Source organism: Triticum aestivum, chromosome 7A, assembly GCF_018294505.1.
Source record: "Triticum aestivum cultivar Chinese Spring chromosome 7A, IWGSC CS RefSeq v2.1, whole genome shotgun sequence".
NCBI lineage: Eukaryota > Viridiplantae > Streptophyta > Magnoliopsida > Poales > Poaceae > Triticum > Triticum aestivum.
This window is the reverse complement of record NC_057812.1, coordinates 372,295,110-372,367,198: the sequence shown is the minus strand read 5'-3', so window position 1 is coordinate 372,367,198 and position 72,089 is coordinate 372,295,110.

The window sequence follows — 72,089 nt, the reverse complement described above, 5'->3', positions numbered from 1 at the left end:
AATCGCAGATCTGGGAAAAAATTGGCTATGGGCCGAAACTGCACATGGATCCATAGGGCAAACTGGAGAGGGGGCGGCTCACCCATGGGCTCGGCCCAGGAAGGAGGGGGAGGCAGGCCGGCGCGGGGGCGGCGCGCTAGGCCAGACTCGGGCGCTGGGCCTGGGAGGCCAAGGCGGCCGACGCGCTGGAGCTGGCCTGGTGCGAAGGCTGGGCTGGGCCCATGAGGCGCAGGGCGTCCTCCTCCTCGATCCCGCCTGGATCGAGGGAGGCAGGGGGCGGCGGCGGCGCCAGGAAACTCCGGCGAGGGCGCAGCAACGGCGGGGGCCGGAGAGTGATGGGGAACGCCGGGGACGGCGCGGGGGCTGCCGGATCTGGCCGGAGGTGGCCGGATCCGGGCGATGCCGACGTGGAGATGGCGGATGCGGTGGCTGGCGATGGCGGACGCGGCGACCGGCGATGGAGGCAGCGAGGCGGCGAGAGGAGGCGGGCGGTGGCGCTGGGCGGCGATGGTCGTCGGCGGGGAGGCGCTAGGCGACGGGCGAAGAGGCGGCTGGCGATGGAATTCTGCGGTGGCGGCGGGGAGCCTCGGGCCCGGGAGGGCCGGATCTGGGCTGCTCCGGGCCCCGACGAAGTGGGGCGGCGCGGGCGCTGACATGGCGCGCTGCGGTTGGTCGAGCGGAGCGGTGGAGCTGAGGTGGCGGGCTCCTATTGGTGGGAGTGAGGTGGCCGGCGAGATGGACACGTCCGGCGCGGCGTGGACGCGTCCGGCGGCGCGAGGGGAGGAGAAGCTAGGGTTTCATCCGCGAATTGATCCGAAATTTCGGGGTGGGGTGCTCTTTTATAGGTAGAGGGAGCTAGGAGAGTCCAAATGAGGTGCGGTTTTCGGCCACGCGATCGTGATCGAACGACCGAGATGATGGAGCAGAGTTAGGTGGGTTTTGGGCCAAATTGGAGAGGTGTTGGGCTGCAACACACACGAGGCCTTCTCGGTCCCTCGGTTAACCGTTGGAGTATCAAACGAAGTCCAAATGGTACGAAACTTGACAGGCGGTCTACCGGTAGTAAACCAAGGCCGCTTGGCAAGTCTCGGTCCAATCCGGAAATGTTTAATCCCCCCACACAAAAGAAAGCTAGAAATGACCATCGGAGGAGAACGAAGCGCCGGAATGCAAAACGGACAACGGGGAAAAATTCTCGGATGCATGAGACGAACACGTATGCAAATGAAATGCGCATGATGACATGATATGTAATGCATGACACGCAAGCAATGACAAGGCAACAACAGCGAATAACTGAACGACACCTGGCACATCAGTCTCGGGGCGTTACAAATCATCACGTGAGATGGAGTAGTTTTCAATGGTGAACATCACTATGTTGATCATATCTACTATATGATTCACATTCGACCTTCCGGTCTCAGTGTTCCGAGGCTATATCTGCATATGCTAGGCTCGTCAAGTTTAACCCGAGTATTCTGCACGTGCAAAACTGGCTTGCACCCGTTGTATGTGAACGTAGAGCTTATCACACCCGATCATCATGTGGTCTCCCGGCACGACAAACTGTAGCAATGGTGCATACTCAGGGAGAACACTTATACCTTCAAATTTCGTGAGGGGTCATCTTATAATGCTACCACCGTACTAAGAAAAATAAGATGCATAAAAGATAAACATCACATGCAATCAAAATATGTGACATGATATGGCCATCATCATCTTGTGCCTTTGATATCCGTCTCCAAAGCACCGTCATGATCTCCATCGTCACCGGCTTGAAACCTTGATCTCAATCATAGCATCATTTTCATCTCGCCAACTATTGCTACTACGACTATCGCTACCGCTTAGGAATAAAGTAAAGCAATTACATGGCGATTGCATTTCATTCAATAAAGCAACAACCATAAAGCTCCTGCCAGTTGCCGATAAATTTTACAAAACATGATCATCTCATACAACAATTTATATCTCATCACGTCTTGACCATATCACATCATAACATGCCCTGCAAAAACAAGTTAGACATCCTCGACTTTGTTGTTGCAAGTTTTATGTGGCTGCTACGGGCTTCTAGCAAGAACCGTTCTTACCTACGCATCAAAACCACAAAGATTTTTCATCAAGTGTGTTGTTTTAACCTTCAACAAGGATCGGCCGTAGTCAAACTCGATTCAACTAAAGTTGGAGAAACAAACACCTGCAAGCCACATGTGTGCGAAGCACGTCGGTAGAACCAGTCTCATGAACGCGGTCATGTAATGTCGGTCTTGGCCACTTCATTCAACAATACCGCCGAATTAAAGTAAGACGTTGGTGGTAAGCAGTATGACTATTATCGCCCACAACTCTTTGTGTTCTACTCGTGCATATCATCTACGCATAAACCTGGCTCGGATGCCATTGTTGGGAAACATAGCATGAAATTTCAAAAAAATTCCAACGATCACGCAATATCTATCTAGGAGATGCATAGCAACAAGAGGGGGAGAGTGTTTCCACGTAGCCTTGTAGACCGAAAGCGGAAGCGTTAGGTTAACGCGGTTGATGTAGTCGAATGTCTTCACGATCCAACCGATCCAAGTACCGAACGTATGGCACCTCCGTGTTAAGCACACATTCAGCTCAATGACGTCCCTCGAACTCTTGATCCAGTAGATGGTTGAGGGAGAGTTCCGTCAGCATGACGGCGTGGTGACGGTGATGGTGATGTGAGCCGCGCAGGGCTTCGCCTAAGCACTACGACACTATGAACGGAGGAGTAAACTATGGAGGGGGCATCACACACGGCTAAGAGAACTATTGGTGTGCCTTTGGGGTGCCCCCTGTTCACGTATACAAAGGAGGGGGGAGAGAGGCGGGCAGCCAGTAGGGGCGCGCCATGGGGAGAGTCCTACTTGGACTCCTAGTCCAAGTAGCATTCGCCCCCCTCCTTTCCTTTCTTCCATCGGAGGGAATAGGAAGGAGAGGGAAAGGGAAGGGAGGCGCTGCCCCCTCCTCCTTGTCCTATTCGGACTCCCTAGGAGGGGGGTGCACGGCCACCCCCTGTGGGCTTCCCTCTCTTTCCCTCAGGCCCATCTTGGCCCAACACTTCCCCAAGGGGTTCCGGTAACCCCTCGGTACTCCGGTAAAATAGCCGAATCATTCGGAACCATTCCGCTGTCCGAATATAACCTTCCAATATATGAATCTTTACCTCTCGACCATTTCGAGACTCCTCGTCATGTTCGTGATCTCATCCGGGATTCCAAACAAACTTTGGTCACCAAAACACATAACTCATAATACAAATCGTCAACGAACGTTAAGCGTGCGGACCCTATGGGTTCAAGAACTATGTGGACATGACCGAGACACATCTCCGGTCAATAACCAATAGCGGAACCTGGATGCTAATATTGGCTCCTACATATTCTATGAAGATCTTTATCGGTCAAACCGCATAACAACATACGTCATTCCCTTTGTCATTGGTATGTTACTTGCCCGAGATTCGATCATCGATATCATCATACCTAGTTCAATATCGTTACCGGCAAGTCTCTTTACTCGTTCCGTAATGCATCATCCCTCAACTAACTCATTAGTCACATTGTGTAACGCCCCAGATACAACTTTCCATATTCGTTACTCCGACTCTTGCCTTTTCCGGAGATGTGTTGTGAGTTTCCCTTCATGGTTGGGTTTTGTCTTTGCTTTGTATTTTGTCCATGTCATGCATCTCATATCATGTCATCATGTGCATCGTTTTTGTGTGCATGTTCGTCTCATGCATCCGAGCATTTTCCCCGTTGTCCGTTTTGCAATCCGACACTCCTACGTCCTCCGGCGCCCTCTTTTGTCTCTTTTCGTGAGCGGGTGTTAAACTTTCTCAGAATGGACCGAGATTTGCCAAGCGGCCTTGGTACACCACCGATAGACCGCCTGTTAAGTTTCATGCCATTTGGAGTTCGTTTGATACTCCAATGGTTAACCGGGGAACCGTAAAGGCCTCTTGTGTGTTGAAGCCCAACACACCTCCAAAACGGCCCAACAAACCATCCAAACCCCTTCAATCCTCTCGGCCGTTCGATCACTATCGCGTGGCCGTAAACCGCACCTCATTTGGACTCTCCTAGCTCCCCCTACCTATATATATGTGCTCCTCCTGGATTTTTCGCGCAGTCTAACCCTAGCCATCTCCCTCCTCGCGCCGCCGGACATGTCCATCCAGCGTTGGACGCGTCCGCCACCGCCGCCACCTCGCTCCGGCCAATCGAAGCCGCCACGTTGCCTCCTCCGCCACCCAAGCCAACCAGGCGCCGCCACCTCACCACGCCTCTCTCTCCTCCCACCGCAAGGCCTGCGGGACCCGGATCGGGCCCGCGCGAGCCCGACCACGCCGCCGCCCGGCCCCCGCCTGCCCTGTCAACCAGCGCCCTTCCTCCTCGCTGGCGTTCGCCGTCCGCGCCCATCACCGGCGCCTCGCCGGAGCTCCGCCGCCAAGCGCCTCGCCCCCATGCGCCTCCCCGCGCCGCCGCCATCGCCGCACCGCGCTACGTCCGCACCACCACACAGCTCCCCGCTGCCTTCGCTCGCCGGCGACCCTGCGCCGCCCCGCCTCCGAGCTCTGCCGCAGCGCCGCCCGGCCTCGTTGTCGCCGGATCCGCGAGCCCCATGCCCGGATCCACCCGTTTCTGCTCGCGGCCGGCCCTCCCCTCGCCGGAGCACCGCCAGGATCCCTCCGACTGCCGTCCTCTTCCTCCCTGGCAAGTTCTCCGGAGAACCTCGTAATCCATGCCGGGTCAACCCCAGATCCGGAGGGTGAGATTTTTCCTAAGTCATTTTCTGCTATTTTTTCAAGCCCTGTTCAACATGCCATAAGTCCTCATCCGTAGATCCGTTTTGCATGCATGATATATCAAAATGTTCATCAGGTTGTGCTCTTCATTTTGTTCCATTGTAACATGCTGGTTTGAGTCCATCTTGATGCCCAAGTGTCTGATGCAAGAGTGCTATAAAATGTTAGTTCCTGTTACTTAGCAGATTATGAGCATTTGTCATTTTTGCTACATTTATTGTGTGCTGCATATGGGCATGAGCTCTACATGTGTTTTGGGCTATGCCATGCCACCTTTATAGGGGTGTATGCCATGTATTTTTGTGATCAATGTGGTGACTAGCACAAGCATGCAAAGTAGCTCTCGTGATATTGCTGATTTCAGGGACTTCAAATTTCACCAAGTCTTTGCTCTGCTGTTATTTTTATGCCATGTATTCATGATGCTACAGAGTGATCCATGCTTCTTTTGAGTATGTTCAGTAAGGATGATTTTGACATATGGTCATGCTCTATCCATCCATGCCCATGTTTTCATTTATGGAGTGCCCTAGCATGACTCAATCTTGCTCTACTTTTGCTATAAAATGTTCCTGGCAGATTGTTTACGTGTTAATCAATTTTGCCAAGGTTGTTGTAGTTGATCGATGCATGCTATGAGATTGTTCTTGCCATGGTTAGCTTCATGATCATGTCTTATTGCTGGTAGTACGCTTATCTTGTCATGCAATGCCTTGTGTTGAGTGAATCGAGCTCACAAAGAGGCCTTCATAATTCTGTTTTGCCATGTCCAGTTTTCTGCTAAGTCTGAATCTGTTAACAAAACTTGCTACGTTTACATGGGTGCCATCATATTTTCTGTGCCCTTTTGGCTTATGGTAAGTAAGGGACTTTTGTTATATGCTTTGAGTAGATCCATGCCATGACTTGTATTGCTATGTTATGTTCCTGTATCAGGTTGATATCTTGCTCTAAACATTGCTTCCTGATGTTAATTCCTGACATGTTAGTATTTTCACTAAGTCTGTGATGCTGTTATCTTTTGCACTTTTGCCATGCTTGTTTGAACCTGCTCTTGTGTGATTTAGCCGTAGCTTAGTGTTCATAAATTGCCCAGCATCTTGAGTAGATCACTGCCATGTGCTTTTTTGTTATGTTGGAGTGCAGTAGCTTAGTTTCTTGTTGTATTCTAGATGGCATCGTGCTGTTAATCGCAAAATTGTGCCATTCTTGTTTTTCTTGCCATTTGCAAACCGTGCATCCGATTCCGGTGATCTTTATATCGATTTCGACCGAAATCAACTCATCTTTCCAGTGGCACGCTTGGTTTGACAAGTTGATGTCTTGTTAAATCTTTTCCTTCCAGAGCACGCATATGCATTGCATATCACATCCCGCATATCATGCCATGTTTTGCATCATGTTGCTTGCGCATTGCATCGTGGTTGATTGTTGTTTCCTTTGCTTGTGTTCTTGCTTTGGGTAGAGCCGGGAGATGATTACGTGATCGAGGAACCCATTGAGTACGTTTACGAGGATCAAGCTTACGCCAACTCGGAGAACTTTGCAGGCAAGATGACCATACCCTCGAAACCATTTCTATCTTTTCTTGCTAGTTGTTCCCTCTATTGCTATGCGGTGATACCTACCACTTGATTTATCATGCCTCCCGTATTGCCATGACAAGCCTCTAACCCACCTTGTCCTAGCAAACCGTTGTTTGGCTATGTTACCGCTTTGCTGAGCCCCTCTTATAGCGTTGTTAGTTGCTGGTGAAGATGGAGTTTGTTCCATGTTGGAACATGGAGATTGTTGGGATATCATTATTATATATTGTTAACTTTAATGCATCTATATACTTGGTAAAGGGTGGAAGGCTCGGCCTTATGCCTGGTGTTTTGTTCCACTCTTGCCGCCCTAGTTTCCGTCATACCGGTGTTATGTTCCTTGATTTTGCATTCCTTATGCGGTTGGGTGTTATGGGAACCCCTTGACAGTTCGCCTTGAATAAAACTCCTCCAGCAAGGCCCAACCTTGGTATTAGCATTTGCCACCTCAGCCTTTTTCCCTTGGGTTCTGCAGACTCAAGGGCCATCTTTATTTTAAACCCCCGGGCCATTGCTTATCTAAGTGTTGGTCCAACCTGAGCGATGTCTGGCTCCCCCTGGGCAACCAGGGTCTATGCCAACCTGACGTATGTCCCATCCGGTGTGTCCTAAGAACGAGATACGTGAGACTCCTATCGGGATTTTTCGGCACATCGGGCGGCTTTGCTGGTCTTGTTTTACCATTGTTGAAATGTCTTGTATTCGGGATTCCGAGTCTGATCGGGTCTTCCTGGGAGAGGGAATATCCTTCGTTGACCGTGAGAGCTTGTGATGGGCTAAGTTGGGACACCCTTGCAAGGTTTTGAACTTTCGAAAGTCGTGCCCGCGGTTATGGGCAGATGGGAATTTGTTAATATCCGGTTGTAGAGAACTTGACACTTAACTTAATTAAAATGAATCAACCGTGTGTGTAGCCGTGATGGTCTCTTTTCGGCGGAGTCCGGGAAGAGAACACGGTCTCGTGTTATGCTTGAACGTAAGTAGTTTCAGGATCACTTCTTGATCTTTAGAGCTTCCTGACCATGATTTGCTTCTCTTCTCGCTCTCATTTGCGTAAGTTAGCCACCATATATGTTAGTGCTTGTTGCAGCTCCACCTCACTACCTTTTCCTACCCATAAGCTTAAATAGTCTTGATCGCGAGGGTGTGAGATTGCTGAGTCCCCGTGACTCACAGACTACTTCCAAAACCAGATGCAGGTGCCGATGATGCCAGTGCAGGGGACGCAACCGAACTCAAGTGGGAGTTCGACGAGGATTAGGGATGTTACTATGTTTCCTTTCCGCACGATCAGTAGTGGAGCCCAGTTGGGGCAATCGGGATCTATGCATTAGGGGTTGTCTTTCTTTATTTGGTTCCGTAGTCGGACCTTGATTGTATTCTGGATGATGTAATGCTATATTTATGTATTGTGTGAAGTGGCGATTGTAAGCCAACTCTTTATCCCTTTCTTATTCAGTACATGGGATGTGTAAAGTTACCCCTCTTGCGACATGCCTACCATGCGGTTATGCCTCTAAGTCGTGCTCCAACACGTGGGAGATATAGCCGCATCGTGGGTGTTACACATTGCTTGCAAGGCTTACAGTGGTGTGCATTACTGAGAGGGCCCAGAGATACCTCTCCGATACACGAAGTGACAAATCCTAATATTGATCTATGCCAACTCAACAAACACCTTCGGAGACACCTGTAGAGCATCTTTATAATCACCTAGTTACGTTGCGACGTTTGATAGCACACAGAGTGTTCCTCCGGTATTTGGGAGTTGCATAATCTCATAGTCAGAGGAATATGTATAAGTCATGAAGAAAGCAATAGCAATAAAACTAAACGATCATAATGCTAAGCTAACGGATGGGTCTTGTCCATCATATCATTCTCTAATGATGTGATCCCGTTCATCAAATGACAACACATGTCTATGGTTAGGAAACTTAACCATCTTTGATTAACGAGCTAGTCAAGTAGAGGCATACTAGGGACACTCTGTTTTGTCTATGTATTCACACCTGTACTAAGTTTCCGGTTAATACAATTCTAGCATGAATAATAAACATTTATCATAATATAAGGAAATATAAATAACAACTTTATTATTGCCTCTAGGGCATATTTCCTTCAGTCTCCCACTTGCACTAGAGTCAATAATCTAGATTACATAGTAATGACTCTAACATCCATGGATTCTTGGTGTTGATCATGTTTTGCTCGTGGAAGAGGCTGAGTCAACAAGTCTGCAACATTCAGATCCGTATGTATCTTGCAAATCTCTATGTCTCCCACCTTGACTTGATCGGGGATGGAATTTAAGCGTCTCTTGATGTGTTTGGTGCTCTTGTGAAATCTGGATTCCTTCGCGGTCGTCCTCGGCGATGGCTCATACCCAGTGCCAGTGCGTCCTGACCAGGTTGCCTTGTCATTCTCTCCCATGCACCGCCGGCTAGGGAGGGCCTCTGACCCCTTCTTCCTCGCCATCGTAGTGTGGGCAGATCCGGCCTCCCGCCGCCCACCTAGCAACATCTCGGCGACCCTCAGGTATAACTTCCTTCGAAACTGGCCTTGCTCTACTTCCCCAGCTCCTGACATCGCTGCATTTGTAGCTTTTACTATTTCTCAGGCCCCCTCATAGATAGGATCGATCGGCTGTTCACAAGCCACCTAAAATTTTACTGTTAAGAGGTAAAACTAGTTCATGCACTCGAATCTTGTACTAATTGGTTCAAACAAGGAATAAAGGGGGTGGGGTGGGGGAAGATTTGTTACCTGAATCTAGGACTTGGTCGAAAGAGGAAATAATGGGGGCGAAAAGTAGCAGAGACTGGCTATCCAACTGGTCTCTTGGTCTAATAGGGAAATAAAGGGAAACATAGTACAAACTCAATACAAACCCGATCTATTGGTTGAAAAAGGAAAGAAAGTGGGGACTGGGGAACATGTCAACAGAGTATGTTCAACACTAGATTTGCTAGCCTCACATAGTATAAGGTGGCCATACCGAACAAAAATGGGACCGACCCAGATATCTTGTTCTCATGTTTGTTGCCCCGAGCCCCTCTTATTTAATGCCACAGGTAAAATGTAGCACTCGCACTGTTAAAAGTAAGGACGCGTTAAACCAATGTTGTTTTCAATGTAATGCCTCCAGTAATATGAATCAATGGCACTATTTTTCATGTCCTCCTAAATTTCCCATTAAGATATTTTGCTTCTTTTCGTTAGAAATGCAACTGCCCTGGTCCGCCTACACTCCCATGCCCAAATACCAACTCTGTAGCAGTGGTTAATGTAATGTTGCTGGTAAAATGAAGCAATGGCACCATTAAAGTAATGTCGTATTTAACAGTTGTCATAGTTAATCCTAATGCTCACATTAATATCTAGCAATGCTGCTGCTTTATAAATTGCTATTGTCCTTGTAGGATTTCCATTCAGATAAGGAACATGCTTCTTTTCATTTGATGTATGTTTCATCACTTGTTAGTCACCCTACTTTCCACCTTTTTGTGCCAGCAGAGATACACATTTCACGCTTGATCTTAGTTGAACTGCACAAATGATATCCAAATTATAGTTGAACATTTGACGAGATTCACAACCAACCTTGATGTTGCTCATTTTTATTGCAACTAATGAAGAAGAAGCTCTGTGGGTTTCGTTTTCTGATGGAAATGGAACCGGGGCTGGAGCCCTTTTCTTAAAAAAATGAAGAAGAAGCTGCTAGCTCATGGGACATTCCTTTATTTTAGGTGAACTGCACCAAAAGGTCCCATGAATTGAATCATCCATGTTGGTGACAGGTGTCATCCCTTCTATGATGGCGTTGACTGTAGATATGGTTCCCATCATGAGGTATGTTCCTTTTTGGTCCGATCGTTCGCCAAAGATTCTGCATGTTGAGTCTGCTCTTGTGCTACTATTTTAGCATTGCCATGATAAAGCAGTAATGTTATTATTTTACACCTTAATCTAGTGGCACTATTAAATTGAGGCAATGTTTTGGCACTGCTAGTGCCACTGATTTTTTTATATATTGAAAGAGGGGGTTTCCTCCGGTTTCATTAAAGAAACCCAACCATAGAGAACCATTGTCCAACAACATCTCAATGTAAATGGGCAGTTATGCAACTACTACTAGAACAGACTAAGTACTAGCAGGAGACAAGTTCGCCACATAAGCTAGGAAGGTAGGGGGACGCAACAGCGGCTCGATCAAATTTGGATTACAACCCAAATGCTACCACAGAAACATCAGGCGAGAAGATAGGGACTGAAAGAGCCAGCTTCAACATCCCAGTCTAAGCACCCCCAGCCTCCATCCTTGCAATGCACAGTACACCTCGTTTGCCACCTGCTCGACCCTAGTGTCACTGATAAAAGAAGTAATAATACAGTTAAAATTGAGGGAGTGTCCTCTCTATAATTTCATTTATAATGTAGATAAAGAAAGTGCTCCTCTTTGTTAGTATATGTTTCATCAACTAGTCCCATTGTTAATGTTTAAGCGTTTCTGCAAACTGGGGTGCTTAATTTTAGTTGATCTGCACAAAACTAGAGATTGGAATGTCTCAAGGACCCTCCTTGTACTACCGCCGTACACTAATGTTCATCACTGGCAGAAGGTGTATCGAGGAGACTTGGGTCAATTTCCAGTATGAGGCCTACCGTATGAGGTGTCGCAGGGCCCATCTCGCCCTCGCAGAATGGCATACTATGATACTATCGCAATATTTTCTTCTATTTATTAGTGCATGTTTCGTCAACTAGTGCCACTATAATGTAATCACGCTTTTTCATTATCTGTGCAAATAGGTTTATTTAGCTACATTTTGGTGGAACTGCACAAATGTACAGATTGAACCGGCATATATGAAGAGTGCGAGGTGTGCCAAGTAAAAATTACCGACACCAACCATGCTCCATGCACGCATTGGCATCCACCACCACCAGTGGAATGTATGGCGCTCTATGTGGATGGATCTTTCTCGGTAGCAAATCCTCTAACCAAATACTAGTGTCTTATATTGGCAGTTTTCTAGGGAGTACTCTTTTCTAAAAGAAGCACCAATCTACTTTTATTTATTTGTACAAAGTGTCACAACTTTGACCCAAAGGTCCAGAGCTATTTTAGGGTGATTGGCGTCGTACTCGGACACTGATTGTAAGCATGACTTTCATTAGCCGTGACACTGATTGTAAGCATGATCAGATGGAAGATTAGGTTAGTGCGAAGCTTATCTTAAAACCTACCGCCACCGTTGAAACAAGGCGAGCGTCAAGGGAACCGTGGAGAATGGCAGGGAAGCAACGTCGCGCCATCCGGCCTCCTCTTGCGGTGGGAGAATGAATACTCCTGTGGCTCCGGCTGGCTCTGCACCGTCACGAATGGCACACCGTGCTCGATCAATTCATTATCCTCTGGATGCTCGACCTTCGACCTGTATGCCCACCACCTCCGCCTGACTTTTGCCTCGAGTGAATCTGTCTGCTCCATCACCCACAGGAGATACTAGATGAACTCGAAGGACTGTGGCGTGACTGCCGCCGAGGAGTACATCGCCACCCTCATCGCCGATGTCTCGCTCTTTCGCATACATTGCCACATGGCCCTCGCCATCCTCGAAATCTCCCACTCATTGTCAAACCAAGTAAGGATCTCCTTCAACCTGGCTAACTTTGACTGGTCGCCACCGACGATCTGCCCGATTCGCTGATATATCCTCTCCATAGATGTCCCTCTGAGAGGTCCGGTGCTAGCTTTGGAAGATGGGAGGAGAGACGGTGATCTTGCAATAGAGAAGAGGGAGAGGCGAGACGGTGCTTTTGCAATGTAGAAGATGGAGAGGAGAGGGGTGGTTTTGCAATGGAGAAGAGGGAGAGGCGAGACAGTGGTTTTGGAATGGAGATGATGGAGAGGAGAGGAGGTGGTTTTACAATGGAGAAGAGGGAGAGGAGCGTGCGGCAGCGATTTAGAATTGGACGAGAGGGTCGGCGCGTTGTGAATGGATCAAAATCAATTTACCCTTCAATTAAGAAAGCGACCCCACATTAACTAGTCTCCCTTTTATTCTGGGTCATAATTGACCATGGTTTTCACAAATAAAATATATATTATACGTTGCAAAAATAATATAATTTGAAAGTACATTGAGATACGAACCAAACGATACAATATTTGGTGACATGCATTCACATTTTGCTTGTCAGATACAGTACATGGTCAAACTTTGACCCATACAAAAAACAAAAAAATACTTCCAAGACCAGCGCTGCTCCCCTCTTAAACCACCGCCGCTCCTCTCCTGTTCCAATCTAAATCCAGCGCCGCTCCTCTCCACTTCCATATCAAAACCACCTCCCCTCCTCTCTTGTTCCGATCCAAAACCAGCGTCGCTCCTCTCCCGTTCTAATCCAAAACCAGTGCCGCTTGATAACCCACAAGTATAGGGGATCGCAACAGCTTTCGAGGGTAAAGTATTCAACCCAAATTTATTGATTCGACACAAGGGGAGACAAAGAATATTCTCAAGTATTAGCAGCTGAGTTATCAATTCAACCACACCTGGAAACTTAGTATCTGCAGCAAAGTGTTTAGTAGCAAAGTAATATGATGGTGGTGGTAGCAGCAACAAAAGTAAAGACAGCAAAAGTAATGTTTTTGGTATTTTGTAGTGATTGTAACAGTAGCAGCGGGAAAGTAAATAAGCGTAAACCAGTATATGGAAAACTCGTAGGCACCGGATCAGTGATGGATAATTATGCCGGATGCGGTTCATCATGTAACAGTCATAACATAGGGTGACACAGAACTAGCTCCAATTCATCAATGTAATGTAGGCATGTATTCCGTATATAGTCATACGTGCTTATGGAAAAGAACTTGCATGACATCTTTTGTCCTACCCTCCCGTGGCAGCGGGGTCCTATTGGAAACTAAGGGATATTAAGGCCTCCTTTTAATAGAGAACCGGAACAAAGCATTAGCACATAGTGAATACATGAACTCCTCAAACTATGGTCATCACCGGGAGTGGTCCCGATTATTGTCACTTCGGGGTTGCCGGATCATAAAACATAGCAGGTGACTATAGACTTGCAAGATAGGATCAAGAACTCACATATATTCATGAAAACATAATAGGTTCAGATCTGAAATCATGGCACTCGGGCCATAGTAACAAGCATTAAGCATAGCAAAGTCATAGCAACATCAATCTCAGGACATAGTGGATACTAGGGATCAAACCCTAACAAAACTAATTCGATTCGATGATAAATCTCATCCAACCCATCACCGTCCGGCAAGCCGATGATGGAATTACTCACGCATGGCGGTGAGCATCATGAAATTGGTGATGGAGGATGGTTGATGATGACGACGGCAACGAATCCCCCTCTCCAGAGCCCCGAACGGACTCCAGATCAGCCCTCCCGGGAGGTTTTAGGGCTTGGCGGCGGCTCCATATCGTAAAACGCGATGATTTCTTCTCTCTGATTTTTTCTCTCCGAAAGCAAATATATAGAGTTGGAGTTGGCATCGAAGGGTCAACAGGGGGCCCACGAGGTAGGGGGGTGCGCCCTAGGGGGGGCGCCCCCCACCCTCATGAGAAGGGTGTGGTCCCCCTGGTCTTCATATTTGGCGAGGATTTTTTATTATTTTTTCTAAGACCTCCCGTGGAGTTTCAGGTCATTTCGAGAATATTTGTTTTCTGCACATAAAACAACATCATGGTAATTCTGCTGAAACAGCGTCAGTCCGGTTTAGTTCCATTCAAATCATATAAGTTAGGGTCCAAAACAAGGGCAAAAGTATTTGGAAAAGTAGATACGACGGAGACGTATCAACTCCCCCAAGCTTAAACCCTTGCTTGTCCTCAAGCAATTCAGTTGACAAACTAAAAGAAAGAAAGAAAAACTTTTACAAACTCTGTTTGCTCTTGTTGTTGTAACTATGTCAAGCTAGCATTCAAGTTTTCAGCATAGATCATAACTAACCACATTTGCAATAATTCTCAGGTCTCACAATTACTCATATCAATAGCATAATCAACTAGCAAGTCATAATAATAAATCTCGGATGACAACACTTTCTCAAAACAATCATAATATGATATAACAAGATGGTATCTCGCTAGCCCTTTCTGAGACCGCAAAACATAAATGCAGAGCACCTTTAAAGATCAAGGACTGACTAGACATTGTAATTCATGGTAAAAGAGATCCAATCATAGTCATACCCAATATAAATTAACAGTGATGAATGCAAATGACGGCTGTGCTCTCCAGCTAGTGCTTTTTAATAAGAGGGTGATGACTCAACATAAAAGTAAATGGATAGGCCCTTCGCAGAGGGAAGCAGGGATTTGTAGAGGTGCCAGAGCTCGGTTTTGAAATAGAGATAAATTGTATTTTGAGCGGTATACTTTCATTGTCAACGTAACAACTAAGAGATGGCGATATCTTCCATGCTAAACACATTATAGGCGGTTCCCAAACAGAATGGTAAAGTTTATACTCCCCCTCCACCAACAAGCATCAATCCATGGCTTGCTCGAAACAACGAGTGCCTCCAACATACATCAGGTCCCAGGGGGAGTTTTGTTTGCAATTAATTTTGATTTAGTTTGCATAAAGCATGGGACTGGGCATCCCGGTGACCAGCCATTTTCTCGTGAGTGAGGAGCGGAGTCCACTCCTCTTGAGAATAACCCGCCTAACACGGAAGATAAGGACAGCCTTTGTTGATACATGAGCTATTCGAGCATACAAAACAGAATGTTTATTTGAAGGTTTAGAGTTTGGCACATACAAATTTACTTGGAACGGCAGGTAGATACCGCATATAGGAAGGTATAGTGGACTCATCTGGAATAACTTTGGGGTTTAAGGGATTGGATGCACAAGCAGTATTCCCGCTTAGTACAAGTGAAGGCTAGCAAAAGACTGGGAAGCGACCAACTAGAGAGCGACAACAGCCATGTACATGCATTAAAATTAATAAACATTGGATGCAAGCATGAGTAGGATATAATCCACCATGAACATAAATATCGTGAAGGCTATGTTGATTTTGTTTCAACTACATGCGTGAACATGTGCCAAGTCAAGTCACTTAAATCATTCAAAAGAGGATACCACCCCATCATACCACATCATAATCATCTCAATAGCATGTTGGCATACAAGGTAAATCATTATAACTCATAGCTAATCAAGCATGGCACAAGCAACTATGATCTCTAATTGTCATTGCAAACATGTTTATTCATAATAAGCTGAATCAAGAACGACGGGCTCATCATATTTACAAAAACAAAAGAGGTCGAGTTCATACCAGCTTTTCTCATCTCAGTCAGTCCATCATATATCATCATAATTGCCTTTCACTTGCACGACCGAACGGTGTGAATAATAATAAGAGTGCACGTGCATTGGACTAAGCTGGAATCTGCGAGCATTCAATAAACAGGAGAAGACAAGGCAATATGGGCTCTTGGTTAAATCAACAATAATGCATATAAGAGCCACTTCAACAATTTAATTATGGTCTTCTCCTACTGACCCCCAAAGAAAGAAAAGAAATAAAACTATTTACACGGGAAAGCTCCCAACAAGCAAAAGAAGAACGGGAAATATTTTTGGGTTTTCTTTTTAATTATTACTACTACAGCAGAAAAATAAACTACTACTAATTTTTTTGGTTTTTCTTAAGGTTTAACAAACACACAAGAAGAAAGCAGGAAAAGGAAAATAAACTAGCATGGATATTATAGTGAAAAAGTATGAGCACCGACATTTAGTAATGAGTGTGTGTGAACATAAATGTAATGTCGGTGAGAAATACGTACTCCCCCATGCTTAGGCTTTTGGCCTAAGTTGGTCTATGGCCACGGCTGGCCTGGCGGATATCCATAATAATAGTTGTTGGGGTCGTACTGTGATGAAGAAGAAGACTCTGACTGCCACTGGCTGACAGTCATCTCTGGATCCCAAGAATAAACAGATTGTCGTGGAGGCTCATCTTGTGGTTCCTGTTCTGGCTCCTCGACTGGTGAAGGGTTCTGGTAGGCGTGAATAGCCGTCAATGGAACAAGGTACGTGCCTACAGTCAAATCAAACAAAGGAGCCGGCAAGGTAATAGTCTCAGGATGATGTTTATTAAAGAACAATTGATATCTAAGCTCCTCTGCCCTATTTTTAACAATAAAATCATGTGCCACCATACTTTTATGTCTAGATAAACACGGGGTAACACTTTTTCTTCCTTCTCAGCATGCCTAATAGGTATGTTAAAATGTGCTGCTAGGCGTGTGGCATAAATGCCTCCAAAGATGGGGCCCTTAGTACGGTTCATATTTAACCGTCTAGCAATAATACCGCCCAAACTAAAAGTGTTATCACTATATAAACCTTGGAGCAGAATAATTAAGTCAGGGATACTAAGGTTTCCAGAATTTCCGCGTCCAATTAAACAACGACTAGCAAATAATGCAAAGTAACGCAAAACAGGAAAATGTATGCTAGTGATTCGTGCATCGGAAACCTTCCTGGTTTCTCCTACAGTGATATTATCAATAAACCCAGCCACATCATCATGATGTGGTTCTTCTGTCTTGCCCTCAAAAGGGACTAAACAAATCCGACAGAAATCATAAAGTGACATCTCCTTATGCTCATCATATAAATGAAACTCCACCGTAGGTGGTGAGTTCCTAGAATGAAAATGAAAGTTTTGCACAAAGGTATTTGTGAGTAAGAGATACTGATCGCATTGGTCGTGGAGGAAAGCGGTGAGGCCTGCATTGTGAGCCAATTCATGAAAATCTTCATAGATACCGGCTGCTCTCAAGAAATCTTCAGAAGGCCATTCACACGCCCGAATCTCCGTGGTGCGTGGCAAATTATACTTAGGCTTCGGTGCCTTTTCCTTCGAGCTTTGGCTCGATGAGCCCCTCAATAATCTCCTCATCATTTTTCTGAAAAATCTGAAATTTTTAGTAACTTCAAAATAAAAGTGAACCAACTTCAATAAAATTGATAGCAACTACTCCTACAAGTGCCTAGAGCCTATATCAAGCATTAGAACTACTTGGAACCATATAAATTTGACATGCAAGCTCAAGAACATGGTCACCTATGCAGCACAAATTTGCAAAGAATAAAGCACTAGAACAAAAACTAATTGGACCAATGGAGGAGTCACATACCAAGGAACAATCTCCCCAAGCAGTTTTGCGAGAGGTGCTTTGAGCAAGGAGATCGAAAATCACAGCAAAAGTGGCTGGAACTCGTGCTTGAGTTGGTTTTTCGGGTTTGTGTGAGATAGAGGAAGAAGATGGGTGCTGGGATAAGTGGAGGAGGGCCACCGTGGGCCCACGAGGCAGGGGGCGCGCCCTATAGGGGGGGCGCCCACCACCCTCGTGGCCAGGTGGCAGCTCCTCCCGCGGTAATTTTTGCACAGTAAATCCTCAAATATTCCCGAAAAAATCATATTAAATTGGCATGGCATTCTGAGGACTTTTATTTTCGGGATATTTTTATATTGCACGGATAAGTCAGGAAACAGACAGAAAAATACTATTTTTACTTTATTTAATATAAATAACAGAAAGTATAAAGGGGGTACAGAAGTTTGTGCTTCTAGTTTCATCCATCTCATGCTCATCAAAAAGAATCCACTAACAAGGTTGATCAAGTCTTGTTAACAAACTCATTCCGATAATCATGAAACCGGAGAAATTTCGAATAACACTAAGTTACCTCAACGGGGATATGCACATCCCCAATAATAAGAATATCATATTTCTTCTTGACAGTAGGAAGAGGAAATTCAAAACCTCCAAATATAATCGATGGAATTTTTCCAATAGAGTTGATACTATGAACTTGAGGTTGTTTCCTCGGAAAGTGTACCGTATGCTCATTACCATTAACATGAAAAGTGACATTGCCTTTGTTGCAATCAATAACAGCCCCTGCAGTATTAAGAAAAGGTCTTCCAAGAATAATAGACATACTATCATCCTCGGGAATATCAAGAATAACAAAGTCCGTTAAAATAGTAACGTTTGCAACCACAACAGGCACATCCTCACAAATACCGACAGGTATAGCAGTTGATTTATCAGCCATTTGCAAAGATATTTCAGTAGGTGTCAGCTTATTCAAGTCAAGTCTACGATATAAAGAGAGAGGCATAACACTAACACCGGCTCCAAGATCACATAAAGCAGTTTTAATATAATTTCTTTTAATGGAGCAAGGTATAGTAGGTACTCCGGGGTCTCCAAGTTTCTTTGGTATTCCACCCTTAAAAGTATAATTAGCAAGCATGGTGGAAATTTCAGCTTCCGGTATCTTTCTTTTATTAGTAATGATATCCTTCATATATTTAGCATAAGGATTTGTTTTGAGCACATCAGTTAATCTCATACGCAAAAAGATAGGCCTAATCATTTCAGCAAAGCGCTCAAAATCCTCATCATCCTTTTTCTTGGATGGTTTCGGAGGAAAAGGCATGGGTTTCTGAACCCAAGGTTCCCTTTCTTTACCATGTTTCCTAGCAACAAAGTCTCTTTTATCATAACGTTGATTCTTTGATTGTGGGTTATCAAGATCAACAGCAGGTTCAATTTCTACATCATTATCATTACTAGGTTGAGCATCATGAACATCATTAATATTTTTACTAGGTTCATGTTCATTACCAGATTGTGTTTCAGCATCAGACATAGATATATCATTTGGATTATCAGGTGGTTCAGCAATAGGTTCACTAGAAGTTTGCACAGTTCTATCATTTTTCTTCTTCTTCTTTTTAGAAGAACTAGGAACATCAATATTATTTCTTTGAGAATCTTGCTCGATTCTCTTAGGGTGGCCTTCAGGATACAAAGGTTCCTGAGTCATTCTACCAGTTCTAGTAGCCACTCTAACAGCATAATCATTTTTCTTACTATTCATTTCATCAAGCACTTCTTTTTGAGCCTTAAGTACTTGTTCTACTTGAGTGGTAACCATAGAAGCATGTTTGCTAACAAGTTTAAGTTCACCTTTAATATCAGCCATATAATCACCCAAGCGTCTAATCATATAAGCATTTTCTTTTAATTGTCTACCAAAATAAGCATTGAAGTCGTCTTGCTTATACATAAAGTTATCAAACTCATCCAAGCACTGACTAGCAATTTTAGTAGGAGGGACTTCAGCTTTATCATATCTATAGAGAGAATTTACCTTTACTACCTGTGTCGGGATATCGGGATCAGGAGGTTCTTCAGTAAATAAATAATTGAGATCATATGTTTCTTCAACAGGCGGTATATTAAGACCATGTATTTCTTCAATAGGAGGTAAATTCTTAACGTCTTCAGCTTTAATACCTTTTTCTTTCATAGATTTCTTTGCCTCTTGCATATCTTCGGGACTGAGAAATAGAACACCTCTCTTCTTCGGAGTTGGTTTAGGAATAGGCTCAGTAATTGGAGCAGGAGATGGCTCAGGAGGTGCCCAATTATTTTCATTTGTCAACATATTATTCAATAGAATTTCAGCTTCATCCGGTGTTCTTTCCCTGAAAAGAGAACCAGCACAACTATCCAGGTAATCTCTGGAAGCATCGGTTAGTCCATTATAAAAGATATCAAGTATTTCAGGTTTCTTAAGAGGATGATCAGGCAAAGCATTAAGTAACTTGAGAAGCCTCCCCCAAGCTTGTGGGAGACTCTCTTCTTTAATTTGCACAAAGTTGTATATTTCCCTCAAAGCAGCTTGTTTCTTATGAGCAGGGAAATATTTAGCAGAGAAGTAATAAATCATATCCTGGGGACTACGCACACAACCAGGATCAAGAGAATTAAACCATATCTTAGCATCACCCTTTAATGAGAACGGAAATATTTTGAGTATATAAAGGTAACGTGATCTCTCATCATTAGTGAACAGGGCAGCTATATCATTTAACTTAGTAAGATGTGCCACAACAGTTTCAGATTCATAGCCATAAAATGGATCAGATTCAACCAAAGTAATTATATCAGGATCAACAGAGAATTCATAATCCTTATCAGGAACACATATAGGTGAAGTAGCAAAAGCAGGGTCGGGTTTCATTTTATCTCTAAGTGATTCTTTGTTCCATTTAATTAATAACCTCTTAAGCTCATATCTATCTTTGCAAGCAAAAATAGCGGCAGAAGATTCCATATCAAAAAGATAACCTCAGGAATAACAGGCATATTTTCATCATCACTATCATCATCGTATTCAGATTCAATAATTTCTTTTTCTCTAGCCCTAGCAATTTGTTCATCAAGAAATTCACTAAGGGGCACAGTAGTATCAGGCATAGAAGCAGTTTCATCATAAGTATCATGCATAGCAGAAGTGGCATCATCAATAACATGCGACATATCAGAACGAATAGCAGAAGCAGGTGTAGGTGTCGCAAACTTACTCATAACAGAAGGTGAATCAAGTGCAGAGCTAGATGGCAGTTCCTTACCTCCCCTCGTAGTTGAGGGATAGATCTTGGTTTTTGGATCTCTCAAGTTCTTCATAGTGTCCAGCAGATATAAATCCCAAGTGACTCAAAGAATAGAGCTATGCTCCCCGGCAACGGCGCCAGAAATTAGTCTTGATAACCCACAAGTATAGGGGATCGCAACAGCTTTCGAGGGTAGAGTATTCAACCCAAATTTATTGATTCGACACAAGGGGAGCCAAAGAATATTCTCAAGTATTAGCAGCTGAGTTGTCAATTCAACCACACCTGGAAACTTAGTATCTGCAGCAAAGTGTTTAGTAGCAAAGTAATATGATAGTGGTGGTAGCGGCAACAAAAGTAAAGACAGCAAAAGTAATGTTTTTGGTATTTTGTAGTGATTGTAACAGTAGCAGCGGGAAAGTAAATAAGCGTAAACCAGTATATGGAAAACTCGTAGGCACCGGATCAGTGATGGATAATTATGCCGGATGCGGTTCATCATGTAACAGTCATAACATAGGGTGACACAGAACTAGCTCCAATTCATCAATGTAATGTAGGCATGTATTCCGTATATAGTCATACGTGCTTATGGAAAAGAACTTGCATGACATCTTTTGTCCTACCCTCCCGTGGCAGCGGGGTCCTATTGGAAACTAAGGGATATTAAGGCCTCCTTTTAATAGAGAACCGGAACAAAGCATTAGCACATAGTGAATACATGAACTCCTCAAACTATGGTCATCACCGGGAGTGGTCCCGATTATTGTCACTTCGGGGTTGCCGGATCATAACACATAGTAGGTGACTATAGACTTGCAAGATAGGATCAAGAACTCACATATATTCATGAAAACATAATAGGTTCAGATCTGAAATCATGGCACTCGGGCCCTAGTGACAAGCATTAAGCATAGCAAAGTCATAGCAACATCAATCTCAGAACATAATGGATACTAGGGATCAAACCCTAACAAAACTAACTCGATTACATGATCAATCTCATCCAACCCATCACCGTCCAGCAAGCCTACGATGGAATTACTCACGCACGATGGTGAGCATCATGAAATTGGTGATGGAGGATGGTTGATGATGACGACGACGACGAATCCCCCTCTCCGGAGCCCCGAACGAACTCCAGATCAGCTCTCTCTCGAGGTTTTAGGGCTTGGCGGCGGCTCCGTATCGTAAAACGCGATGATTTCTTCTCTCTGATTTTTTCTCTCCGAAAGCAAATACATAGAGTTGGAGTTGGCGTCGGAGGGACAACAGGGGGCCCACGAGGTAGGGGACGCGCCCTAGGGGGGCGCCCCCACCCTCGTGAGAAGGGTGTGGGCCCCCTGGTCTTCACAATTGGTGAGGATTTTTTATTAGTTTTTCTAAGACCTCCCGTGGAGTTTCAGGTCATTCCGAGAATATTTGTTTTCTGCACATAAAACAACATCATGGTAATTCTGCTGAAAACAGCGTCAGTTCGGGTTAGTTCCATTCAAATCATACAAGTTAGAGTCCAAAACAAGGGCAAAAGTGTTTGGAAAAGTAGATACGACGGAGACGTATCACCGCTCCTCTCCTCTTCCATTCAAACACCACCGCCGGCGAGTGGATGTATTGTGGTGAAGTAGATCGATGGAGGAGTACAACCGATGTGTGAGGATCGCGGACGACGAACCTGTGAAGCTTGCTAGGATGTTGAAGATATAGTCTTGGTTTGACAACAAGGACCAACTAGCAGCGACAGCGACATCCATGGCCAAATATTTGCAACAGAGCGAAAAGGCGGCGATACACCCGAAGGGAGTCACACCGGAGTACATAGAGCTGCTCCTCTGGGCCATGGAGCAAACAGATTAACCGAATCCGACCGTGAGGAAGCGATGGTGGGAGTATCGATCCCAGATGGAGCATCCACCAGAGATTGAAGGATCGAGCATCTACAGGGTGCCGTTTGTGAGGGTGCCAAGCCAGAGTGAGCCGGTGGAATCTTCGTCGAACGAACCCAACTGCAAGAGGAGAAAAGCAGTTGGCCTGATGACACTTCCCCGCCATCCTCTCCCTGGCTGTTCACATCGTCTCATGGGGTAGCTGTCTGCTGCCGAGGAATAGGAGGGGACTGCCCCCCTAGCCCAGTCGTCGGGCATGTTGTGAATTGTTAGGAGGAGCTTAGGGTTGTCAGTATTTGCAGGTTGTGAATTGTGTTTTCTGTTGTGTATTTTGAGAGTGCTTTCAGATATGAATGTCTTTTGTATTTCAGATTTGCAGTATTGAGCATATGAAGTACTATGTGAATTCTAGAGATGTATTTTTAGCACTTAAAAATGTAGTTTCATAGGAGTATAAAAGTGCAGACAACATGATTCTCAGAGAAGAAACTGCAAGTTTCAGTTTCAGAGGCAGAGCATTTATATTAACACGCCCTTTTCAAACAGGGATAACATCATGTTAGAAGTTTTATTCATGGTCGAAAATGGAACTACCAGCCAGTTAACATCATGCTGATCAACATTCATGCATAGCACATCTTCATATGATGCACAGTCAAAAAGATATGCTATTTTCAAAATGCCCGCACAATGTCGAGTGTGTGAAAAACAGAGAAAACGAGGGACGAAGTTTTGGCGAGTGTTGGACATGGTGTGCGTAGATGACAATGGGGACCCACATGTCAATAATGGCAGAGGCAAAAAAATTGGAGATATTTTCCCTGCATCAGGTGGAATCGAACCCGGGCGAAACAGCGGGAGGGTAGTGCCGCCTGGCCATTGGGCTAGTTCAGTAGTTTTGGTAGAAATAAGGCACTGCCTCCGATGGTTCGTTCTTGTCCTGCGCCTTTGTGTGCTTGCCACGGCGCCGCTGTCTGTCGTTGTGAACATGCTAAACGAACGAGAGGAATCTGGAGAGAACTGTACGTGGAGAGGTGGACAGTCGGGACCCACCAGGTCTATGGCCGTACGCAAGCAAGTGCGTCATTGAGAAAAATACTTCCTCTTAATGCTATACTGACGTTGGGACCCACGGGTTTGTCAACATAGTTACATTTTTTGAGGTACTTCAATATAGTTACTAAAGGAGATAAATTTACAATGAAGCCGAGGAGCTGGCAGGTATCATTTATTATCAGTGTGCCAGCAAGTATCAACTGGGTTGTGGGCTGCCCCGTCTAGGCTTTCTTTGGTAACATGCGCAGCCCACGACATGCCGGTTTGTATTTTCTTGAGGGATGTCATGTATTGACCGACCTATGGACCTCCCATCCAAGGTTTTATTTTTCCTGAAACATCGGCAGCCCAACTTATATATTTTTTGAAGAAAACGCAGAGGTCTGTTCTATTTTTCTATATAAGAATAGGAACACCAGGTCCAACTTATGTTTCCCTTCTAACTATATTATATATTTAAATTATCTTACATGTTATTATATATTATTGTTATTGTCATCATATATTTAACAGATACTTACATATATAAGAAAAAACAATATCCCACATCTTATTAACTTATAAAAATAATTTCTTAACAATAAAATCCTGGGTTTTTTACATTAAGGAAATGAAAAGCTTGGTAAGATTTAAGGACCAATGTAATAATAAATCACTTATTATTTAAATATATTTATAATAAAATGCTCAGCCCCTGTTTATTTTTTGATAAATTGCTGCACCCAGCCCAACATTATAATTAGCACTAGCCCAGCAAAATCGTGTATTTCGAGAAAGTGCAAGTGGCCTATAATTTTTTAGGAAAAAAATAAATGGGCCGCATGGATGCGACATTATTTTTTCAGCCAGCCCAACAAATCCGTGTATTTATAGAAAGTGTAAATGGGTTGTAGTTTTAAAAAAATGGGCCGCATGGACGCTACATTATTTGTTCACCCAGCCCAACAATTGGAATGTAATTCTCGAAAAAAAGATCAAATGGACTATAAATTCTGAAAAATGGGTTGAATATGTGCCACATTTTTGGAGTCTGAAATGTGGGCCAATAGGTCGAAGCCACCACAAGTCGTTGTCAACTTAGTCAACAAATGATTCTGACATCGTTAGCCATTGGAGTTACATCCAACAACCAGCATCCATCTTCAATCTCTTGTCTTCTTCCTCCAGCACCGCCAGGACCAGCTGCTCCCGCCTCCTGCTGCTAGCAGCTCTGCTTAGCACGCTTCACTGTGAAGCACTACCCCACCGCCGGCAAGGCCATCCCTACACCCCTCCACACCTCATGTTCTTCTCCACCGACTGCCGAACCATGCCGCACCAGAACCAGTTAACCCTCGTACACTTTTTTGTCTGCAACTCCACTCCCGTGTATTCCCATCTTCGGCTCGTTGTTGTCCGGGGCCTCGCCCTTGTCCACCACCTTGGATGCGCTCGGCGTGGCGTGGTTAATACAAAAAAATGAATACTCCCCCTGCTAGCTGGGACCCACCATAGTGCGAGGCTAACTTGTGGGCCTACTAAGTTGACGGGGATGGAGGGATTTGTCAACATAGTCAATATGAACGATTCTAGCTCCAGTGACCATACGATCTCCATCCAACGGCCGTAGTGCTTCTCCAACCTCTGGTCTTCTTGCTCTAGTAGCCCAAACCAGCGCCGGTCGTGGCGCATGCTCCTGCCTCCCGTGGCCAGCTGTGTTGCCGCGGAGGCCTCACCGCCCCCTACTACTCCCAACGCTGGCCAGACCATCCCTCTACTCACCCACACCCCCTGTTATTCTGCGGCGACGGTAGCCTCACACTGCAGCTGAACCAGTGAACCCTCATACTCCTCTTTGCGTGGGCATCCACTGCCGTGTCTTCCCCGGCTCCGCGTCGTCCCCTTCCTAGGCCCCCCATCATCCACCAACTTGGTGCTCTCAGCGCAGTGTGGGCAAGGAACGACTTCCATCGGAAGAGTACTATACATGGAGAGGCTGACAGCTGGGTCCATGGCCGCAGTAAGGAAGTGCCTCCTTATTATGCATAAAATAATGATTCCTCCACCTGACAGCAGGGACCGACCGGACGGGCCACCGTATTTCGCAAAAAAAACATTTCCCTCCTGACTGCTGGGACCCACCAGCTACATCTTCGCACGCAAGGAAGTGCCTCCTTATCCTCCCTGACAGTCGGGACCCACCTGGTCGAAGTGTACGTAGCATTGTCATTCTGGTTGCGAACTTGTACGTACATACTGGTCGATCGGTCTGTCTGCAGGCTGCAGCAATGAACCATGGCCGAGTAAGGAAGGGCATGTGTCATAGTGGAGGCGTGCATGTAGCATGTCACGTAGTCCCTTAATATCATGTACACGTACGTACAGCCAGGGTGCAAGAAAGTAAATATGGACACATACGTACATACAGGCGGGGTCTCGAATGCCTACTCGCGCATACGTACGGCCAGGCTTGTGTACATGGCTGGGTCGGAATGGAGAAACTGCGTTGGCGTGTTCATCGGGAGGCAACAGAACGCGTGTTGTTCATCGGGAGCCAACCGGCTTGGACGGAACAGCCGGTCGAAACGAGGCCTGGCGTATGATGACCCACAAGAATAGGGGATCAATTTTAACGCTTTTTGATAAGTAAGAGTGTCGAACCCAACGAGGGGCAAAAGGAAATGACAAGTTGTTTTTAGCAAGGTAATGTCTGCAAGTGCTGAAATTGTAAGTAGCAGAGTAGTTTGATAGCAAGATAATTTGTAACAAGCAAGTAACGATAATAGTAGCAAAAGTGTAGAAAGGTAGCCCAATCCTTTTGAGACTAAGGATAGGCCAAAATGGTCTCTTATAATAAGCAAAGCATTCTTGAGGGTACACGGGAATTTCATCTAGTCACTTTCATCATGTTGGTTCGATTTGTGTTTTCTACTTTGATAATTTGACCGGTGCTTACGTGTTGTTCTTACTTGAACAAACCTCCTACTTATGATTAACCCTCTCGCAAGGATCCACAACTACGAGAAAAGTATTAAGAATAAATTCTAACCATAGCATTAAACTTTTGGATCCAATCGGTCCCTTACGGAATAGCGCATAAACTGGGGTTTAAGCTTCTGTCACTCTCGCAACCCATCATCTAATTGCTACTCCACAATGCTTTCCCTTAGGCCCAAATATGGTGAAGTGTCATGCATTCGATGTTCACATGACACCACTAAGGGAATCACAACATAAATACTATCAAAATATCGAACACATATCAATTTCACATGATTTCTTGCAACATGATTTCTCTCGTGACCTCAAGAACAAAAGTAACTACTCACAAGTGATGCACATGCTCAAGATCAAAGGGGTATTAAATAGCATAATGGATCTGAACATATAATCTTCCACCAAATAAACCATATATGTAATCAACACTACTAGTCACCCACAAGCACCAATCTATAGTTCCGATAACTAAGATTGAACACAAGAGATGAACTAGGGTTTGAGATGAGATGGTGCTGTTGAAGATGTGGATGGAGATAGCCCTCCCCGAGATGGGAGAGTTGTTGGTGATGATGATGACGATGATTTCCCCCTCCAGGAGGGAAGTTCCCCCGGCAGAATCGCTCCGCCAGAGGGCAAAAGTGCTCCTACCCAAGTTCCGCCTCGAGACGGTAGCGCTCCATCCCGAAACTCTTGTCCTTATTTTTTCTAGGTCAAAATGACTTATATACCAGAAGATGGGCATCGGAGGTGGGCCTGCGTGAGCATAACCCACCAGGGCGCGCCTGGGCTCCCTGGGACGCCTAGGTGGGTTGTGCCCACTTGGTGGGCCTCCTCTAGTACTTATTTGCTACAATATTCATCATATATTCCATAAAAATTCTTCGTGAAGTTTCAACTTGTTTGGAGTTGTGCAGAATAGGTAGCCTGATGTAGCTTTTCCAGGTCTAGATTTGCAGCTGCTGGAATTCTCCCTCTTTGTGTGTACCTTGCAAATTATGAGAGAAAAGGCATTAGAATTACTCAAAAAGCATTATTATGCATAAAACATCATAAATAACAGTAGGGAAACATGATGCAAAATGGACGTATCAACTCCCCCAAGCTTAAACTTCGCTTGTCCTCAAGCGAAAACCAAAATCAAAAAACCTGCCCACATGCTTAGAGAGAGAGAGAGAGGTATCGATAAAAAAACAAAATAAGGACATAGAAGCATCAAGTTTAATATTATAACATCAACAAAGTTAAACATATGTCGGTGCAACAAACCCTGGGTCTGTTGACCAACTGTGCATAGGCACAAGATTAAGATTGAAGCACCAGCTTAAGCCAGGGATTGAAGAACCAAGAAATTTGAAGAACCAACATGCAGCTCAGAGAGACCAAGATTGAGCCTAAGGGGCATGATATCGACAAGAGAAGGGCCTCCCTTACCAGGTAGGCTAGCCCGGCAAGGGGCGAGGCCACCACCAGAAGCAAGCAACCAAGACTCCTCGGCAGAGCCTGCCGGGGCTCGAAGGGGCAGAACCACCCCACCAACCACTCAAGCACGACTCACGTCATCAATCAGTGCGGTGTCAAGCTGCAAGAGTATTAAGTGGCAGCCATTTCCTATAGAGAAGCCTACATATGACACCCGTCCTGCGACGTGTCAAGAGAGCAGGTGTGGATCTGGCGAGACAGCCCGGGAGGCCTTTCCGGGTGACCAGTGATGTGACACTCAGTGGTGCATTTAATGCACCCTGTCAGCCCACAGAGTTAGGTATGATAGCACTGTGCCTTATCATATCAATGGATAATGACCACTTTGCCACTTTGGTGACCCCTTAATCTATAAAAGGAGGCCCAGGGCACTCGTAGGGGGGTTAGGAGGTTGGAAAGTTGACAACCCCAAGCCACCACATGCATGTAGTCGCTGCGCCCACGAGGCAAACCTTGTCGGGCAATTGTACTACCGTTACCGCATTCATTCTTCCATCAGTCCACTAAAGCAGGAGTAGGGTCTTATGCCTCGCGGCGGCCCGAACCTGGGTAAGTCGCTTGTGTGCTCTCTTCCGCACTGCCGTACGCTGGTCTGCTCTTTGTGCAACGCATCGTCCCCCTGTCGAACCAACAAGGGGCCACCAGGTCCCACAGGTGGTCGCGGAAATCCCGCGACATCTTTGGCGCGCTAGGTAGGGGAGCGCTTGCGTGAACCTGAAATCGTACGCCGCGCGTCATCCTCATCGCCATCTTCATCCTCGATAGCGCCATCGACCATGGCACCCAAGAAGAAATGTGGCACCTCAACCCATCCATCCACCTCGAAGGCTCCTCTGCCTGCGGCCTCTAATGCCGCGGGGGACACGGGAGCGCGCGAGGACGTGGACGCTGTTGGGGGCATGGTTGGAGCAGGTGGCCTCGTTACCACCTCCCCCGCGGCCTACATGGTGGCCGGAGCTACCAGAGGAGAAACATCAACAGCGTCTCGACGGTCAAGCTCTGCAAGGTGTGGGCAAGGGTGTCACTCCTTCCGCACCCCCCTCCTCTCGCCGACGAGCACAGTTGCAGCAATGATGCTTGGTCCGGGGCGAGCCATTGCCCTTCGGTCGCCCCCATCACGGGAGCGGCCGCGGCGCATGCGCCTCCTCCCAGATGAGCCAACCAATCTGTTGCGCCCAGTGGAGCCGCTGATCTTTGAGCACCACCGCCACGTGACCCCACTGCCCCGGTGGTCGTCCCAGAGCAACGTGGGCGGGGAGATGCCGCCGCCGCTGGCACCATCCGGAGCCAGGCGACAGTGCGGTCAACTTCATCGACATCCATGCCAAGCACAGCCTCGGAAGCCATGGCGCGGGCTCAGCTATTGCTGAGGTTCCTGCCAGTGGCCCAGCAGATGGATGAGTGGCGTGCCACCATCCAAAGACTGCTTGGTTTTGCAGAAGCTGGGGGATCACGATGAGCTTGACGACTACAACCTGACCGAGTGACAGCTACTGCCCGCCGCCGCTGCTGGCACCATCCGAAGCCAGCGACGGTGCGGTCAACGTCATCGACATTTATGCGAAGCACGGCCACGGAAGCCATGGCGCGAGCTCAGCTATTGCTGAGGTTCCCGCCAGCAGCCGAGCAGATGGATGAGTGGCGTGCCACCATGCAAAGCCTGCTCGGTTTCGCTGAAGCTCGGGGCTCACGACGAGCGTGCCCACTACAACCTCCCCAAGCAAAAGCCACCGCCCACGCCACTAGCCGTAGGAAGGGGGCCGTCCCCACGGTCCAGTCCCCGCCATGGCAGCCAGCAAGGACGCAGCAGAATCAAGACCCCAACAATGTCTCGATGGCCTGTTCTGACCCTCGAGCATGTCCAGGCCAACGTCGAACCCTGGAAGGCAGGCAGCGGGCAGACGCGTGCGTCGTCGCCGAACGGCGCCGCAGTGACCCCGCCAGACCGACGGGTGCGATGGCCTCAACGTCGACGAGCATGCACTCGGTGTTGGCGGGTGCCTACCCTTCGAGGTCGGATGCCCTACCTTTACACGAGAGCTGCGGCAAGTCTGTTGGCCGTCTGTTCGCACGTTCAAGGCCAAGATACCTGAGAAGTACGACGGGAGGCTGAACCCGGTAGAGTTTCTGAGCATCTACACCATCATTGTTCAGGCTGCTGGGGGAAGAGATGATAAGGTGTTCGCCAACTACTTCCCTTTGGCCCTCAAGTCCAATGTGAGGTCTTGGCTGATGCACCTGTCGGAGAACTCCATTTCATCATGGACAGACCTGTGCCACGAGTTCATCGGTGCCTTCACCGGTGTCCACCAAGAGCCCGGTAGGCCCAGCGACCTGCAGCTTCTCCAGCAGAAGTAAGGAGAAACCATTCGTAATTATTTGCAGAGGTTCAGTAAATTTCATAGAAATATTCCAAGTATCCATCCAGCAACTATTATAGCAGCTTTCCAGTTCAATGTGCGCAACTGCCGCATTCGTTCCAAAATGAACATGCGGTTGCCCAAGACTGTGAAAGAACTATATACACTGGTGGATAAATGTGCCCGTATGGAAGAAGGAAGGAAATTGCCCGGAGAGGAAGATTGCATTAATGTTGATTCAGAGGATGAGAATGAATGAACCAGTTAGAGGAATGGCAAGAAATGCCGTAAGAAGCCAAGAGATAAGGCAATGATGACTGTAGAAGGTTGGGGCACACCTAATATCGGCAAGAAGGCCAAGGCTGAGGCCCCCGGCAAGGAAGCTGCTGCGTGCATTGGCTACCGGGAGGCCACTGCCGTGGAAAAAGTTGGGAAAGGTGATGGGCCATACTGCAAGATCCACTGGACCAAAGGCCACAACCTTCAGGAGTGTTATCAGGTTGAGCAGATTGTCAAGAGACAGAGTGCAGAGTATGATAAGTGTGGTAAGGAAAAAGGTCAGAATGCTGCTGGCGGTAAGGCCCGAGGCGGTAAAGCAAATCACCCCGGCAAACCCGTTCAGAACCAAGGAAACCCCGCCAGGGGCCAAGAGAAGGAAACCTATCAGGATGCCAGTGACGGAGGGGATGAGAAGGAAACTAGTGAGCAAGAATTATAGAAGGCCACTAATGCCCTATGCATTGATGGGGGTGCATCTTTGCACACCTCTCATCGCCAACTCAAGCAATGGGCACGAGAGGTCAATGTTGTGGAACCGGCGCCAGAGGCATGGAAGCCGTCAAGTGGTCCCGCACACCCATCATCTTTGACGAAGAGGATCACCCTGATCGCATCACTGTGGTAGGCTATTTTCCGTTGTTGGTCTCCCAATGATTCGCAACCTCAAGGTCACAAAGATTCTAGTGGACGGCGGGGCCGGGTTGAATCTGATTTCCCCAATAGTTATCTGCAAGCTTCAGATAGGAGAAGAGGAGCTAGAGGCCACTAGCATGTTTCAAGGAGTTAACCCCGGCAAGAGTCATCCTAAGGGGAAGATTACGTTGATGGTGACGTTTGGGGAAGAGATGAACTTTCGAACTGAGAAGATTGTGTTTGATGTGGTTGATCTCCCCCTGCCGTACAATGGGATTCTTGGACGACCAGCCCTGGCCAAGTTCATGGAAGCATCCCACTATGCTTACAACACCCCGAAAATGCCTGGACCATTGGGAGTCCTCACTATCTCGTCAGATGATAAGGATGCAATTATCTGTGTGGATAAGATGTATCGAGATGCAGTCACAGCAGAGGCTGCAGCAGCAGCGTTTCCCGCCAAGGAAAGCCAAGGAAGGAAGAGGGATTGTAGGTCCTCCGGCAAGGAGTCCGGGATGTGTGCCCCCTCCGAGTGCACGACACCCATTGACGACGTGCCAGAGTGTTCCGACAGCAAGAGATCCAAGTTTACTGCACCCCAAGAGAAGAAGGACCCGACAAGGCTAGCTGGCGTTCATGGTACTTTCACTATCAGGGCCACCCTCGATGACAAATAGGAAAGCACGCTCGTTGCCTTCCTGCGAGTGAAGATCGATGTGTTTGCTTGGCAACCATCTGATATCCCTGGTGTTCCTAGGGAGGCAATTGAGCACCACCTTGCTGTCTGCCCACATACCCGACCCATCAAGCAGAAAGTATGGAAGCAGGCCTTGGAGAGGCAGAAGTTCATTGCCGAAGAGATCAAGAAGTTAGAGGCAGCTAGTTTGGTCAGAGGAGTACTGCATCCTACATGGTTGGCAAACCCAGTAGTGGTCCGGAAGGCTAATGGGAAGTGGAGGCTCTGCATTGATTTCACAAACCTCAACAAAGCTTGCCTGAAGGACACATTTCCCTTGTCGCGCATCGACCAGATCATGGATTCTACTTTGGGATGTGATTTTCTCTCCTTCCTGGATGCATACTCGGGATATCATCAGATCTTCATGTCCAAGGAAGATGAAGAGAATACATCATTCATCACTCCATGTGGTACGTACTGCTTTGTCCGCATGTCATTCGGATTAAAGAGTGTCGGGTCCACTTTTGCAAGGGCTGTCCAGATGGGTTTTGAGCCACAATTGCACAGAAATATAGAAGCTTATATGGATGATATTGTGGTCAATACCATGGATAAGGCCACCCTTATCCAGGATTTGGAAGAGACATTTGCTAATCTACGCAAGATCAATCTCAAACTTAATCTGGAGAAATGTGTATTTGGTGTTCCCTTCGGCAAGCTACTTGGGTTCTTCATGTCCCATCGGGGGATCGAAGCCAACCCCGACAAGATCAAGTCCATTGAGCAGATCGAAGCGCCAAGGACAGTTAAGGATGTGAGGCGCTTGACGGGATGTGTTGCCGCGCTGAGCAGATTCATCTCCAAGTCTGTTGAGCGTGCCCTGCCGTTCTTCGACGTTTTGAAGAAGGCGGGACCTATGAAGTGGGCCCTAGAAGAAGACGCATCTTTGCAAGAGTTAAAAGCCTACCCGACGTCCGGACCCACCTTTGTTGCACCCAAACCCCAAGAACCATTGTTACTATACTTGGCGGCAACCAACCAAGTGGTCAGTGCGGCTTTGGTAGCATATCGAGAGATGGATGAGGAACAAAGTGGCCAGATCGCGGTAGAGTTAGGAAGGGATCAGGACAGCAATGAACACAACAACAAGGACAACCCCAATGATGCGGCAAGGAAGAAAGTGGTGAAGTGCCCAGTATACTTCATCAGCTCCTTGTTGCAAGGGACTAGGTTGAGGTACTCTGGCATGCAAAAGTTGATCTTTGGTCTAATTATGGCCTCAAGGAAACTGCGCCACTACTTCCAAGCCCATGAGATCACGGTTGTCACTCGTTTCCCATTGCAAAGGATACTTTGAAACCCCGAGGCAACTGGTAGAGTAGTGGAATGGGCTTTGGAGTTATCCAGATTTGGTTTGAAGTTTGAGAGCACTTCAACTATTCAGAGCAGGGCATTGGCAGAGTTTATTGCAGAATGGATGCCAACCCCTGATGAGGAAAGGATAGAGATGGCTCTCCCCGGCAAGTAATCACCCCAAGAATGGATTATGTATTTTGATGGTGCTTTTTCCCTACAAGGTGCAGGGGCTGGCGTGCTTCTTGTTGCCCCCTCCGAGGAGCACTTGAAGTACGTCGTCCAGATGCACTTTGCTCGGGAAGAAGCCACCAACAATACAACAGAGAATGGCTCCTTGCCGGGCTTAGGATTATAGCATAATTGGGAATCAAGAAGGTGATAGTTCGAGGAGATTCAGAGATCGTGGTGAGACAAGTCAACAAGGATTAGCAAAGCCCATTGATGGAAGCATACGTCGAGGAAGGAGATTGGAGGAGCACTTTGACGGGTTGCAAACAGAGCACGTACCCCGTGCGAAAAACAGCATAGCTGATCACCTATCAAAGTGTACTGCATAGAAGCTTCCTGTGGAACCAGAAACTTTTGTTCTCCATCTCTCTCAACCCTCCGTATCACCGGCCACAATGGCCCGGAAGAGGAGAAAGTTGGACTATGGTAAGCCTCTCCCGGCAGAGCCATCCGCTCCCAGCAAAGACCCAACCGGAAACAACTCCTCATAGCCTGCCGGACCACCCCTCCAGCCGGGCCTATGGACCCCGTGAACGAGGCTGGTGCCCCCGCAGCAGAGGAGGTGCCGCTAGTCCTTGTTGCTGAGCCCCAGGCTCCAACTTGGGCAAGGCACATTGTCCACTTCCTCCAAACTGGAGAACTCCCTGGCAATCAGGATGAAGCTAAAAGAGTAGCCCAGAGGGCCAGTATGTATCAGTTTGTCGATGACACTCTGTATAGAAGGAGGCCCAACAGTGTAAAATTGAAGTGTGTTTGCTGAGAGGATGGAAAGGAACTGCCGGCTGAGATTCACAGAGGAATGTGCGGCTCACACATTGGATCAAGGGCATTAGTTGGGAAAGCATTCCAGCATGTGTTCTATTGGCCCACAGCCCTCCAAGATGCAGTTGAGCTCGTCACGAAATATGAAGCCTGTCAGTTCCATTCCAAGAGAACACACCTGCCTACCCAAGCCCTTCAGACAATCCATGTATCATGGCCATTTTCGGTCTGGAGGCTCGATATCCTCGGCCCCTTCCCCCAAGCAATCGGGGGCTTTGAATTCTTGTTCATTGCCATCAACAAGTTTACAAAGTGGCCAGAAGTGACTGTCGTGAGAAATGTGACTGCTCAGTCAGCTATCAAGTTCTTCAAAGAATTGATGTGTCGTTTCGGAGTTCCAGCAACGATCATCACTGACAACGGCACCCAGTTCACGAGCCACGCCTTCATGCAATATGTTCGCACCCTTGGATGCAAAATCTCACTCGCTTCTGTTGCACACCCCCCGGGAAATGGGCAAGCTGAGAGGGCAAACGCTGAAGTGCTTCGTGGACTCAAGACAAGAACTTTCGATACGCTACAGAAGCACGGCAGGCGGTGGATTGAGGAGCTGCTGGTAGTTCTCTGGTCCCTCAGAATGACACCTAACCGAGCTACTGGACAGACTCCCTTCTCCCTAGTCTACGGGACAGAAGCAGTTATCCCCATGGAACTCATTTACGTGTCCCCTCGAGTGCTTGCTTATGATGAAGTAGCACAAGATCAGCACAGGCGTGACGATGCTGTGCTACTTGAGGAGAACTGTCTCTGGGATGCTATGCGTGCTGCACGCTACCAGCAAGCCCTGCATCGCTATCATAGCCGCAGGGTTCACACCCGGTGTTTTGAGGAAGGTGACCTTGTCCTTAGGTGCGTTCAGTCCGCCAAGGGTACAAACAAGTTATCACCGAAGTGGGAAGGCCCTTACCGGGTGGTACGAGTCACCAGACCTGGCGCAGTCCGTCTGGAGACCGGGGATGGAACACAGTTGCAAAACTCATGGAATAGTGAGCATCTCCGTAAGTACTACCCGTAAGGTGCGAGGCTGCCGGGCACTGCCCGGTAGCCAACCTTTTGTACAGGCCTTGCCTCAGTTGCATGTAACCCCTTGTACAAAGCCGAGGCGATGACCCCGTGCAAGATAAAATAAAGAAGTGTTGTGGGGGGGCGATCGAGATCGCATGCATGCACGAGCACACCACTGCATAAGCATTTCATGAGCATTTGCATATGCATATAGATAGGATTGCATCCTGCATTCATTATCATCTACATGGAGTTGCAGGTTCTTGCCGTGAACTTGACTCCGACAAGGGACGAGAAGATTGCACGGCACTGTGATCCCCGGCAACCCAAATAGATAAGTTTACCTCTTGTCCATTAGTGTTCTGTAAGCTATAACTTGTGCATAGAGAAACCTCGCCGCTCTCTTGAAACTAGGGTGCTCCCATCCTTGGCTCGAACGCTGCTTCGGCCTGGCTGGTCGTAGTGGCCCTTAGTGAAAAGGGAGTGGGCAAGGGGCTGGCGCCTCAGTCTGTTCCCCAACAGACATGGTTCTACGGCAGACGAAAAGGGTGCCGGTAGGATATCCTGCCAGTGAAAACTTGTTTAATTACAGTAAAGAGGCACCCCGACTCTGCATGGACATATACATGCACGGGTTCCCAGCAAGGCTTATGTCTTTCATTGACATGCAGATACAAGTATAAGCATTACAGAACACAAACATGGATGAAAGGGATTACATTATTTGAATTAGAATTTGGCAAATGTCGGCTGATTTAAGATTGAAAAAAGATAAAAAGCCAATAACCCCTCTTTTCCTTCCTCTGCTCCTCTTCCCAAGATACTAAAGCAAGAGGGAAAGGAGAATAAAATGACCATTTGGGAGGGGCGGCGATGAAGGGACTAGCGGAGCGGTCATCCGTCGTGGTCCGCAAGTGGCATGCCCCGAGGAGCTGCACAAGGTGACGAGCAAGGCCCGCCACCCTTCCGCAAAAAATAAGAAAGAAAAAAGGGGGAAGGGATAGAGATGGTAGCGACATCACCCACAACAGGCATGCAACGCTACCATCGCCTCGGCAGGCCGGAGAGTGCCCCTCATCGACAACAACTCGAAGACCTCCGGGAGGGGCGATGCTAGGATTACCAATGATCTCCAGTCCCTCCTCCCGGGAGAGGCTCGAAGAGACCAAAAGACTCGCCACGCCAAGGACCAGGCTCACTCCCCAAGCATCAGCACCAGCGTAAGGAGACATATGCCTGAGCCAGGGGCCGGGGGCTGGCCCCAGGCTTCCTTCTCAATCATGAACAACAGAAATAGGAGATGAAGTGAGGACGACCACGAAGATGGATGACTCCACCCTCCTCCGCTCTCCCCTTTTATAGGCCAGACGGGGAAGGGCAGCCACTCCATCCATAGGTGGCCACCGCCCTCCTCCGCTGATTCATGACAGGAGGGCCCTTCCCAAGGTACTCTCCCGTGACACGTGCCTCTGTTACCTACCCCGCGCGATGCATGCTGCATACGTGGCTAAGGATAAGGGCGCGCTGTGGGAAGAGTAAATTGGCAGTTTCTACCCCGTGCGTTAAATTCATCCACTGGCCATTACTGGAGCAAACCCACCACTATTGGCTTTATGTCGTGCGCGTGAAAACCAAAAACTGGCCTGGAATCAAGGCTGATGAAGCAGCAACGGAAAACTTATGGGGCCAACCTCTTCAGCAACCTTGCCTATGCACTGATTAGGCCCTACCCCGACGATCCTCAGCAGCGCATTCGGGGAAGGCCTGAGGGCTTCTGTCGGTGCAACAATCCCTGGGTCTGTTGACCAACTGTGCACACGCACAAGATTAAGATTGAAGCACCAGCTTAAGTCAGAGATTGAAGAACCAAGAGATTTGAAGAACCAACATGCAGCTCAGAGGGACCAAGATTGAGCCTAAGGAACAATATATCGACAACAGAAGGGCCTCCCTTGCCGGGCAGGCGAGCCCGGCAAGGGGCAAGGCCACCACCAGAAGCAAGCAACCAGGACTCCCCAACAGAGCCTGCCAAGGCTCGCGGGGGCAGAACCACCCCACCAACCACTCAAGCATGACTCGCGTCATCAATCAGTGCAGTGTCAAGCCGCAAGATGATTAAGTGGCAGCCATTCTCCGCATGGCAGCCATTTCCTACAGAGAAGCCTACAGATGACACCCGTCCTATGACGTGTCAAGAGAGCAGGTGTGGAGCTGGCAAGACAGCCCGACAGGCCTTTCCGGGCGACCAGTGATGTGACACTTTGTGGTGCATTTAATGCACCCTGTAAGCCCATAGAGTTAGGTATGATAGCACTGTTCTCTATCATATCAATGGATAGTGACCACTTTGCCACTTTGGTGACCCCTTAATCTATAAAAGGAGGCCCAGGGCACTCATAGGGGGGGTTAGGAAGTTGGAAAGTTGGCAACCCCAAGCCACCACACACATGTAGTCGCTGCACCCATGAGGCAAACCTTGTCGGGCAAGTGTACTACGCGCCACCTCATTCATTCTTCCATCAATCCAAATAAGCAGGAGTAGGGTCTTATGCCTCGCGGCGGCCCGAACCTGGGTAAATCGCTTGTGTGCTCTCTGTCGCGCTACCGTACACTGGTATGCTCTTTATGCAACATGTCGTCCCCCTGCCGATCAACAAGGGGCCACGCGGTCCCATAGGTGGCCGCAGAAATCCTGCGACAACATAAGGCTCTTATCATAGAACTTTTATCATAGACTTCTCATGAATAAGTGGCAGTTCATCACACAATCGAAGTATAAAGCACAAACTCTATTAGAAACAAACAAACTATGTTCTCAGTCAACTTTGCAACTACAATTCATCATCTTTTCAGGAAGGGTCACGTGTCGGAGCCTTTAGGCAAGTCCACATACTCAACCATCATATAGTCTTCTATGATTGCTAATACTCACTGCATACCCATGAGCAAAATGTTTCAACCAGACACATAGAAAGATAGGGGCTTATAGTTTCGCCTCCCAACGTATTCACCTCAAGGGTGATGTAAACAACAACTCATGCTACCCATATTCAACTGGACATATGTGCCTAAATCTTTCCTCACCACATGATGCTTGCCAAAGGAGAAAAATAAAAAGGAATAGAGAGAAAAACTTTGACTCTTTGCATAAAAGTAAATACATAAAAGTAAAAGATAGGCCCTTCGCAGAGGGAAGCAGAGGTTGCCATGCGCTTATTTGTTTGTATGCTCAACCCCTTAGTGAAAGAGAACATCATGTTGTATCGCCCCTTGTGATGGCAACCTTTATTATGCAGTCTGTCGCTTTTATTCTTCACCATCACAAGTTTGTACAACACTCAATTTTCTCTTGCACTAAATGATCTCACATTTTTAGAGGCAATTTTTATTGCCTTTTTGCACCGATGACAACTTACTTGAGGGATCTTGCTCAATCCCTAGGTAGGTATGGTGGACTCGATGCCACGCGTCCCAGCCAGCCACCCCACCACCGCAGGCCCGCAAGCCCGAACGTGTCCTACCCTGAACCCGAATCTCCGATGCCTGAGCGCCCGTGCTCCGCTCGCCTGGCTCCCTCGCTCCTCGCTCCGCCAGACCCTGCCTCCGAGCACGCTGCCCTGCCGTCCGCGCTCGCTGGCGACGAGCGCTGCCCATCATCGGAGACCTCCAGTAGGCTAGTGCGCCCTTGCCTCCTTCCCTTCCCTGCTCTCTCCCGGTCTCTCAAATTCTCTTCTTATCTGTCCCGCAGGACGCCATGGCACCAACTGGACCCTGCCGATCTGCTTCGTTGTCGCCGGGAATGGAGCCTCCGCAGCGGGATCCGGCCGGATTCATTCCTCTCCGGTCCTCCCCGCTGCCCTCACCTGCCGGAGTCGTCGCTGCCCTGCCGTTGAGTTCGCGCGCCGCCGTCCCTGTCTCCTTCTCTTGCGCTATTTACGAGGAGGATGAGCGCCTCGACCCCCTGCGTCGCTAGCACCGTTGGTCTGGCCTTGCCAGGCCCAGCGTCGCCAGCTGGCCCGTGGTGAGTAGCCCCTTGGCCTTTCCTCTGTTGGACTAGCCGGATGCGGCCCATATCGTTTTTTCCCTGCCTGCGATTTTAGTTTTTTTTCTAGTAAAGTCAGTTTTGTAGAAAACCCCCTTTACTTGATGCATTTAATAACTCATCAACCGTGCACCGGATTAAAATGATCTCTATATGTAAAATGCTTAGAATTTTGTCTAGTTTCATAATATCCAACTTTCATCTATATTTAAAATGTTTAACTTGCTGTTTGTTTAAATTTGCTTAAATAACTTGCTAAAATGATTTAATTCATAACTAAATAACTGTAGCTCCATTTTAAATAAACTTTATATGTAAATGGGGTAGAAAAATGCCTAGTTTAACATGGGGCACTCATATTGCATGTTTAACAACTCTAAAATATGGTTTAGGGCAGAACATTACCAACTTTAAAATAATGCACATGAGGATTTTTCCGAACTTGTTGTTTGTTGTTCGGGCCTAATTTAAACTTGCCTAGATAGGTAGTTTTCATATGCTTCACCTCTTGCCATGTTTAACAACATTTAATATTGTTGAGTACATAATCGGGAGAGAACTAAATAATCGAATGTGGTGTTTCGTCAATATGCAACTCGTTGCATATTGAGCTCCACTTAACTTGTAGTATTGTTTGTGCACTTTGCCATGCCATGCCTTATTAAACAGGACATGCATCATACTTGGTTGTGCATCATGCCATGGTTTCGTTCCGGAGTTGTGCGGATTCGTTCGACTACGTTGGGTCGTCTACTTCATGGACTTGTTCTTCTTCCTTACGGGATCTCAGGCAAGATGACCATACCCTCGAAATCACTTCTATCTTTTCTTGCTAGTTGTCTGCTCTATCGTTATGTCGCGCTACCTACCACTTGTTATATAATGCCTCCCATATTGCCATGTCAAGCCTCGAACCCATCTTCCTAGCAAACCGTTGTTTGGCTATGTTACCGCTTTTGCTCAGCCCCTCTTATAGTGTTTCTAGTTGCAGGTGAAGTTGAAGTTTGTTCCATGTTTGGAACATGGTTATGTTGGGTTATCACAATATCTATTATTTTTTAATTAATGCATCTATATACTTGGTAAAGGGTGGAAGGCTCGGCCTTATGCCTGGTGTTTTGTTCCACTCTTGCCGCCCTAGTTTCCGTCATACCGGTGTTATGTTCCTTGATTTTGCGTTCCTTACGTGGTTGGGTGTTATGGGAACCCCTTGACAGTTCGCTTTGAATAAAACTCCTCTAGCAAGGCCCAACCTTGGTTTTACCATTTGCTTCACCACCACCTACTTTTCCCTTGGGATTTGCGCTCCCGGGGGTCATCTTTATATTTACCCCCCCCCCCCCCCCCGGGGGCCAGTGCTTCTCTAAGTGTTGGTCCAACCTGGGCGATGTCCGGCGCCCCCTGGGTAACCAAGGTCTATGCCAATCCGACGTCTGGCCCATCCGGTGTGCCCTAAGAACGAGATATGTGCAGCTCCTATCGGGATTTGTCGGCACAGCGAGTGGTCTTGCTCGTCTTGTTTTACCATTGTCGAAATGTCTTGTAACCGGGATTCTGAGACTGATCAGGTCTTCCCGGGAGAAGGAATATCCTTCGTTGATAGTGAGAGCTTGTGATGGGCTAAGTTGGGACACCCCTCCAGGGTTTAAACTTTATAAAGTCGTGCCCGCGGTTATGTGGCAGATGGGAATTTGTTAATGTCCGGTTGTAGAGCACTTGAAAATTGACTTAATTAAAATGCATTAACCGCGTGTGTAGCCGTGATGGTCTCTTTTCGGCGGAGTCCAGGAAGTGAACACGGTTCTCGTGTTATGGTTGTGCGTAAGTACTTTCAGGATCACTTCTTGATCACTTCTAGCTTCTCGACCATTGCGTTGCTTCTCTTCTTGCTCTTATTTGCATATGTTAGCCACCATATATGCTTAGTGCTTGCTGCAACTCCACCCCATTACCCTATCCTACACATAAGCTTAAATAGTCTTGATCTCACGGGTGTGAGATTGCTGAGTCCTCATGACTCACATATACTTCCAAACAGTTGCAGGTGTCGATGATGACAGTGCAGGTGACGCAACCCAGCTCAAGTGGGAGCTCGATAAAGATCTTGATCATTGTTTTGTCTTTTCCGGTTGATTATTAGTGGAGCCCAGTTGGGACGATCGGGGATCTAGCATTTGGGGTTGTCTTCTTTTATTTTGGTTCCATAGTCGGACCTTGATTGTACTTTGGATGATGTATGTTTAACTTGTTATTTGTGTGAAGTGGCGATTGTAAGCCAACTCTTTATCCCTTTCTTATTCAGTACATGGGATTGTGTGAAGATTACCCCTCTTGCGACTGAACCCCAATGCGCTTATGCCTCTAAGCCGTGCCTCGACACGTGGGAGATATAGCCGCATTGTGGGTGTTACAAGTTGGTAATCAGAGCCATCCCCGACTTAGGAGCCCCCTGCTTGATCGAACCACTAACGTTGTTGAGTCTAGAACAAAATGTTTTGAGTCTTAGCATTATATATATCAGAGAGTAGGATTCTTTTTACTCCTTAGTCCCTTCGTTGCTTTGGTGAGGCTTCCTGACGTAGAAGTTTTGACTTCCCTCTCCTCTAATTTCATGAAAAAAAAATTAGGATCACGCGGGTATCTTGGAATCGTTCTGATAGTCTTGTCACGAGAACATTGTTCTTCGTGCCTCCTGACATTTAGGGGTTGTGGCAGTGTCCCGGGGAGTTGAGCTCCGAGGTGTTATCGTCACAATTTTATCATTCCAGTTCTGGAATACATGAGTTTCACCGACATCGAAAATCTCTTTTATGCAGTTGTTCGTGAGATAACCTCGATGCCACCCAGTACTGGGCGGGAGTTCGAGAGTATTGCAATAACTCGTATAACAGATGTTTTTCGAAGGTTGAGGTACATGATTTCCGAAGGTTTCTTGGTTATGTGTTGTAGGATGGATACAGCTAGATGTAGGGATTGTTAGTTTGGGTGAGGTATTATGCTTCCTCTGTATCCCCAACACCTGATTGCATAACCAGAAAGTTTCAGGAGTTTATAAGTGGGAATTCAAGTAGCTCCTATGATATCTTTCCGACAGATGCATGATATGATATTGGGGTTCGACGTCTAGTGGTCCGCCTATCCATAGTTGGTTTTACAGTGGTCTCATTGTGTCTAAAAGAGTCCTTGGCTATGCTGACTCGGGGATGCTTCGTATGTCATTTGCATTGCCTTGTACATGATGGTGCTGTACGATCGAGCCTGTGTGGGACCCACCACGAAAACTTCGGACGAAATCTCTATCATATGTTTGTTCTGGCTTACTCTACAAGCCAATCCTTGTTTTGTTTTCAGTTGTGGTATTCGAGTTGCTTCGAAGTCAAGTGTTGACTCCATACCTTCCCTAAGCGGTGCTCTCATATTTCCATGGGAGTGCTAATCATTTTCGATCATTGACATTGTCATGTCAATTATTCCCAACCGGTGTGATACTCTTCAAGATGATTGATGCGGAGCATCCCAAGATCATCACTATGGATGCACCTACACCTCCAATGACACCACTTGGACCAATGACACGAGCCCGAGCCAAGGCTATCAAAGATAAGGTGAACCCACTCCTCTCCGAACTCCCACTTTCTATGCATGAGACATGGCTACTACCTAAGTCCGAGGTGTTGTGCAGGATTAGGCACCAAGAGGGCCCTCCCAAAGATGCGCATGAAGATGTACAAGTCCCAAACTCCATGGATGAGGAGAACCAACGGAAGGAGCCAAGAGCATCTCCCAGGCCCCGGACATCCGGCCAAGGCCCCGGACATCCGGCCCCTGGAGCGTCATCCACTATAGCAGCACAGCCGCCAGAAGCTACAGGCCCCGGACATCCGGCCCCGACAGCTCGGACATCCGGCCTGCCCTCCGAACCTAAGAGCAACAAATCCCACCACTCCAGCCCGGACATCCGCCCCCCAGCCCGGACATCCGGCGTCGCCTGAAAGCCTGGACATCCGGCCCGACCAGCCCGGACATCCGGCCTCCCCTGTCTACGCACAGTGAAGGGCCGAGGCCCGTGTATCCCTTCTCCCCCCTAGACTATATATACTCCACCCCATACAAATTTCTAGGGTCAGCATTGGTTTAGCTCATTTTAGAGATAGATCATTGCTCATCCATATCGGATCTACTCCACGAGAGAGACCGCGGCCTCTACGGAGAAGATCCCTTTGGATTCAAGGCCTCCTTTTGGAGAAGAACTTCAAGACCTCCTCACGGAGAAGACCGGTTACCATGTATCGTCCCTAGTTGATTGTGGATCATGTAATCTAGCACATGTGTGACTATTTCTTGTTGGTTGAGTGATTCTCTCGTGTTTCCCCTCGTGATTTCCCTCTATTTCCCCTCGTGTTCCTCGTGTTCTTCGCGGGATCCGCTCCTTTCGTGAAAGATCGGCCAATTAGGGTTCTACCCTACATCATCTTGGTATCTAGAGCCACGTTGATCACGATTTCGGAGCCTCCCCATTATGTTTCTAGCCTTGTTTTGTTGTTTTTCGTCCTAATTCGAAAATTCCCCACCAAAAATAGCCCCCAATTTTTTTTTTTGATTTGTTGGTGTGTTGAGATTTTGTTAGTTTGGATCTGTGGATTTGCTTTGTTTTGAGTGGATCTAGCTCTCATCCCTTTTCCCCCAATTTCCATCCACATATCCTCCAATTTTCGCTTGGATTTGACCTCTCCATGTGGTGTTCATCCCGTTCGTCCCCAGATCCAGAGCCCGGACATTTGGCCCATCAAGCCCGGGCGTCCAACCCCCGGACATCCGGCCTTCCACCCGGACATCCGACCCCTGGCAGCGACATCTCCATCCACCGCCCTGTTTTCCATCCATTTTTCACCAAATTTTATTTCCAGTACCCACCATATACCGTATATACTTCCGCATACCTCCACCACTTCCACATAACACAACCATTTTTGGACCGTTTCGCTCTCCGACACATTTGCTACTTCGAGGTTTGACAATTTGAGTTGCGGTAACGTATCCTTTTGTGTTTCGGCTATCTAGGTACGGTTCGAATTCGACATCACCGCCGATCATCTTCTCCACGGACGCGTCCTACATCATCACCGCCGTCCTACATCGTCATCAACAACGACCACCTCGACTACATCTTGGTATTCGTGCCACCATTTTGACACCATACCGGAAGCAAGACCGGTAGCCTCATCTTGGTATTGGACATATCACTCTTGCCACTACATTGATAGCCATCATACCCTTACTCCTTTGTGTTGCTTACCCATCGAGACTAGCCATTGAGTATTACCGGCAACGAGACTTGTGCACATTAGTGATCATACTTCCCATAGCATACATACATCATTGTTGCATATATTGGTATCATCTCTTGTGTCACAAAGTTGTCATCGCATACTCATTTACTATCTTGGTTCGTCAAGCATTACATGAGAAAAGAGCTCAAACATCAAAGAGCCAAACAAGCTTTTAAGCGAAGAGACAAGATAAGAAAAGAGCTTTTAAGCAAGAACCATAGCATCATACAACATTAAGATTGTCATACTCGATCCTCTTGGATCCTATCATAGCAACACGTTGCATAGAGCATATTTGGGATAGAAGTCGTTGCATTTTTGCTAAGTAGGTTGTGCACAAGTTCTTGTATCCGCCTATTGTGCAATCGTGCTAGTGTCTCTCTAGTGTTGTGCAACAAGAACATTTTCGTGGATTCCACATTTTGGCTCACCCTTGGTTGCACAACCCCACTTATCTTTTTGTGTGTGTGTTTCTGTGTACCTTATATGCTTGGTATACTTGTTACATTGCATCTTGCGAATCTTTTCCAACATTATTGAAGCTCACTTACAATTGCATCAAATTTTGTGCCACCATCCTAACCAAGCTCCACCAAAAGCTTTTACTTGTGTAGGTGTGAGAAACCGACAAAAGCTAGTACCAATTGTGCTATTTCCTTGTCCTACATTGAAGTGATCCTCAATCCACTTTCAACTTCAGTCAAGGTACATTTGGTACTCGTTCTTCTCTTTCTACCACTCACATTTGTCTTGGAATGATGGATAGGCCAAGTACTTCTACCAACCCACTCTTCATGGAGCAAGATGACGACATGAACTCCTTTGTCACCAAGAGTCACCTCTTTGGTGCACAACATGCTTTGCATCAAGAGCAACAAGCTATGAGTGAACACATCGACAACCTTGTCGCCGACTTGCGACTTTCCGAGCAACGTACAAGGGACTACTTCGACCACAAGCTCGGTGATCACAAGCAAGAGAATGACACAAGGATGGACGAAATTCGTGCTTTGTTGCTCAACCGCTCGTCTTCCACTTCAAGAAGGAGCCGTTCAAGCCGCCACTCCGACTTCACCCTCTCCGGCTCAAGTACACCGACATCGAACACTCTTCGCCGAGCCGCGCGCACCGACCGTCAAGCAAGCCTCAATCCCCTACGTGATACCGACTCTCAAGAGCGCCGACAACGTCAAACACAAGAGGCCTTTGCGCTAGCACGAGAACGGCAACGACAACGCCAACATGAAGAGGGAGAGGGAGCGCGTCTACACCAGAATGCTCAAGATGCCGAGGCAGAACGTCAAGAACAACAACTCCGTGACGCTCAAGTACTTGTGGAGCAATAAGATCTACGCGATTCGAGTCGAGCCATAGCCGACTGATGCCGACAAGCCCGTGAACAAGAGGAAGCACTTTGCGAAGAAATTGAAGAATGAAGATTTCAAGATCGCGTGCATCGTCAAGTTCCTCCTCGAGCTCGACACAAGCTCGCCAAGAACAACAAGTCAATCCAGAGCATGAAGACATTGGGGATCCTCCACGACAAGAACAACATGACGATGACAACCCTCCGCGCCAAGAGCACCACGAGTTGAACAATCATCAACAACATGGGCATCATCATCCCCGACCCCAACACAATGAAGAGCAACGCTATGGGAAGCTCAAGTTCACCATGCCCAAGTTCAACGGAAGCAATAATCCCGAAGAGTACCTTTCATGGGCATTGAAAGTTGACAAGATCTTTCGTTTGCACAATTGAAAGTTGACAAGATCCCTTGAGTTCCAAGACTATGTCCTCATTTGGTGGGAACAAATCATAGAGCGCCGAGAGGCAAGAGGTGAACCACCCATCACTACTTGGCCGCAAATGAAGGATGTCATGAGAGCATGCTTCGTACCTACCTATTACAACCGCGACCTCTTCAAGAAACTCCAACAACCCAAGCAAGGGACAAAGAGCGTTGAAGAATACTATAAGGAGATGGAGATTGCAATGATAAGAGCCAGTGTCACGGAAGATGATGAGCAAACAATGGCACGTTTCTTGAATGGACTCAATCATCCCATCAAGAAGATCGCCGACTTCCAACCATACTCAAATCTCATCGAGCTAGTGCACCAAGCTACCAAAGCGGAACGCCAAGTGCAAGATGATTTCAAGTATGCCAAGTTCTCATCCAAGTCCTACGGCTTCTCCAACAACCAAGCTTCAACGACTCCAACACCGACTACAAAGCCTTCTACTACCAACATCGACAAGTCGACTTCCAAGAAAGCTTCGTCAACTACAAGCCATCCTACTATGAGCAACTTCAAGCCGAGAGCTTCATCATCATCAACCCCAACCAATGAGACCGTCAAGACAAGTTCCTTCAAGTGTTTCACTTGCGGAGGCCGAGGCCACAAGTCCTATGAGTACACCAACAAGCGAACCATGGTCTTCAACGACGATGGCACTTATGACTCCATGAGTGAAGGAGAAATGGAAGCCCTTGAGCAAGTCGCCATGCACCTCCAAGTGAACAATGAAGAGAACAAGTCTTTTGTGATGAAGACTCAAGTCCCGCACTTGTTGTCTCTGAAGTCTTGACTCTCCAACATCACCAAGAACAAGACCAACGATGCCACATATTCCACACCAAGGCCGGCATCAATGGACGATCCATCCAGGTCATCATCGATGGCGGGAATTGTCATAATCTCGCAAGTGAAGAACTTTGCTCCAAGCTCCAATTGCCCAAGACGAAGCATCCACATCCATACAAAGTGCAATTGCTTAGTGACTCCGACACCATCCAAGTCGAGCACCGAGTACAAGTCTCCTTCAAAATCAGCGCCTACGAAGACACCTTGGAGTGCGACATCGTTCCGATGACTGTTTGTCATCTTCTCCTTGGACGGCCATGGCAATTCGATAGAGGAGTCGTCCACAACGGCCGTATGAACCACTACATCTTCAAGATGAAGGGAAAGGAGTACGTCCTCCATCCAATGTCTCCATGTCAAGTGATCGCCGACAAGCAAGCCACCCATCGTGGAGATCATAGTGAGAGAGCGAGCCACCAAAAAGAGAGTGAGGCCACAAGCCAAAATCGAGTGCCTCCACGATGAGCGAAAACAATAACCTAGTTCTATTTGCCACCAAATGTGAGATAAGAGAAGTGTGTGAGAACCCATCTAGTGTCCTACACTACGTCCTCGTGTGCAAGGACAATGTACCAGAAACTGACACTTCTCACACTCTTCCTCTAGTGTTGTCTTCTCTTTTGCAGGAATTTCAAGATGTTTTCCCCGATGAGCTACCTCTGAGTCTACCTCCTCTACGAGGCATTGAGCACCGAATCGACCTCATCCCCGGAGCACCTCTTCCGAACAAAGCACCCTACCGTGTCAACCCCGAAGAAACCAAAGAAATACAAAGGCAAGTAAAACATCTCATCGACCATGGACATGTGCATGAAAGTTTGAGCCCTTGTGCCGTCCCGGTCATTCTTGTGCCAAAGCGTGACAGTAGCTTTCGCATGTGCTCTGATTGTAGACCTATCAATGCTATCATCATTCGCTATAAGTATCCCATTCCACGCCTAGCTGATATGCTTGATGAGCTTAGTGGTGCCACTATATTTTCCAAAATTGATCTTAAGAGTGGTTACTATCAAATCCGCATACAAGAGGGTGATGAATGGAAACCCGCCTTCAAAACCAAGTTTGGTTTGTATGAGTGGTTTGTCATGCCTATTTGTCTTTCGGAAGCACCGGGAACTTTTATGCGCCTTGTGAATCATGTCTTTCGCCCTTACATTGGTATGTTTGTTGTGGTTTACTTCGATGATATTCTTGTGTTTAGCAAATCTATCAAAGAGCATGTCACCCATGTCCGCACCATTTTGCAAACTCTTAGAAAAGAGCGCCTCTATGCTAATATGGAGAAATGCCTTTTTGGTGTTGATAAGCTCGTTTTCTTGGGTTTTGTTGTTTCTTCTAAGGGTGTTCATGTTGATGAGTCCAAGATCAATGCTATTAAGACTTGGCCGCAACCAACCAACTTGCATCAAGTGCGTAGTTTTCTTAGCCTTGCGGGTTTCTATTCTTGCTTTGTGAAGGATTTTAGCACCATTTCTTCGCCTTTGCATGCTTTGAGCAAGAAGAATGCGCCTTTTGTTTGGGGGCCATCCCAAGATACCGCATTCAATGAGCTTAAGAATTTGCTTACTCATGCTCCCGTGCTCGCTTTACCCAATTTCGGAAAGCATTTTGAGATTCATTCTGATGCTTGGCATAGGAGGTGTGTTAACGCAAGAGAAGCGCCCCATAGCTTACTTTAGTGAGAAACTTTTCGGAGCGCAACTCAATTATCCCATCTATGACAAAGAGCTATATGCTTTAGTCCACGTTTTGCATGAATGGGAACATTACCTTTGTCCCCATGAGTTTATCATTCATACCGATCATGAGACTCTCAAGTATCTTAAGGGACAAACCAAGTTGAACAAGCGTCATGCTAAATGGAGTGAATTTATTGAGTCTTTCCCTTATGTCATCAAGTACATCAAGGGTAAAGAAAACATTGTAGCGGATGCTCTTTCCCGCATATGCATGCTTGTTACACAACATGAGTTAGATGTCATTGGCTTTGAGCATATCGAAGACTTGTATGAGCATGATGCAACTTTTGCTACTCCTGATGCCAAGTGTTTGTCGAATACATCTTGGGAACGCTATTACATCAAAGATGGATATATTATGAGTGCTAACAAACTTTGCATCCCCGAGTCCTCTCTTCGTTTGTTGCTTTTGCAGGATTCTCATGAAGGAGGCTTAATGGGACATTTCGGATGCGACAAGACGTTCGCCACGCTCTCGAAGAACTACTTTTGGCTAAAGATGTTTCGGGACGTCAATCGTTTCACCAACCGATGCTCTACATGTCGCAAAGCTAAGTCCAAAGCTCAATCTCATGGCCTCTATATGCCTCTACCAATTCCATACCAACCATGGGAAGACATTAGCATGGACTTTGTACTTGGTTTGCCTAGGACTCGAAATGGGAAAGATTCCATATTTGTCGTTGTGGATCATTTCTCAAAAATGGCACATTGTATTCCTTGTAACAAGATAGACGATGCTTCACATGTTGTTAATCTCTTTTGTAGGGAAATATTGTGTATCCATGGTGTGCCAAAGAACATCATCTCGGACCGCGACGTCAAGTTCCTTAGCTACTTTTGGAAGACCCTATGTGCCAAGCTCGGAATCAAGCTATTGTTCTCCACGGCGTACCATCCTCAAACTAACGGCTAAACGGAGGTGACAAACCGCACACTCTCCGTTGTACTTCAAGTACTCATCAAGAAGAACATCAAGGAGTGGGAGGACTGTCTACCCATCGCCGAGTTCGCCTACAACCGAGCAAGACACTCAACAACCGGCAAGTCCCCTTTCGAGGTCATCTACAGATTCAACCCTTTGTCACCATTGGATATTCTCCCTCTACCACTCCAAGAGCGCATCAATTTGGACGCAAGTGCATGAGCGACCCATCTCAAGAAGGTGCATGAAGATACAAGAAACACCATCAAGTGCCAAGTACAACGCCTTGCGACCAAGCTCAACGTCAACAAGCACCCTATGATATTCGACATTGGAGACCTCGTGTGGCTACACCTTCGCAAGGACCTCTTTTCCCAAGAACGCAAGTCCAAACTCCGACCACGTGCGGATGTGCCATTCAAGGTGCTTGCACGCTACAACAACAACGCATACAATATCGACATCCCTCATGACAAGTACTCCGTGAGCGACATCTTCAACATCAAAGATCTCTCGCCCTACCATGGTGATAAGGATTTTGATCCGAGGACAGATCTTCCCCAAGGGAGGGGAGATGATGCAGAGCATCCCAAGATCATCCCCATGGATGCACCTACACCTCCAACGACACCACTTGGACCAATGACACGAGCCCGAGCCAAGGCTATCGAAGATAAGGTGAACTCACTCATCTCCGAACTCCCACTTTCTATGCATGAGACATGGCTACTACCTAAGTCCGAGGTGTTGTGCATGATTAGGCACCAAGAGGGCCCTCCCCAAGATGCGCATGAAGATGTACAAGTCCCCAAGTCCACGGATGAGGAGAACCAACGGAAGGAGCCAAGAGCATCTCCCAAGCCTCGGACATCCGGCCCCTGGAGCGTCATCCACTACAGCAGCACAGCCGCCAGAAGCTATAGGCCCCGGACATCCGGCCCCGACAGCCTAGACATCCGGCCTCTCCCGAGCCCCCGGACATCCGGCCACCGGCCCGAAAATCCGGCCCCTCCGAACCCGAGAGCAACAAATGCACCACTCCAGCCCGGACTTCCGGCGTCGCCTGAAAGCCTGGACATCCGGCCTCCCCTGTCTGCGCACAATGAAGGGCCGAGGCCCGTGTATCCCTTCTCCCACCTAGACTATATATACTCCACCCTGTACAACTTTCTAGGGTCAGCATTGGTTTAGCTCATTTTAGCGATAGAGCATTGCTCATCCACATTGGATCTACTCCACAAGAGAGACCGCGGCCTCTACGGAGAAGATCCCTTTGGATTCAAGACCTCCTTTTGGACAAGAACTTCAAGACCTCCTCACGGAGAAGACCAGTTACCGTGTATCGTCCCTAGTTGATTGTGGATCGTGTATCTTACTTTATGTACTCGAGGATCTAGCACATGTGTGACTATTTCTTGTTGGTTGAGTGATTCTCTCATGTTCCCCCCTGATTTCCCTCATTTTCCCCTCGTGTTCCTCGTGTTCTTCGTGGGATCCACTCCTTTCATGAAAGATCGACCGATTAGGGTTCTACCCTACATCAATGATCCTATCATTTTTCCCATTTCTAAGATCCAATCTCAGTCTTCTCAACGTTATTTGTTTCATCCGTCCTAAGTTGCCTTTGTTTTTCCGCCCTCCCACCCTTTTTTCCTTCAAGGAATCAGATGTCTTAATCAAGTATCCTTTTATTAATGGGAAGTCTCTCCATTCTTTTCCATCAATGTTTTTACCCGGTGGTTCTCATGAAGATGCTCTACAAGTTCATCATTCATCATTTTTTTCTTCTCCGGTGGATTAAATACAAGCTTTGTCGATCGTATCCTTTCCTTGTTTTCTCATGTCGGTGTACCTCTTAATTGCTCACCTCTGTCTATTCATATCCAAAGTGCCGAAGATATCTCAGAAGATTTGTGTCTCCATTATCAATCTGTTCAAGCTATTTCGAGGTTGTTATCTCATTCAAGCCATTTAATTCACTGGCGCAATCTCTCTTTTAAATCATTCAACGGTGTTTCTGTTGAGTGGGCCCTAACCCACATGTATTTTCCCAGGATCTTACCTAACTCTTCTAATTTTCCTGGAGCTATCCTCAAATTCTTTCAAAGTTGACGTAAGAATGAATTGTCATCAGTCAAATGTCTTTCACCAAGATCTTTCAAATTCTTTTCATCATTAGTTCAACCTTTCTAATTTTCACTCTGGAGTGCCTCAACAAATCATGGTGGTGTTTCTCGTCGTCATTCTCGGATTTTGAAGGCCGAAGAAGAGTTCCTCTTAAATTCTTACCCGTTCTTCCAAAGATGCGAAGTTCAAGCTTTATGTCATCCTCTCATAATTATTTTCGAGTGTGAGAATTCTTTTCACCCTTCCGGAGCAATCCAGGAGTCTTTTTAGTTTGATTCTCCGAAGTCCATCATTTCAGATTTATTCATTCCAGCTTTTAGCTCTCGTTCTCCAGATCTTGTCGGTGCTTCGTTCAAGTATTCTCTAGTCAGCTCCTGATCTCTCCATTCTCTTGTACCTAAATTCTTTTCAAGTATCTTCTTTCATTTTAAATTCTTATGGTGGTTCGTTCAAGAGTTCCCTTCCTTGGTTATCATATCAATTCATTCATTGTTTCCAAATCCCACCGGTGGTTCCATCAAGACCTTCTCAAGTTTGGCTAGATCTCTTCAATCTTTTCAAGAAGAATAAGTAGTATGACAATTCCGTTGCTTGTCATCAATTTAATTGACGAAGGATTTGCATAATGTAATTCTTATTCTTGTTTCATCCAAATGATCAATTCCTTATTCCAGAGGTTCATCAAAATTCTTGGTTCCAAGTTGTTCATCTTTCATTTCCGGAGCCCTAAGTTATTTCAATTATGTCATTTCAAAGCTCCATCTAACCATTGCAAGGCTTCAATCTTGTTCTTTTCAACCTTCAATTCTTTTCTATAATCAGTTTTTACCGAAGTTCTTCATGGAGGCTCTACATGATGGTTCATCAAGGATTCCTATCAATCTCGATTTGTTCTTCAAGATTTCTCTTGAAATTAAGATCCACCAAGCTATACTCTAAGATAAACATGGTGTTCAACACATGTTTTGTTTTGAGGAGTTCAAGCATTCTTCATCTTGCATCCGAAGTGCAGTTCTTTCTATCTTTTTTATTGAGGTGGTGTTATGTCATCCTTGGAAACTTCTGTTCGTGTTTCAAGGTTCAGAAGTTGTTAAGAATGAGATATTTAAATCCTTCATTTTCTCTTTGTTCAAGAGATCTTTTCAACCAATCAATCTCTTTGTTGGAGTTATCTTGGGTTATATTTCACCTAAAGCCTTCCCTAAGGAATGTTGCTAATTATGGTGCTATTTATTGATCCAAGTTTCCTCCTACTCTCGCGGTGAGAGAAGTTTTTTTTTCGATCTCTTTGTTCCTTTCAGCTAATCAATCTTTTGGTAGTGGTAGAATTTCACCTCAAGTTTTGGGATGTTTACCTTAAGCCCACAACAGGCTTATCCTTTCATTGTTGATAATCCAACAACTCCGTTCTAGCATTTCTTGTAAGCGTGCTCCTTCAAGATCTTGTTTCCCTCCATTCATTCCATTCCATTCTTTTGTTTCTTCTGGAGGCATTGTGATATTGCTCTCTTCGACCCATCATCTTGTTTTTTCAAGATCATTTTCTTTCCTTTGTTTATCCATTCAACTGGTGTGTCGTTTCATCCATTCAAGTTCTCTCATCTTATGAAGTTTTCCCCCTTTTCAGTCGGAGTGCTATCCAAATTATATCATTCTTATATCATTCTTATTCCTTCTCTATCTTGTTTTCACCGGAGTGTTGTGTCTATCATTCCTCTTCTAACCGGAGTCTCATCCAAGTGCTTTAATTTTGCCAAGTTCATATTCTATGCTTTCCATTTCCAACCGGAGTGTTTTCAACTTTGTTCATCTTTGTTTTATTCTTTCTTTCAATTTGTTCAACCTCGCAAGGTTCTTTGGTTTCACTCATTTGTCAAAGAAGCAATTTAGTTTTACCTCTTCTCTTCCTCTTCCGTTTCCGCCGGTGCCATCCTAGATCTCGGGACGAGATCCTCTTGTAGTGGTGGAGTGTTGTGACGCCCCGAGTCCGACGCGCCAGGTGTCTTCCAGTTATTCGCGGTTGTTGCCTTGTCATTTGTTTGCATGTTGCATCTTGCCATGTCATCATCCGCATTGCATCTGCATGTTTTTGAAACTTACATCCATCTTGGCCTCCCTGTTCCTTCCGTTGTCCGTTCTGAGCCCAAACACACTTGCACGCGCCCACGGCACCTCCAAAATAGTATTTTATAAGTGGCAAGAAAATGTTCTCGGAATGGGTTGAAAGTTGGTGTGCGGTGTTGTTATGTTGTCAGTAGACCGCCTGCCAAGTTTCATCGCATTCGGAGTCCGTTTGATAGACCAACCGTTAAACATATAGCGGCATTATAGCCGGTCATACGTCGGACGTTTTCGGTCTCCGAAAACTATTGCCGGGCTGCCCTCTCTTCCCTCCTCTCAGCCCACACCCTCCTACAAAGCCCACCTAGTTTCCCCACTATCCGGAGCCGTCCGAAGATGATCGAATGGTCCAAAAACAGATAAAAAAACCTCTCCTAGACCCCTGTCTATAAATAGACGCCCCTCCTCTCATTTCTGTCAAAACCCTAGTCTAAACCTACCCCTGGACCCTCCCCTAACCTCCAGCGTTGCCACCTCCATCGTTTTTCGTGCCAGCAGCTGCCCCGCTGCCACTTATCACCGCTCCACACTCCAGCGCCGCCGCCAGGCACCGCGCGCAGCCAACCAGGCATTGCCAAGCGTCCCAGCCAGCCACCCCACCACCGCAGGCCCAGAAGCCCGAACGCGGCCCACCTTGAGCCCGAATCTCCGCCGCCTGAGCGCCCGCGCCCCACTCGCCTCGCTCCCTCGCTCCTCGCTCCGCCCGACCCTGCCTCCGAGCACACTGCCCTGCCGTCCGCACTCGCCAGCGACGAGCGCCGCCCATTGCCGGAGACCTCCAGCAGGCCAGTGCGCCCTCGCCTCCTTCCTTTCCCTGCTCTCTCCCTGTCTCTCAAATTCTCTTTCTTCTCTGTCCCGCAGGACGCCATGGCACCAACTCGACCCTGCCGATCTGCTTCGCCGTCGCCGGGAATGGAGCCTCCGCAGCGGGATCTGCCCGAATTCGTTCCTCTCTGGTCCTCCCCGCCAGCCTCAGTTGCCTGAGTCGCCGTTGCCCTGCCGTTGACTTCGGGCGCTGCCGTCCCTATCTCCTGCTCCTGCGCCAGGCACGAGGAGGACGAGCGCCTCGACCCCCTGCATCGCTAGCATCGTTGGTCCGGCCTTACCAGGCCCAGCATCGCCAGCTGGCCCGGGGTGAGCAGCCCCCTGGCCTTTCCTCTGTTGGGCTAGCTAGATGTGGCCCATATTGTTTTTTCCCCTGCCTGCGATTTTAGTTTTTTTCCAGTAAAGTCTGTTTTGCAGAAAACCCCCTTTACTTCATGCATTTAATAAATCATCAACCGTGCACCGGATTAAAATGATCTCTATATGTAAAATGCTTAGAATTTTGTCTAGTTTCATAATATCCAACTTTCACCTATATTTAAAATGTTTAACTTGCTATTTGTTTAAATTTGCTTAAATAACTTGCTAAAATGATTTAATTCATAACTAAATAACTATAGCTCCATTTTAAATAAACTTTATATGTAAATGGGGTAGAAAAATGCCTAGTTTAACATGGGGCACTAATATTGCATGTTTAACAACTCTATAATATGGTTTAGAACAGAACAGTACCAACTTTAAAATAATGCACATGAGGATTTTTCTGAACTTGTTGTTTGTTGTTCGGGCCTAATTTAAACTTGCCTAGATAGGTAGTTTTCATATGATTCTCCTCTTGCCATGTTTAACAACATTTAATATTGTTGAGTACATAATTGGGAGAGAACTAAATAATCGAATGTGGTGTTTCGTCAATATGTAGCTCGTTACATATTGAGCTCCACTTAACTTGTAGTATTGTTTGTGCACTTTGCCATGCCATGCCTTATTAAACCGGACATGCATCATACTTGGTTGTGCATCATGCCATGGTTATGTGGTGGTTGTTTACTATGTTGCTTGCTTCTTTCCGGGTTGCTTCTCTCGTTAGCTTCGATTTCGTTCCGGAGTTGTGCGGATTCGTTCGACTACGTTGGGTCGTCTACTTCATGGACTCATTCTTCTTCCTTGCAGGATCTCAGGCAAGATGACCATACCCTCGAAATAACTTCTATCTTTTCTTGCTAGTTGTCTGCTCTATCGTTTTGTCGCGCTACCTACCACTTGTTATATCATGCCTCCCATATTGCCATGTCAAGCCTCGAACCCACCTTCCTAGCAAACCGTTGTTTGGCTATGTTACCGCTTTTGCTCAGCCCCTCTTATAGCATTTCTAGTTGCAGGTGAAGTTGAAGTTTGTTCCATGTTTGGAACATGGTTATGTTGGGTTATCACAATATCTATTATTTTTTAATTAATGCATCTATATACTTGGTAAAGGGTGGAAGGCTCGGCCTTATGCCTGGTGTTTTGTTCCACTCTTGCCGCCCTAGTTTCCGTCATACCGGTGTTATGTTCCTTGATTTTGCGTTCCTTACGCGGTTGGGTGTTATGGGAACCCCTTGACAGTTCGCTTTGAATAAAACTCCTCCAGCAAGGCCCAACCTTGGTTTTACCATTTGCCTCACCACCACCTACTTTTCCATTGGGAGTCGCGCTCCCGAGGGTCATCTTTATTTTTACCCACCCCCCAGGCCAGTGCTTCTCTGAGTGTTGGTCCGACCTGGGCGATGTTCGGTGCCCCCTGGGCAACCAGGGTCTATGCTAACCCGACGTCTGGCTCATCCGGTGTGCCTTGAGAACGAGATATGTGCAGCTCCTATCGGGATTTGTCGGCACAGCGGGCGGTCTTGCTTGTCTTGTTTTGCCATTGTCGAAATGTCTTGTAACCGGGATTCCGAGACTGATCGGGTCTTCCCGAGAGAAGGAATATCCTTCGTTGACCGTGAGAGCTTATGATGGGCTAAGTTGGGACACCCCTGCGGGGTTTAAACTTTCGAAAGCCATGCCAGCGGTTATGTGGAAGATGAGAATTTGTTAATGTTCGGTTGTAGAGAACTTGACACTTGACTTAATTAAAATGCATCAACTGCGTGTTTAGCCGTGATGGTCTCTTTTTGGCGGAGTCTGGGAAGTGAACACGGTTCTTGTGTTATGGTTGTGCGTAAGTAGTTTCAGAATCACTTCTTGATCACTTCTAGCTTAGTAGTTTCAGAATCACTTCTTGGTCACTTCTAACACGGTTCTCTTCTCGCTCTTATTTGCGTATGTTAGCCACCATATATTCTTAGTGCTTGCTGCAGCTCTACCCCATTACCCTCTCCTACCCATAAGCTTAAATAGTCTTGATCTCGCGGGTGTGACATTGCTAAGTCCTCGTGACTCACAGATACTTCCAAACAGTTGCAGGTGCCGATGATGATAGTGCAGGTGACGCAACCCAGCTCAAGTGGGAGTTTGATGAAGATCTTGATCGTTGTTTTGTCTTTTCTGGTTGATCAGTAGTGGAGCCCAGTTGGCACGATCGGGGATCTATTATTTGGGGTTGTCTTCTTTTATTTTGGTTCCATAGTCGGACCTTGATTGTACTCTGGATGATGTATGTTTAACTTGTTATTTGTGTGAAGTGGCGATTGTAAGCCAACTCTTTATCCCTTTCTTATTTAGTACATGGGATTGTGTGAAGATTACCCCTCTTGCGACTGAACCACCATGCGGTTATGCCTCTAACTCGTGCCTCGACACGTGGGGGATATAGCCGCATTGTGGGTGTTACAAAGTTCCCCTGGTGGAATCGCTCCACCGGAGGGAAAAAGTGCTCCTGCCCAAGTTCCGCCTCGAGACGGCGGAGCTCCATCCCGAAATTCCTCTCCTTATTTTTTTCTAGGTCAAAATGACTTATATACCAGAAGATGGGCACCAGAGGTGGGCCTGGGTGAGCACAACCCACCAGGGCGCACCTGAGCTCCCTGGCGTGTCCAGGTGGGTTGTGCCCACCTAGTGGGCCTCCTCTGGTACTTATTTGCTCCAATATTCATCATATATTCCATAAAAATTCTCCATGAATTTTTAGCTTGTTTGGAGTTGTGCAGAATAGGTAGCCTAACGTACCTTTTCCAGGTCCAGATTTCCAACTGTCGAAATTCTCCCTCTTTGTGTGTACCTGCAAATTATGAGAGAAAAGGCAATAGAATTACTCTAAAAAGCATTATTATGCATAAAAACATCATAAATAACAGTAGGGAAACATGATGCAAAACGGACGTATCCGCGTACCGCAGAACGGAGGAAACAGCCTTGTGCTCGACCACCTATGGTCGAAACGGGATATTGTTCACCAGGAGGGGTGTGGCGTACCGCAAAACGGAGGAAACGGACTTCTCTTCGACCTCCTACATTCGAAACAGGGTCCTTTTGATCGGGAGGGGTGTGGCGTACCACAAAACAGGGGAAACAGACTTGTGTTGGAGTGCTACGGTCAAAACGGGGGTCCTGTTCTTCCGGAGGGGTGTGGAGTACCACAAAACGGGACTCCACGGGCTACTTTTCATCTCCATCGTCGACCTCCTCCAGCCTCCATGGGCTACTGTTCATCCACCGTCGACCTCCTCCAGCCTTCACGTTCGACTGTTCATCCACGGGCTCCTGTTCATCCAGCCTCCACCGCTCCTCCACCGGCTACTCTTCAACCAGCCCTCTCCACGGGGTCCTATTCAACCACCCCTCCACTGGCTACTGTTCATCCAACCCTCCACCGGCTACTGTTCAACCAGCCTTCCACGGGGTCATGTTCATCCAGTGATGTCGCTTGAAGCTACGTTGGTATTTCCCCAAAGAGGAAGGGATGATGCAGCACAGCGGCGGTAGGTATTTTCCTCAGATATGAAACCAAGGTTATCGAACTAGTAGGAGAACCAAGCAACACAACATAAAAAACCCCTACACAGATAACAAATCCTCGCAACCCGACGTGTTAAAGGGATCGTCAATCCCTTTCGGGTAACGGTGCCAAGAATTGGTGCGTGACGGGAGAAAGTTGTAATAGATTGGATAAATAGATTGCAAATAAAATAAAGTGCAGCAAAGTATTTTTAGGTTTTTGGACTAATAGATCTGAAAATAAAAGCAAATAAAAATATATCGCAAAGGAAAATGTATGAGAAATAAGATCCGGGGCCTTAGGTTTCACTAGTGGCTTCTCTCGAGAAAAATAGTAAACGGTGGGTAAACAAATTACTATTGGGCAACTAATAGAACCTCAAATAATTATGATGATATCCAGGCAATGATCATTATGTAGGCATCATGTCCAAGATTAGTAGACCGACTCCTGCCTGCACCTACTACTATTACTCCACACATTGACCGCTATCCAGCATGCATCTAGTGTATTAAGTTCATGGAGAAATGGAGTAATGCAATCAGAAGGATGACATGATGTAGACAAGATCTATCTATGTAGAGATAGACCCCATCGTTTTATCCTTAGTAGCAACGATACATACGTGTCGTTTCCCTTTCTGTCACTGGGATCAAGCACCGTAAGATCGAACCCACTACAAAGCACCTCTTCCCATTGCAAGATAAATAGATCGAGTTGTCCAAAAAAAACAAATATCGGAGAAGAAATACAAGGCTATAAGCAATCATTCATATAAGAGATCAAAGAAACTCAAATAACTTTCATGGATATAAAAAGATAGATCTGATCATAAACTCAAAGTTCATCGGATCCGGAAAAACACACCGCAAAAGAGTTACATCACATGGATCTCGAAGAGACCATTGTATTGAGGATCAAGAGAGAGAGAGAGAGATGAAGCCATCTAGCTACTAACTATGGACCCAAAGGTCTACAAAGAACTACTCACGCATCATAGAGAGGCACCAATGGAAGTGGTGAACCCCATCCAAGATGGTGTCTAGATGGGATCTATTGGTTCTAGACTCTGCGCTGGCTGGATGAATATTTCATCGACTCCCCCAGGGTTCTGGGATTTTTGGGGTATTTATAGACCAAAGAGGCAGTCCGGGGGCACCTGAGGTGGGCACAACCCACTAGGGCACGCCTGGGCCTCCTGGCGCGCCCTGGTGGGTTGTGCCCCCCTCGGGGCACCCCCCAGGTGCAGCCAGGGCCTGTTGAGTTCCTTTTGGCCCATAAAAATTCTCCGTAAAGTTTTGTGGCATTTGGACTCCGTCTAATGTTGATTTTCTATGATGTAAAAAACACGGAAAAAATAGGAACTGGCACTTGGCACTATGTCAATAGGTTAGTACCAAAAAATGATATAAAATGATTATAAAACATCCAAGATTGAAAATATAACGGCATGGAACAATCAAAAATTATAGACACATTGGAGACGTATCAGCATCCCCAAGCTTAACTCCTACTTGTCCTCAAGTAGGTAAGTGATAAAAACAGAATTTTTGATGTGGAATGCTTCCTATCATGTCATATCATATTCTTTTCTTTATAGCATGGGCAATTGGACTTTTAGTTGTTCAAAGCAATAGTCTAGTTTTGACATGATAATTTAGATACTCAAGCATATCAACAAGCAACCATGTCTTTCAAAATATCAACGCTAAAATAAGTTATCCCTAGCCCATCATGCTCAAACATTGATCCATTCATGAAACACACTCGAATATTAGTTACACCCAATACTTAAGTACGATCATATTGCCTCCTAGTTGGTGCTTTTATAAGAGAAGATGGAGACTCAAAATAAAAATTGCATAAAGTAAAAGAAAGGACCTTCGCAGAGGGAAGTAGGGATTTGTAGAGGTGCCAGAGCTCAAAGCGAAAAACTTAGAGATAAAAACATTTTGAGAGGTGTATCCAACCCACCAACAGAAAATAAAGATTATTCCTTTTTCCACCATACTTTCACTTTCCATGGCTAGCCGTATCCGTGGTTGCCCTCCATACCAACACTTTCCAAGCAATTTATTATTTGACAACATAAAGTAAATTCATTTTTTTTGCATTTCGGGACTGGGCATCCCTAATACCTTTGCCTTACTCTCGTGCAATGACAAGTGAATAAACAGTCATTTTGAGAATAACACATCTTGCATGGAAAAAATTAGCCACCCCTCACCGCTCCGCAAGTGAAACAAACACACAAAAGATAAGTTTATTTCGAAAATTAGACATGTCACATGCAAATTTGCTTGGAACGGCAAAAGAATACCGCATATAGGTAGACATAGTGGACTCATGTGGCAAAACTGGTTTAAAAGATTTTGGATGCACAAGTAGTGATCATGCTTAGTGCAAAATGAAGGCTAGGAAAAGATTGGGAAGCAGCCAACTAAGAAACAGATAATCTCATAAGCAAGCATTAAGCATAAATAACACCAAATAATGCACCACAAGTAGGATATAATTTTATTGCATGACTATTGACTTTTGTACTTGCATAGGGAATCACAAACCTTAACACCAACATTTTTACTAAAGCATAATTACTCACCAACATAACTCACATATCACATCATCATATCTCAAAACTATTATTAAGAATTAAGTTTATTTTGTCCAATGATCTTCATGAAAGCTTTTATTATATCCTTCTTGGATATCTATCACTTTGGGACTAATTTTCATGTGTTTATTTTGACAAGCTCAAACAAATATAAGTGAAGATCATGAGTATAATAAATTTTTCTTTCTCTCAAATTAATTTAAGTGAAGCAAGAGAGAATTTCTTGAAAATTTCACTAACTCTCAAATAAAACTAAGTTAAGCAAGAGAGCATTTCTTCAAAAATACCAAAGCAGACTGTGCACAAAAAGATATAAGTGAAGCACTAGAGCAAGTCCATAGCTCATAAAAATTTAAGTGAAGCATAGAGAGCAATTCTAACAAGCCATGACATAATTTTGGCTCTCCCAAATAGGTGTGTCCAGCAAGGATTGATGACTTAAAACAAAAAATGAAACAAAGCAAAGACTCATATCATACAAGACGCTCCAAGCAAAACACATATCATGTGACGCACAAGAATATAGTTTCGAGTAAAATACTGATGATCATTGGAAAAAAGCGAGGATGCCACTCGGGGGCTTCCCCAAGCTTAGTTGGTTTCTCATTTTTGGATAATAGCTTGGGATGTCGGGGCATCCCCAAGCTTAGACTCTTCCATCCTTCCTTCATCCATCATAAGATAACCCAAAACTTGAAAACTTCAATCACACAAAACTTAACAAAACCTTCGTGAGATCCATTAGTGTCGGTGTACAAAAGTAGGGGCCTTTCTGTACCCCTTTACTTGTGCACGGGCAGTTGTAGCCACACCTGCGGCCGTGCTTGGTGGGGTAGAGGAAGGAAAGGTACGAAACTACCAAGACAACACTCAAACCAGAGGCATGAAGAGCAAAGGGGCAAGATGGACTTCCCCCGGCAACACCCTTGCCGGGGCGGCCTACATAGCCCCAACAAGAGCCTTGCCCAGACTACTTGCCCAACACTGCCAAGGCTGCCACCCTTGATCCTCAGAGTTCTGACAACATTGACAACATCGAGACCAAGACTCAGGGGCGCCTGCGTGGTGGCATGCAAATCTTTGTGAAGACCAAAGGCCTGCGAGTTTACACAAGAACCATAAGACGAAGACCCCCGGCAAGATCCTTGATGGGGACGGCCGTGAGACCTCGGCAAGACCCTTGCTGGGGGCATCTGCGGGGCCGCGAACAGGGCCACACCTGCCAAAGCTCCGCTGCCCCGCGGCCGTTCCGACACGGCAACCAGCCCGCCAACTAGGCAAGCGCCTGTGTGGCAGCATGCAGTTTCTAGGCCAACTAGTCAAGCACTTGCGTGGTGGCATGCATATCTTTGTGAATGCCTCGTCACCGCACCAGCACAGCAACCAGCCAGCCAGCATGGCGTTGCATGCCTCGTCAGCTTGGACGTCTGTTAAAGCAAGGCGAGGCGACGAGGGGCGGGACCAACTCTGTTGATGTCCCCGATAAAGCAAGAGGGCACGTAGACAACACATTAAATGCATTTTCCTACGATGTCACGCGATAAACTTCTACACTGTAGATACTTTCCACCTCGTGTGTGCCACTGTGGTGACCCCTTTCACATATAAAAGGAGGCCCGAGGCGTACTGTGGAAGGATTCAGACTTTTGGACCAGGCATGCACCATAGCTAGTCCAAGAGCTCAAGAACACTAAATACACACTAAAGCAGGACTAGGGTTTTACGCATCTCAGCAGCCCGAACCTAGGTAAAAATCCCCTCGCGCTGATCACTAGACCTGCTCTTTGCAAAGCTATCTCCCCGCCAATCATAGAAGGGATCCTCGTGATCCCATAGGTGTCGTTTTCCTGACATCTTTGGTGCACCAGCACTACAAAAAAAGATACATCTGTGACATTTTGGGCCGAACGAAAAAAAATTCTGTCATACTTATGACACTTCTATGACGATAATTGTGACAAAACCCGATATCGTCATAGATGTGGTGGGCCGCTACTTCTATGACAAAAAGTCATGACAGAAAATGGGCTTTTTGTCCTAGGCGGGCCGGAGAGGCGGCTGCATGACATTCTTCGGGCCATCCATGACGGAAAAAACCGTGGTAGAAGCGAGGGCTAGGAAAATATCGTGGTTTTCCCGGTTACGGTGGGTGGTCGCGCCGAGCGATGCGCATTTCTCTCGTACACGCACGCTCGTGTGTGCGTGGCGTTGGGCTCTAACTGAACCCAAGCGAGGCATTCTCCTACTGAACCCGAGCGATTGCACTGCAGGCTACGCGTTATTGAACCCGAGCAATCGATCGATGGCTGTTAACTGAACCCGATCAAGCGATTCCTTCGCTACTGCAGCTAACTGAAGCCGATCGATGCTGCCTCTAGATGAACAGTGAGCATTGCTGCGGGGTGGATGAACAGTTCCTGGTGGGGGTGGATGAACAGGACCCCATGGTGTTGCCTCTGGATGAACAGGACCCCGATCGATCGAGCCGGTTGGGGCTGGATGAACATGACCCCGTGGAGGGCTAGATGAACAGGACCACCCCGTGGAAGGCTGGATGAACAGTGGAGGGCTGGATGAACAGTATCCCGTGGAGGGGTGGTTGAACAGGAGCCCGTGGAGAGGGCTGGTTGAACAGTAGCCGGTGGAGTAGCGCGTGGTGGAGGCTGGATGAACAGGAGCCCGTGGATGAAGAGTCGTAGGTGGAGGCTATAGGAGGTTGACGGTGGATGAACAGTAGCCCGTGGAGGCTGGAGGGTGTCAATGGTGGAGATAAACAGTTTCCCGTGGAGTCCCGTTTTGCGGTACGCCACACCCCTCCCAATGAACAGGACCCCCGTTTCGACCATAGGAGGTTCGTTTCCTCCGTTTTGCGGTACGCCAGACCCCTCCCGATGAACAGGGTCCTGTTTCGATCGTGGCCGGTCGAATACAAGGTTGTTTCCTCCGTTCTGCGGTATGCCAGGCGTCATTTCGATCGGCTGTTCCGTCCAAGCCGGTTGGCTCCCACGCGTTCCATTGCCTCCCAATGAACACGACGCATTATGTTGCCTTCCCATGAACACAACGACGACACTGTTGTTTTTTTGCGGGTGACGACGACGTAGTTTCTCCGTTCTGACCCAGCCATGTACACAAGCCCTGGCCGTACGTATGCGCGAGTAGGCGTTCGAGACCCCGCCCATATGTACGTAGGTGGCCGTATTTTCTTTCTTGCACACCGCCGCTATACGTACGTGTACATGCTACGTGCGCGCCTCTACTATGACACATGCGCGCCTCAACATCGACCAATATGTACGTACACGTTCGCGACTAGAATGACAATGCTGCGTACACTTTGACCAGGTGGATCCCGACTGTCAGGAACTTCCTTGAGTTCGAAGATGTAGCTAGTGGGTCCCAACAGTCAGGGGGGCGAATCGTTTTTTTGCCCAGACGCACTTCCTTGCGTGCGAAGATGTAGCTGGTGGGTCCCAACAGTCAGGGGGAAACGTTTTTTTTTTTGCAAAATACGGTGGCCCATCCGGTGGGTCCCTGCTGTCAGGTGGAGGAATAATTATTTTGCGCGTAATAAGGAGGCACTTCCTTTTTGCGGCCGTGGACCTAGCTATCAGCCTCTCCACGTACAATCCATGTCCGATGGAAGTCATTCCTTGACCACGTTGACCACGCCACGTCAAGAGCACCAGGGCAGTGGATGACGGTGAGGCCTAGGAAGGGGATGACATGGAGACGGGGAAGACGCGGCAGTGGATGCCCACGCGTAGAGGAGTATGAGGGTTCACTGGTTCGCTGCAGTGTGAGGCTGCCGTCGCCGCAGAATAACAGGGGGTGTGGGTGAGTAGTGGGATGGTCTGGCCAGCAGTGGGAGTAGTAGGGGGCGGTGAGGCCTCCGCGGCATCGCAGCCAGCCATGGGAGGCAGGAGCATGAGGCACGACCGGCGCTGGTTTGGGTGGCTGGAGCAAGAAGACCAGAGGTTGAAGAAGCACTACGGCCGTTTGATGGACATCGTATGGTCACTGGAGCTAGAATCATTCATATTGACTAAGTTGACAAAGCCTTCCATCCCCGTCAACTTAGTTGCCCTACAAGTCAGCCTCCCACTATTGTGGGTCCCAACTAGTAGGGGGAGTATTCATTTTTTTGTGTAATAAGGAGGCACTTCCTTGCGTGCGAAGATATAGCTGGTGTGTCTGAGCTGTCAGCAGCGGTAATGTTGTTTTCACGAAATACAGAGGCCCTTTTAGTGGGTCCCAGATGTCAGGTGGAGAAATCATTATTTTGCGCGTAATAAGGAGGCATTTCCATGCGTGCAGCCGTCGACCTAGTTGTCAGCCTCTCCACGTACAGTCCACTTCAGATACATGTCGGTCGTTGACCACGTTGACCAGGCCGTGCCAAGAGCACCAGGGCAGTGGACGACGGCGAGGCCTAGGAAGGGAACGACACAGAGCCAGGGAAGACTCGGCATTTGTTTCCCATGCAGAGGGGAGTACGACTGTACGAGGGTTTACTGGATCATGTGTCGTCGCCGGAGAATAACAGTAGGTGTGGGTGAGTAGAGGGATGGCTAGGCCAGTGATGGGAGTACGGTGGGGCGGTGAGGCCTGCGCGGTAGCACAGCCGGCCGCGGGGAGGAGGGAGCAGGCAGTCCCGCCGGCGCTTGTTTGAGCGGCTGGAGTAGGAAGAGCAGAGATTGAAGAAGCATGACGGCCGTTGGATGGACATCCAACATTCACTACTTGTGCATCAACCTTTTTTTAGGAAAGCCTCAAATCTATGGAAAACAACATATAGCCTAATTGCCATTATTTCTAATAATTTACAGCCCATTTGCTAATTCTTAAGGTTTTTTAAATCCCATATTCTTTTTGTTAGCATTACAGCCCATATTGTGGCCACGGTTAAAAAATTGTACGAAATTTTGCATATTTCGGTGCGGTCCGAACTGTTTTTAATCCCGAAATTTCAAGTCACATTCAAACTAATTTTAAAAATAAATGTATATCAATATAAAATCCAACAAGTTGTCCACGCATAAAAATCAATGCAATTTAAAATCTCGAAATGAAAAAAGAAATTTGAAACTAATTGTCGGTTTGATGTGTTTTAAAAATGTACAACCCATTTCTCATTACTGATAGGCCATTTTCTCGGCCAGTCGAATGAAGCTCTCCTCGTCTTGAAATATTTGTAGCCCAACAGGCCTGACAAAGTGACTTACTTGTCAAATCACAAAAAAACTGGGCTATGGCCGTGGACCCAACTGCGGCCGTGGACCCAACTGTCAGCCTCTCCACGTACAGTACTCTTCCGATGGAAGTGGGTCATTGACCACATTGACCACGCCGCACTGAGAGCACCAAGTTGGTGGACGATGGTGAGGCCTAGGAAGGGGACGACGCAGAGCCGGGGAAGACGCGAAAGTGGATGCCCATGCGGAGAGGAGTACGGGGGTTCATTGGTTCGGCTGCAGTGTGAGGCTACCGTCGCGGCAGAATAACAGGGGGTGTGGGTAAGTAGAGGGATGCCCTTGCCAGCGGTGGGAGTAGTAGGGGGCGGTGAGGCCTCCGTGGCATCACAACCGGCCACGGGAGGCAGGAGCACGCGGCACGACCGGTGATGGTTTGGGCGGCTGGAGCAAGAAGACGAGAGGTTGAAGAAGCACTACGACCGTTGGATGAACATCGTACGGTAACTGGAGCTAGAATCGTTCATATTGACTAAGTTGACAAAGCCCTCCATCCCGGTCAACTTGGTAGGCCCACAAGTCAGCCTCCCACTATTCATTTTTTGTGCATAATAAGGAGGCACTTCCTTGTGTGCAAAGATAGCTGGTGGGTCCGACCTGTCAGCGGGGGACACATTTTTTTCGCGAAATACAGAGGCCCTTTCGGTGGGTCCTAGATGTCAGGCGGAGGAATCAAAGACTTGAGAAGGCGTACAGAACAAGCTAGTGTACTAGTAAAGAGACATTGCTGAGTTTTAGAAAAAAGAGAGACGTGCTCCCGTAGTTGGTTCAAATCCAAACCTAGACTATGACTATATATGGTGCTATGCTACTCTGCAAGTAATGAAACTGACATATCCAACGTTCGCTTCTCCTCTTCTCTACTTACTCTGCCTAGCATCAGAAGCTCTGGCCGCAGCAACCATGTCCGATGGCTGCTCGTCCACCTGCTCTTCAGCAAGCAACAACTAAATATGCGCCAAGTCGCCACCCATACCATCACCTGTGTGTCTCATCACACCCCCGCAGGCACACACACCGCAGCCGGTTGCTCATCGCAACCCACTGCCGTTGGTGTGGTGCCACTGCTGCAAATCACGCAGAGTCATCCGTCGCGTATCTACCACAATCCTCAACCCTAGCCGAGTCTTCTACAAATGCCCGAATCATGGGGTAATAATATGTTTAAGTGTTGTTCTGCTGCTTTCAGTTGCTGATTTTTTAATAGTTTGGTTGATGATCTTCCAATTTGATTCATGCAGAAAAGGGAAGATTCGTGCGATTTGTATTTGGTTAGCCGAGGAATCCCAATACCAGCAGGTTGGGGTGTTGGACAAGTAGCTGAAGGAACGGCAGAAGAGGAAGATGCAGAGCAGAAGGTTAAAGATGCAGTTCCTCCGATCATGGCCAAGCAATAGCTGTTGAACGTCCTTGATAGCAATGAGGAGATGAAAGAGCTTGTGAGGATGATGGGAAAAATTGATGTGCTCTGTAGGATGATTGTCTCTTTATTTGTAGTGTATGTACCACTCGTGATGTATTCGGTGGCTATGACATGAGCACTTTGCTAAAACTAGTAATGAATGAAACCTGTGTAGCAGGCTGGGCGTAGTGTTGTGAACATCTAATGATTTCTATTAACGGAAATCAGGGGGTATCCCCTTTTGCTCATAAATAAATAAATAGCAGAGGCCCTTTTGGTAATAAATAAATAAATTAGCAGAGGCCCTGTCGGGTCAGCTTTGTTCTCATTCGAAGACGTCGAGCAAATTGCTGTCCAACAGCAAACTATGTCATCAAATTCATGTTTCACAGCCAAATATGAGTACAACTAAACAACAAGGTCATCATGTTTTAGTCGTCATACAATCACCAAACACAAATCAGCATACATAACAAGTGATGTTCTCACAGGAAAATACTAAACAACATGTTCATCAGGTTTCAGTTGTCATAGCAAACACCATTTCACATAGTAGCTAAAAAACGTCTTCTGACAGGCAAATACGACAAAAGCAATGTAATCATCATCCGCAGCAGCAGCGTCAACATCTTCGCCATGTGTATCAGTCTGAATCGTAATTCCCCATGGTGTCATCTTCTTCTTCGTCCTCAATGTCCTCGAACGATGGCTTCTTCTTGATCAACTCTTGTATGTCCACAGCACGATAGGCAATCTTTTCGCCGACGTCATTGATGTGATGGTTCTCAAAGATATTAGGAACATTTGTGTTATCTTGTACATCAGGAGCAGTGTAAGCATCATCTTGTTATGCAACTTCATTAAACGAATTCCTCTGCTCAAACCTTTGCAATACTGTCCATTCATCGCTACGTGAAAATGTGTCTTCCAAGAAAAATATCTGTGTTGCTTGATTTGCCAAAATAAAAGGCTCGTTGGTCTGGTACGCCGTCTTGACATTGATGGATTTGAAATAATCATCAGCTCTGGGTTTTGCGATCCTGGAAAACAGGTTATACCAACGACAGCACAACAGAACCACACACCGATGATCCTCGAAACTGGAGATGTACTGCAACTGAACAATGTCTGTTATGTTAGCATACATTTCAGTTGTCTCTTTGTCGTACGTATCCGTGCTCATGATGGAAGTGTTTTGTGTCTTCCTGCCTTCGTCTCATGCAAGGGTGTTGTAGCACACATCTCCAACAAGGGCAAGATTCATAATGTCTTACCCGAGTATCAGGACCCATTGCTAGTGAGTAAAGGGCATCATCAACTGCCTGCCCATCCTCCCGCATCTTCTTAAACTATGGTTAGAAAATAGGCAAGCCAATCATCTTATGTACTCAATATATTAAAAAAATAGACAGTGCAATTCAAAAGCTTACATGGCTCTTGAACAATTTCGCAAATCCTGCCATAACCAGTTTGTCAATGTTTCTTGGATTTTGCGGCAGTAACTCCTTTTTGTAGATGTTGCACAACATAGTGATCGCGTCAAACATCTAAATATATAAGAATGTGCTGCAAGTTTAGTAGATTATGATGTATAAGCTGCAGTACTTAGCACTTACTTGATATAAGGTAGTATCTCAGGACAGATATTCAACACATACCAAACCATTTTGTCCAAATCTTTAGGTTTGTCCTCTTGTCGACTCTTCCCTGTAGCTCGAATAGAATAATCGAAAACATTGAGCCCGGGATTGTCTTCATCCACCTCTTTGCTAAGCTAATCAAATGTTTCAATGTATTTTGAGCAGAATGTCAATGCTTCTGTAGCAATGTAGGCCTCTGCAATGGAACCCTCGGGTCTAGCTCTATTCCTAACATGGCCCTTGAAAGTGCCTAGCCGCCTTTCAATAGGGTACATCTAGCCATACTGTACTGGATCTCTAAGTAGTGCCTCATCAGGTAGATGAACAGCCAAATGCACCATCACATCAAAGAAGGTTGGAGGATATATCTTCTCAAGGTCGCATAGGATAGTTGGTATCTTGTCTCTAAGATGCTCCAAAGCATCTATCCTGATATTTCTACTACAGAGTTCCCTGAAGAATCGTCTCAACTCTGCAACTGCTTTGTATAAGTTAGGGCGGCCCAATCCTCTAAGGATAACAGGTAAAACCCTTTGAAGTAGGACGTGGCAGTCATGAGTTTTCAACCCTTGTACCTTGTTTCCATCTGCACTGACTCTCCTTTCAGGGTTGGAAGCAAATCCATGTGGGAATCTCACACGTGATAGCACCTCACAGAATTCTTTTCTTTTTACCTTGTCCAAGACGTACACAGCTGGTGCCATATCCCGTGGTTTACCTACATCTTGTACCTACAAATCCTATCTGATACCCAGGTGTGTCAAATCAATCCTAGATTTTAAGGTATCTTTCATCTTGCCTTCAATATTAAGAAGTGTGCCGATAATGTTGTCACATATATTTTTCTCGATGTGCATCTCATCAAGATTATGCCGTAGATCCAAATCTTTCCAATACTCCAAGTCCCAGAAAGTGGACCTACGGGTAAACGATAATCTCTCTTCTGCCCTGCCACGTTTCCTTTTCTCGCTACCATTACCAAGGATGGTTTCCTGGTGTAATATGCCTGACCTTCTCTAATTCCAGTTGCAACTCATCGGCGATGAGCCTCTTTGGCGCATCACGGTTTTCATGCTTTGCATTAAACACATGTCTTCGGTATTTCCTAGGACACGGCTTGTCCTTGGCAAGGAAACGGTGGTGTCCAATGTAACAGATCTTGCTAAGTATTGCGTATGACATGGATTCCTGCCACAGCAAACACATGCATTGTAACCATGTGTCGTTTGCCCTGACATAGTGCCCAAAGTCGGATAATCATGGATGCACCAAATTATAACAGAACGCAGAAAGAAATCAGTTGGTGGGCTGCTATATAGGTCTCGAGTGAGAACAACCCTCCATAGTTGTTGAAGTTCCACCACAAGAGGCTCCATGAATAAATCAAAATCCTTTCCACGACTTTTTGGACCTGGGATGAGCAAGGCCACCATGTAGTTTGATTCTTTAATACAGACATTTGGAGGCATGTTGTAAGGCATAACAAGCACTGGCCACATGTTATATGTGGTGCTCTGGTGGCCAAATGGTTAAATCCATCTGAAGCTAAGCCAAGTCTAATGTTTCTCGGTCAGCAACAAACTTTTCGTGTTTCTGATTGAAGCTTTTCCACTCACTACCATGTGATGGATGGCTCATTACATTCTGATCTCTGTACTCCTGGTTCCTAGAATGCCACAGTACATCCTCTCTTGTTTCAGCACCATGAAACAACCTCTGCAATCTTGGTGTAATTGGAAAATGTCTCAGAACATTATGAGGAATCCTCTTCACAGCATCGCCATCTTTCCATCTTGATGATCTGAATTTCAGGCATTCACTT